At 45.5% G+C, this 72,089-nt stretch overlaps 4 protein-coding genes across 4 annotated transcripts in view; 2 read left to right on the forward strand and 2 right to left on the reverse strand.

Moving 5' to 3' along the window:
• The first annotated feature begins 25,239 nt into the window (after positions 1–25,239).
• LOC115642796 (olfactory receptor 10A4-like) lies at positions 25,240–26,184 on the forward strand. Its single transcript, XM_030546498.1, has one exon. The coding sequence runs from the start codon at positions 25,240–25,242 to the stop codon at positions 26,182–26,184; it is 945 nt and encodes a 314-aa protein (XP_030402358.1).
• A 12,539-nt stretch (positions 26,185–38,723) lies between these two features.
• Positions 38,724–39,668, forward strand: LOC115642785 (olfactory receptor 10A4-like). The gene has a single exon (XM_030546491.1). The coding sequence runs from the start codon at positions 38,724–38,726 to the stop codon at positions 39,666–39,668; it is 945 nt and encodes a 314-aa protein (XP_030402351.1).
• Positions 39,669–43,807: 4,139 nt separating this feature from the next.
• Positions 43,808–44,677, reverse strand: LOC115642723 (olfactory receptor 10A7-like). Its single transcript, XM_030546443.1, has one exon. It carries the CDS (start codon positions 44,675–44,677, stop codon positions 43,808–43,810), a length of 870 nt encoding a protein of 289 aa, XP_030402303.1.
• A 26,528-nt stretch (positions 44,678–71,205) lies between these two features.
• Positions 71,206–72,089, reverse strand: part of LOC115642724 (olfactory receptor 1-like) — a 1,500-nt gene continuing 616 nt past the window's right edge. Inside the window, exons 2-3 of the mRNA XM_030546444.1 lie at positions 71,600–72,062; positions 71,206–71,407 (exon numbers count right to left, since the gene is read on the reverse strand). Coding sequence (XP_030402304.1) covers positions 71,206–71,407; positions 71,600–72,062 — 665 coding nt within the window. The remainder of the gene's footprint in view (positions 71,408–71,599; positions 72,063–72,089) is intronic.

Genomic DNA, 72,089 nt, shown 5'->3' on the forward strand with positions numbered 1-72,089 from the left:
CATCGAGACCAGTCCCCTGCCCTCATGGCAGGACCAAATACTGTCTAGACCATCCCTAATAGACATTTATCTAACCTACTCTTAAATACCTCCAGAGATGGAGATTCCACAACTTCCCTAGACAATCTATTCCAGTGTTTAACTACCCTGACAGTTAGGAACTTTTTCCTAATGTCCAACCTAAATCTCCCTTGCTGCAGTTTAAGCCCATTGCTTCTTGTTCTATCATTGGAGGCTAAGGTGAACAAGTTTTCTCCCTCCTCCTGATGACACCTGAAAACTGCTATCATGTCCCCTCTCAGTCTTCTCTTTTCCAAATTAAACAAACCCAATTCCTTCAGCCTTCCTTCATAGGTCATGTTCTCAAGATCTTTAATCATTCTTGTTGCTCTTCTCTGGACCCTCTCCAATTTCTCCACATCTTTCTTGAAATGCAGTGCCCAGAACTGGACACAATACTCCAGTTGAGGCCTAACCAGTGCAGAGTAAAGCGGAAGAATGACTTCTCGTGTCTTGTTTACAACACACCTGTTAATGCATCCCAGAATCATGTTTGCTTTTTTTGCAACAGTGTCACACTGTTGACTCATATTAAGTTTGTGGTCTACTATGACCCCTAGATCTCTTTCTGACATACTCCTTCCTAGACAGTCTCTTCCCATTCTGTATGTGTGAAACTGATTGTTCCTTCGTAAGTGGAGCACTTTGCATTTATCTTTATTGAACTTCATCCTGTTTACCTCAGACCATTTCTCCAATTTGTCCAGATCATTTTGAATTTTGACCCTGTCCTCTAAAGCAGTTGCAATCCCTCCCAGTTTGGTCCGCAAACTTAATAAGCGTACTTTCTATGCCAACATCTAAATCGTTAATGAAGATATTGAACAGAGCCGGTCCCAAAACAGACCCCTGCGGAACCCCACTTGTTATACCTTTCCAGCAGGATTGGGAGCAATTAACAACTACTCTCTGAGTATGGTTATCCAGCCAGTTATACACCCACCTTATAGCAGCCCCATCTAAATTGTACTTTCCTAGTTTATCTATAAGAATATCATGCGAGACCGTATCAAATGCCTTACTAAAATCTAGGTATATCACATCCACTGCTTCTCCCTTATCCACAAGGCTCGTTATCCTATCAAAGAGTGCTATCAGATTAGTTTGACACGATTTGTTCTTTACAAATCCATGCTGGATATTCCCTATCACCGTACCACCATCTTAATGCATGTCAGTCTGTTAGCAAGAGTCAGGCTAGCATAGGCCAGCTGTAACCCTAATGACGCGAGACTGGTAGAAGTGAAGATAGTGTGAGGTGAGTAGGAAAGAACTGTGTGAGAAGTTATCACAACCTTGCACTGATAATTAAATACGTAGACTGGCGCCCAGAAGTGAGAAAAATAAGATAGCAGGATGGCCTATGTATAAACAAAATGCAGCTGTTGCTTATTATTGTCTGTATTATTGCTTGTTATTGTATGTAACAAAGGTATAAATGCTTGCTGTAATTGTTTACCTGTTGAGAGACCTGTCCTGGATTGTGTCCCAGGGCACTCCCTCCCTCTATTGCAATTGCTGGAGAAATAATAAAGGATTTGATTTTGCTGCACCCAAACAAAAAAGCGAGAACTGAGTTTTTCTCTGACAAAAGGCATACATTTCTGTTGCATTCCTGGCTGTGCTACTGATGCCTTGGCTGAGGAATGCCATGCATGAAGCAGAATGGGCACACAAGATACAGCAATACAACTCCCATGAAGCACCATGGTGGCACTTCCAAATCAGATTTTTTCAGTTTTGGACCACAAATGGCTGAAAAATCAAAAGCTTTTCCACTTTCACAGGTTTGTTTTCTGGACAAAGAAGTTGAAATTGGTCATTTATTGTGGGAGAGAAAAAGTTAAATTGAAAATCCAACTTTACATCAAAAACCAGTTTTGGTGGAAAATTTTTAGCCTGCCCTCCTCTTAACCTCAAAGACATTAGTGCCTGTTCCTTATCTAACTTGTACCATTGTAAAGCATGATTAACTATTAAATGCAATTGGGCCTGACTATCAACTCACCCAGGTGTAAATTAAAGTCAATGAGGTTGATTATTGCACTGGTATAAATCAGAAGTCAACATTAATGAAAGTAGGATCTTTTAACTCAAGTCAAGCGATCACCAATCAGGTTAGCTACCCCCACAAATGTTTGTTACAAGGCACCAGTGTTGTCCTAGCCCAAACGTTTGTGAGTGTCTAGACATTTACAACTGTCCATGTTTATCTAGGTTAATTGTTGTTAAAAGGAACACAACTCTTGTCTTGACAAATCACCTTTGTGTGATGGTGAACCAAGTGTCACTGAATCATTGTCATTGGATATACAATAAATCCATTCCTAATTTTCTCTTGCTTGTCTTCTTGAGTGCAGATTGAAAACAGGTGAAAAACAATCAATTTACACTAACAAAAAGAATGAAAATGTTACCTGATGTAGAAGTTTGTATGATATTCCTTCTGACATGAAACCTTCTGTTAGCATCTATCTATCTATCTATCTATCTATCTATCTATCTATCTATCTATCTAACAAGATACGTATCTTTTGAGTGGCTGCGCACTCTCATGTCCTTTGGGTCTTTCAGGACATTATCCCATCAGTAACGAGATAAACTCATTAATACCATTTATTTTTCTTTGGGAAACACTGAGAAATAGCCTATGCCTTTCTCAAACCAATCTCCTCTCACTTCCCAGTCATCCACTGTATAATGCCTTTTATAGTTTTGTGGATTAAAATTTCAAAGGGATTTATTAACATGTTTGCCTTGTTGATCTCAAACTCAGTTGGACTATTTTAATTCTGCTCTCTGATAGGATTTTTACTAACTTCCTACCATGACAAATGAAATAGAAATAATAGGAAATCGACCTTTCCCTGTCCTAAATAGCTTTGAAAATCCCACACTCTGTCTTTCCACATAGTTGAACAGATAGGCAGTCAGGGACAGATTTTTAGAGGATTTTAAGAGCCTATTGTGATTTCCAAAAGCACACAGGAGCCAATGCCCATTTAAATCAATGGGAGTTAGGAGCCTAGATACTTCTGAAATTTCCACAAGGTCCCTAAGTACCTTTAACATCTATCCTCAGGTGACTAACTCCCATTGATTTCAAAATCTGGCCTATAGTTGTTATGCAATATAGCTACCCCTTCTCGACACCTCATCATCTTCTACCCCTACTACCCATTAGCTGATCCTTTCCTAACCTTTTCTCTGGGTGGCTATCTTATCTCATTATACCACACCTTTCACATGAGTTATAGTACTCTTTTCATAGGACTAATCCACTGCTGTAATTTAAACAAACACTTTAGGCTACAGGTGAGTCTCATTTTACGCAAGGGTTCCGTTCCGCAGTTAGTGCTGTGACAAAGTTCCTTCTCTACCTTGGTGGGTCCTGCTCTTATTGGAGGATTTGCTCATCTCAGTGATCTTCCCCACAATCTGGGTCAACTTCTCCTGTGTCTGATCAGGAGTTGGGAGGTTTGGGGGGAACCCGGGCCCGCCCTCTACTCCGGGTTCCAGCCCAGGGCCCTGTGGATTGCAGCTGTCTATAGTGCCTCCTGTAACAGCTGCATGACAGCTACAACTCCCTGGTCTACTTCCCCATGGCCTCCTCCAAACACCTTCTTTATCCTCACCACAGGACCTTCCTCCTGGTGTCTGATAACGCTTGTACTCCTTAGTGCTCCAGCAGCACACCCTCTCACTCTCAGCTCCTTGTGCCTCTTGCTCCCAGCTCCTCAGACGCACTTCCTCTCCTCTGGCTCCCCCCTCCTTCACTGGAGTGAGCTCCTTTTTAAACCCAGGTGCCCTGATTAACCTGCCTTGATTGGCTGCAGGTGTTCTAATCAGCCTGTCTGCCTTAATTGGTTCTAGCAGGTTCCTGATTACTCTAGTGCAGCCCCTGCTCTGGTCCCTCAGAGAACAGAAGCCTGCTTCTCCTGGGGCCAGTAACGACTCTTTCTTCCACCGTTCTGCTGTAGAGGAAGGAGGGAGAGGGCTGCTGCTACTGCTGCTGTTTCCTGCTGGGCACTGGGCCCTCGCTGCTGCTGCTGTTGTTCCTGCTCCTGCTGCTCCCCTGGCTGGGCTAGACACCACCACCCACCCCTCTCTCTGCTGTCTGTTTGCTGGCTGGCTGGTGGTTCCCCCCCACCTGTTATTGCTGTTATTCCACCTACAGCCCCTTGTGGGGGGGCTGCTGGTCTGCTTCCCAGAGAGGGGAGGAATGAGGGACCCCGGCTCTTGTTGCTGAGGATGCCACCCTCTGAGCGGGGTCCCTCATGCCTGGACGCCAGACCACCACCACCTGGAGCTGCTGGGGCTGCTGTGGCTGTTGCTGGGGAGCTGTTGGTGCCCGGAGGAGGAGAGGAAGGAGGAGAGGACTGCCTGCTGCTGGAGACTGTGTGAAGACCACTGTGGAGGGGGCTTTTCTGGACTGAGTCTTTTTCGAACTGTGCTCTTGTGGTGGGGGTTTGGACTGTGTCTGCTGGGGCACCAAGAGTGTGGCATGGAGCCTGCCCCCGATCCATCCGTGTCCCCCTTTGCCCCCATCACCATCGTTGCCCCCTCCACCATCCCGCTGGCTGTTTTCCTTCTGCTTTGGACTCCTGCCTCTGGGTCTGAGCTGCTCGCCTAGCTCACCACGCCCACTTCCACCATTTGGGCCTGCAGCAGCAGCAGCCAACCATTGACTTTTTGGCACAAGTGCCTGTGGGTGCACCACCTCCCCCCTCCTCCTGGACTGATCCCCTGCCCTTTGCCACATTTGTCCACCCCATCTATTTCCCTCAGCCACCTGATAGTTCTACCCCAGCCCTGCAGCTGTCCCTGTGGTCCCTCTACCCCAATCCCAGCTCACCCTTTCCCCCCACCCAGTGCTCACCCAGCCCTGATTGGTCCCCCCCCATGTGCCCACGCCCCCTCCCAGGCGCTTGTGCCCTTCCCCATTTGGTTTCCCCTTGTTCACTGCACTCCCCCCTCTGCCATTGTCCCCCCTGATCTCCTAGCGCAACTGGAGGAGCTGGAACCCCCCCCCCTGCGTTGGTGCCCTGAAACACTCCCTCCCTTAGGTCCTTGGTGCTCCCCACGCCCCTTTAGACTTCCCCTTCTGGCGCCCTCCTCCCCTGCCTACAGCCTAGCGGGGAGGGGTGGCCGCCTCCTCTCCTTCCCCTCCCCTAGCTGTTTGTCCCCCTCCCCGCTCTCGTTATGGTGGGGGGATGCGGCGGGGGAGACCCCTCGCGGTGCTCCCACTGTTCTTACTCCACCTGCCCCCGTGTCCACTGCCCAAGCCTCTCCCTCGACCGCCGCTGCCGATCCACCTACCACCGCCCCTGCTGGGGCACCGGCGGCAGCGAGTACTGGGGAGACCTCCGTTGCTGCCACGTCTCTCGCCCCTTCTGATTCGGGGGGGCCCCCCCAGCCGGTGGGAAGGCTCGGGGTGGGAAGAAGGGTAAGGGCCCCACTAAAAAGACCAGACCCCCCATGGCGGAGAGTGCCCCCGCTGCCGCAGCCCCGCTACCGGCTGCGGCATCCCTCCCCGCTGTTCCCTCCACCAGCGCTGCAGGTGTCCCTCCCCTGGCCCCCAGGGCGTACTCCCAGGTGGCGGCGGCCCACCCGCCTGCTGCTGCTCCTCCGACCGCTGCTTCCGCCAACATCTACAGAGGCCGGGGCCCCTTTCCCACTTTGACCAGGAAGCAAGGCGTCCGTTGCCTCCTGGTGCCCGCCTCGCCCCACGTGGAGACCTACGTGCGGGCGTTGGCGAGGGTGGTGGGGCCCACGGCCATCGTGGCGGCCTCCAAAATGTACGGAAAGGTGGTCTTCTTCCTGGCATCGGAGGCCGCTGCCCAGGAGGCGGTAGAGATGGGCCTGGCAGTGGGGGGCGCGTTCGTCCCCCTGGAGCCGTTGGAAGACCTGGGGGTCTGCTTAATCTTGACCTCCGTCCCTCCCTTCCTGCCCAATGCCGCCCTGCTGCCCGCCCTTTCTGCCCTGGGACGTCCTATCTCCGTCTTCAGCCCTCTCCCTTTGGGCTGCAAGGACCCCGCCCTCCGTCATGTTCTCTCGTTCCGCCGGCAAGTGTAGCTTCAACTGCAGCCGGCGGCGCGTGGCGGAGAGGCGCTCGAGAGGTCCTTTCTGGTCCCTTACCAGGGAGCCCACTACCGGGTGCATTACTCAACGGGGGAGGCCCAGTGCTACCTCTGCCGGGCGATGGGGCACGTCCGGAGGGACTGTCCCTTGGCCCAGCACGGAGGAGCGTCCGGGACCGCCGAGCCCCGGCAAGGGGCCGGCCCTGTCATCGCCGGTCCCCCTGGCTGCCCGGCCCCCGAAGCTGCCCCTCCTCCTTCTTCTCGGTCCACCTCTGTGGAGGAGGGTGTGGCGGGGCTACCGCCGGACGTGGGAGAGTGCTCGTCCCAGGGGGAGTCCTCCCCGGTTTCTGCTATCCCACCACTGCCTCCCCGAGTCCCTGAGCCATTGCCCTTGCCCCCCGAGCCGACCCCTGTTAGCCAGCCCCCCGATGATGCCATGGAGGGCTGGTCCTTAGTGCAGGGGAAGCGGGGCAAGTGGAAGGCTCGAGTCTCCTTACACCCTTCAGATTCAGAGGCCCCCCGGAAGAGCAGGAAGGGGGGCACCAATGACGAGTCTTCCGCCTTGCCCCCTGATGACTCCCAGTTTGTGGTGCCGGCTGGGGATGCCATGGCAGCACCGGAAGGTGACACCGCCCCTCCTCCAGGGTCCCTTCCCGTGGAAGCCCCCGAGGGAGCTTCTCTCGCCCCCTTCCCACTCGACGCCTCTGCGAGCGCCGCAGTAGGTATCACCTCTGGTGCTGGCGGGGAGGGCCCTGGGGTGGTGGACGGTGATCTCCCTCCCATCTACGCGGAGATCGAGGCCCTGGGTTTGACCCCGGTCACGCAGGGGGAGGACGACCCTCTGCCGGCGGGCCTCGATCTGGGCGACCTCGCTACATCCCCCCTGTCCCTGGGTTCCCTTCCCCTACCCGCTGTTTCTGCTCCCACCTCTGAGGGTCCCCTGGAATCTTCTATCGACTCGGCTGTGGGTGGCACTCTGTTGACGGCCACCGAGCCCCTTGGGGCGACGGCCAGTGCCCCGCTGCCGAGCCCCGCTTCCCAGGGGGTGTCCCTCTTGAGTGTGGAGGACCCGCCCTGCTTCCTCAGCGGGGACCCCATTGACCACCATCTCTCTCTGGATGCCGAGGCTGCTGCACGTGCCACAGAGGCTGAGCCCGGCATCGTTAGGGGTCCCCTGCCCACTTCCCAGATCCTTGAGCCTGGCCAGGAGGAGCCACTGTCCGGCGTCTCAACTATGGAGGCTCCGGATCCTGCCTCTACCTCCTTCCCAGATTCTCTCCCTGATCCCCGCCCTACTCATGTTGGCTCTGTCCTTGTCCCCCTCACTTCCTGTGATGCCAGTGCTGCTCCTGGGAATACCTCCCAGTGAGCAGATTCACTAGTTCTTTCCTGTCCCGACCCCCCAGGGGCTGCTGTTCTCCTTCCACCGCCCCTTCTTGAATCTGGGAGCGGGGTGGGTCGTGTGGTGTCGGTCCATCTGCTGCTACTTTGGGGATCTGCCCCCTGCCTACCCGCCTCTGTGGGCCACGGGGCTGTGACGGGGGCCCCACTGGGGGCCAGTCATCGATCAGTGACCCCATCCCCCCATGCGCTGAGGGAGGAGCTGCGGGAGTTCCTCGAGGACGTCCGTGGCTCCCGGAACAAAGTCCGTCTTGCGCTCCAGCGGTGGGGGGATTACCATCAGGTCCTCCAGGCCGCGAGGGCCCTCATGGGGGAGGGTAAGAGGACCAGGAAGCAGGCCGCCGCGGCCTACCAGCGGGTCCGTGTCTTCCGTGACTCTTTACTCACCTTCGGGGTTGGTCACGGATTGCTGCGAGGCCTGCCGGAGGCCGTGGGCGTGTCTGCCGGCGAGGATCCCCCCCAGCCCTCCTCATGGCGCCGATCATCCTTGCCACCTTAAACACCCGGGGCTGTAGGATGGGTCTCCGCAGGAGCCAGGTGCTCTCCTTCCTCCTGGAGGGGGGTACTCTGTGGTTTTCCTGCAGGAGACCCATACGGATCCGGCTGCTGAAGCTAGCTGGCGGCTGGAGTGGGGGGACGGGGCCTACTTTAGCCACTTTTCGGTCTGCGCGGCTGGAGTGGCGACCCTGTTCTCCCCCGACCTACGGCCCGAGGTGCTGGGGATCGCCGAGGCTGTGCCGGGTCGCCTGCTGCACCTCCGGCTCCGCATGGAGGGGCTTGTGGTTAATCTCGTCAATGTTTACGCCCCGACATCGGGCCCGGAGAGGCTACGTTTTTATCAGCAGGCGTCCGCCTTCCTCGGCTCCCTGGATCCTCGTGAGTGCCTGGTCCTGGGAGGGGATTTTAACACCACCCTCGAGGAACGGGACCGCTCGGGGACCGAGCAGTGCCCGGCAGCTGCGGACGTCCTCCGGGAGATCGTCGACCGCCACTCCCTGGTGGACGTCTGGCGCGACCACCACCCGGACGACGTCTCGACGTTCACCTTCGTCCGGGTGGAGGCCCGTCGGTCGCGCCACTCCCGGCTGGACCGTATTTACCTGTCACGTTTCCACCTTTCACGGGCCCACTCCTCCAGCGTTCGGCCGGCCCCCTTTTCGGATCACCACCTTGCCACCGTGACGGCCTCTCTCTGCGCGGAGAGGCCGGGGCCGGCCTATTGGCACTTTAATAATAGTTTGCTGGAGGATGCGGGCTTTGTGGCATCCTTCCGGGAGTTCTGGCTGGCCTGGCGGGGGCAGAGGCACGCCTTTTCCTCGGCGCGGCGGTGGTGGGATCTGGGGAAGGTGCGCGCCCGGCTCTTCTGCCGTGACTACACTCGGGGTGCCAGCCGACGGAGGGATGCGGCGATAGGGCAGTTGGAGCGGGAGATCTTGGAGCTGGAGAGGCGTCTGGCGGCCAGCCCCGAGGATCCATCCCTCTGTGGAGCGTGCCGGGAGAAGCGGGAGGAGCTCCGGGCCCTCGAAGACCATCGGGCCTGGGGTGCTTTTGTTCGATCCCGCATCCACCTCCTTCAGGAGATGGATCGCGGCTCCCGCTTCTTCTACGCCCTGGAGAAAAGGAGGGGGGCCAAGAAGCACGTCACCTGCCTCCTGGCGGAGGACGGCACCCCCCTCACGGATCCGGCGGAGATGTGCCAGAGGGCCAGGGCCTTCTACGCTACTCTTTTCTCCCCGGATCCGACCGATCCTAACGCTTGCAGAGTGCTCTGGGATGGGCTCCCGACGGTCAGCACGGGCGACCGGGACCGGCTAGAGCTGCCTCTCACTGTGGCTGAGTTCTCGGAGGCCCTCCGTCGCATGCCCACCAATAAATCTCCGGGCTTGGACGGGCTGACCGTGGAGTTCTACCACGTGTTCTGGGACATCCTCGGCCCAGACCTGGTCACCGTCTGGGCCGAGGCTTTGCAGAGCGGGGTCCTCCCTCTCTCGTGCAGGCGAGCCATGCTGGCCTTATTGCCGAAAAGGGGGGACCTCCGCGACTTACGGAATTGGCGTCCCGTCTCGCTCCTCAGCACGGACTACAAAATTGTTGCAAAGGCCATCTCGATGCGGCTAGGGTCCATGCTGGCGGACGTGGTCCATCCAGACCAGACCTACACCGTCCCGGGCCGCACCATCTTTGATAACTTGTATCTGGTCCAGGACCTTCTGGAATTGGGGTGTAGGGATGGTCTGTCGTTCGCCCTCTTGTCCCTGGATCAGGAGAAGGCGTTCGACCGGATGGATCACGGGTATCTCCTGGGCACTCTGCGAGCATTCGGCTTCGGACCCCTGTTTGTGGGTTTTCTCCAGGTGCTGTACGCTTCTGCGGAGTGTCTGGTCAGGCTTAACTGGACCCTGACCGAGCCGGTCAGCTTCGGGCAGGGAATGTGGCAGGGGTGCCCCCTCTCGGGCCAGCTGTACGCTCTGGCAATCGAGCCCTTCCTCTGTCTCCTTCGCAAGAGGTTGACGGGGTTGGTGCTTCGGGAGCTGGGGCTACGGTTGGTCCTGTCGGTGTACGCTGACGATGTGCTCCTCGTGGTCCAGGACCCGGGTGACTTGGCACGGGTGGAGGCTTGCCAGGCTTTGTACTCGGAGGCCTCCTCCGCCCGGGTCAACTGGGTCAAGAGCTCTGGCCTGGTGGTCGGGGACGGATGGCAGGCGAGCTCCCTCCCACCCACACTTCAGGCCATCCGGTGGAGTGCGGGTCCGCTGCTCTATCTCGGCGTTTACCTTTCTGCCACGCATCCCTCTCCACCGGAGAACTGGCAGGATTTGCAGGGCAGGGTGACGGAGCGGCTCCGGAAATGGACAGAACTACTCCGGTGCCTCTCCCTTCGGGGGAGGGCACTGGTGCTTAATCAACTGGTCCTGTCCATGCTCTGGTACCGGCTCAACACCCTGGTCCCAGCCCCGGGTTTCCTGGCCAACCTCCAGACGGCGATTCTGGAGTTCTTTTGGCCAGGGACGCACTGGGTCTCTGCAGGGGTCCTCCACCTGCCCCTGGAGGAGGGGGGGCAGGGCCTGAAGTGCTTACGCGCTCAGGTCCATGTCTTCCGCCTCCAGGCCCTGCAGAGGCTCCTGTTTGGTGCGGGTAGTCCGGCGTGGACCGTATTGGCGCACGCCTTCCTCCGCCTCTTCCGAGGGCTCCGATACGACCGGCAGCTCTTTTACCTCCATCCGAGAGGTCTTCCACGAGACCTCTCTGGGCTGCCGGTCTTCTACCAAGACCTCCTCCGGACCTGGAAGCTCTTTTCAACAACCAGGTCCATGGCGGCCACCGTGGGGGTTGACCTCCTCGTGGAGCCCCTGCTACACAATCCCCAGCTTCGTGTGCAGGTGGCAGAGTCCCCAACGGTGTGGCAGAGGCTGGTCTCAGCGGGAGTCACCAGGGTCGGAGACCTCCTGGACTACGACCGGGGAGACTGGCTGGATCCCCTGACGCTCGCTCAGCGCATGGGGCTCTCCAGACCTCGTACTCCCCAGCGCGTACTTCAGGAGGTGAAGGCTGCTTTACTGCCTGTGGCTCGGGCTTACCTCGACCGGGTCCTGCGAGAGGGCACGCCCCGCCCACCCTCCACCCCAGGCCCCATGGACATTTTTATCGGGCCCCTGCCCCGTGTACCCAATCGGCCCCTTCACCCTTTCACTGCCAGCCAGCTGCATGATCTGCAGCCGGTTTTGTTCCAGACCGCGCCACGGAAACATCTGTACTCACTCGTGCTCCATACCCTTCACTACCTCACCCTCGCGTCCCGCCCCGATACCAAATGGCAGGACCTCCTGCCGCCTCTCGAGGGTGAGGAGCCCCGGTGGGCCAGCTTGTACTCTGCCCTGGTCCCGAGGCCCGCCGAGGATATCGGTTGGCAGCTCCTTCACGGAGCCGTGAGCACGGGCGTGTACTTGGCGCGGTTCACGTCTGTCCCTAGCACCTGCCCTTTCTGTAGTGAGAAGGAGACCTTGGCGCACGTTTATTTGGAGTGCGCCAGGTTGCAGCCCCTGTTCCGGCTCCTCCTGAATATTTTCCTGCAGTTTTGGTTGCACTTTTCCCCTCACCTTTTTATCTACACGCTCCCCATCCGTGGCCCCACGAAGTCGCGGGATCTCCTTCTCAACCTCCTCTTGGCTCTGGCCAAACTGGCCATCTACAACACCAGTGAGAGGAGGTTGGCCGACGGGGTTTCCTGCGACTGTAGGGCCTATTTCCATTCCTCCGTCTGCTCACGCATCCGGGCAGAGTTCCTTTGGGCGGCGTCCACTGGCTCCCTTGACGCCTTCGAGGAGCAGTGGGCGTTGTCCGGGGTTCTCTGCTCGGTGTCCCCATCAGGTTCCCTTCATTTAGCCCTATGACCTCACTCCTGATCCTGTTTTTTTCATTAGTTGTCCCCCGTAATTACTTGGTGTCCCAGACCTGTGGGTCCTCCCCTGCTGGATGCCAATAGGACCACCACCCACCCCTCTCTCTGCTGTCTGTTTGCTGGCTGGCTAGTGGTTCCCCCCACCTCAGTTACTGCTGTTACTCCACCTACAGCCCCCTGGGGGGGGGCTGTTGGCCTGCTTCCCAGAGAGGAGGGGAATGGGGGACCCCAGCTCTTGTTGCTAAGGACACCACCCTCTGAGCAGGGTCCCTCCTGCCTGGACACCAGACCACCACCACCTGGAGCTGCTGGGGCTGCTGAGGCTGTTGCTGGGGAGCTGTTGGTGCCCGGAGGAGGAGAGGAAGGAGGAGAGGACTGCCTGCTGCTGGAGACTGTGTGAAGACCACTGTGGAGGGGGCTTTTCTGGACTGAGTCTTTTTCGAACTGTGCTCTTGTGGTGGGGGTTTGGACTGTGTCTGCTGGGGCACCGGGGATGTGGCGTGGAGCCTGCCCCCGGTCCATCCGTGTCCCCCTTCGCCCCCGCCACCATCGTTGCCCCCTCCACCACCCCCGCTGGCTGTTTTCCTTCTGCTTTGGACTCCTGCCTCTGGGTCTGAGCTGCTCGCCTGGCTCACCACGCCCACTTCCACCATTTGGGCCTGCAGCAGCAGCAGCCAACCATTGACTTTTTGGCACAAGTGCTTGTGGGCGCCCCCCCCCGGACTGCCCCCCTCCCCTTTGCCACATTTGTCCACACCACCCATTTCCCTCTGCCGCCTGATAGTTCTGCCCCAGCCCTGCAGCTGTCCCTGTGGTCCCTCTACCGCATTCCCAGCTCGCCCTTTCCCCCCACCCTGTGCTCCCCCAGCCCTGATCGGTCCCCCCCATGCGCCCATGCCCCCTCCCAGGCGCTTGTGCCCTTCCCCATTTGGTTTCCCCTTGTTCACTGCACTTCCCCTTTCTGCCGTTGCCCCCCCGCTCCCCTAGTGCAACTGGAGGAGCCGGAACCCCCCTCTGCATTGGTGCCCTGAAACAATCCCACCCTTAGGTCCTTGGTTGCTCCCTACGCCCCTTTAGCCTTCCCCTTCTGGCGCCCTCCTCCCCTGCCTACAGCCTAGCGGGGAAGGGTGGCCGCCTCCTCTCCTTCCCCTCCCCTCGCTGTTTGTCCCCCTCCCTGCTCTCGTTATGGCGGGGGACGCGGCAGGGGAGACCCCTCGTGATGCTCCCACTGCCCCTCCTCCACCTGCCCCCGTGTCTACTGCCCAAGCCTCTACCTCGACCGCCGCTGCCGATCCACCTACCACCGCCCCTGCTGGGGCACCAGCGGCGGCGAGTACTGGGGAGACCTCCGTTGCTGCCACGTCTCTCGCCCCTTCTGATTCGGGGGGAGCCCCCCCAGCCGGTGGGAAGGGTCAGGGTGGGAAGAAGAGTAAGGGCCCCTCTAAAAAGACCAGACCCTCCTTGGTGGAGACTGCCCCCGCTGCCACAGCCCCACTACCGGCTGCGGCATCCCTCCCCGCTGTTCCCTCCACCAGCGCTGTAGGTGTCCCTCCCCCGGCCCCCAGGGCGTACGCCTAGGTGGCGACGGCCCCCCCGCCTGCTGCTGCTCCTCCGACCGCTGCTTCCGCCAACATCTACAGCGGCCGGGGCCCCTTTCCCACTTTGACCAGGAAGTCCGTTGCCTCCTGGTGCCCGCCTCGCCCCACGTGGAGACCTACGTGTGGGCGTTGGCGAGGGTGGTGGGGCCCATAGCCATCGGGGCGGCCTCCAAAATGTACGGGAAGGTGGTCTTCTTCCTGGCATTGGAGGCCGCCGCCCAGGAGGCAGTAGAGACGGGCCTGGCGGTGGGGGGCGTGTTCGTCCCCCTGGAGCCGTTGGAAGACCTGGGGATCCGCTTAATCTTGACCTCCGTCCCTCCCTTCCTGCCCAATGCCGCCCTGCTGCCCGCCCTTTCTGCCCTGAGACGCCCCATCTCCATCATCAGCCCTCTCCCCTTGGGCTGCAAGGACCCCGCCCTCCGTCATGTTCTCTCGTTCCGCCGGCAAGTGCAGCTTCAACTGCCGCCAGCGGCGCGTGGCGGAGAGGTGGTCGAGGGGTCCTTTCTGGTCCCTTACCGGGAGTTCTGGCTGGCCTGGCGAGGGCAGAGGCGCTCCTTTTCCTCGGTGCAGCAGTGGTGGGATCTCCTTCTCAACCTCCTCTTGGCCCTGGCCAAACTGGCCGTCTACAACACCAGGGAGAGGAGGTTGGCAGACGGGATTTTCTGCGACTGTAGGGCCTATTTCCGTTCCTCCGTCTGTTCACGCATCCGGGCAGAGTTCCTCTGGGCGGCGTCCACTGGCTCCCTTGACACCTTCGAGGAGCAGTGGGTGTTGTCTGGGGTTCTCTGCTCGGTGTCCCCATCAGGTTCCCTTCGTTTACCCCTATGACCTCACTCCCGATCCTGTTTTTTCATTAGTTGTCCCCCGTAATTACTTGGTGTCCCAGACCTGTGGTCCTCCGCTTAGGCTGGGGGGAGGCCCTTTAGAAGTGGGCGGGCTTTTCCCGCCCCCCTGGATACCAATAGGACCAGACTCCTGTATCCCACTGGTTTAAGTCTGTCACAACACGTAAAGTGAAAACCGCATATAGTCAAAATTACATTGAGTTGAACGGCAGGCAGAATCGCCTGCACTACAGAAACAGTATTTAAATTGTTATTTTTCTCTTGTTTTTTTGTTTTTTGCCTACTGTGTAAAGCTGAAATCACGTATGTTAAATGTGCGTAAGATGCGACAGAGCTGTATTTTCCCCATAGTTCCCAGTTCTTTTTTCTTTCCAGTCTTATTAGATAGTTCAGTGGTTTGAGCATTGGCCTACTAAACCCACGGTTGTGAATTCAAGCCTTAAGAGTGTCATTTAGGGACCTGGGGCAAAAATCTGTCAGAGATGGTACTTAATTCTGCTGTGAAGGCAGGGGACTGGACTTGATGACCTTTCAAGGTCTCTTCCAGCTCTATGAGATAGATTCCTTATAATATGGAGATATACCCATCTATCTAATAGAACGTGGCCATAAATGTCTCATCAGTTGCCCAGGCGATGTAATGGAGGCCAGACAGCAGATCTTCAACTGGTGTAAACTGGCACAGCCATTGAATTTATTTAATCTAAACTGATTACCATAAGCTGAGGCTCTGGCCCCAGGTTTCTAATGCATCTTGCAGGAATGGTAGCTGCTATGGAGGACAGAGTGAGTCTCTATGGGATGAGAGCAATTTGGTATCTTTCCTTGCCCCTAACTCATCCTGCTTCTCCTTTCAAAGACAATACAAAGCCATTAAGTGGCAGCAGAATATATGAGATTAATGGAAAGTAGGAGGGATGGGCGTGAGATCTCTCATGTCTTTGGCAGAGTTTCTGTAACTGCAATACTTTTGCTTTTGTGTTCTATGTTATTAGACCTAGAAGTACTTTGCTTTCTCCAGAGATACAAGGAGCCATTGATCAATATATATTCAGTCTTTGCTCAGCCAAAATACAGGACCCAGCCCAACCCAGCTGTCCTTCCTCTGCCTAAACAACAAATATGACAAGGCGGCATTGGTAAACCCTGATCCCCCAAACTGGATCTCTTCCCAACATACTGACTCCAACCACACGAGCCAAGGTTCAGGTTCTCTGTGTTTACCTAGGTGTTTTCAAAAGACACCATTCACCACAAGACCTAGGTTTAAATCTAAAGAACATCCAAAGGAGGGGTATGTTTGTTCTTGGTCCAGAAGATGCTATCCCTGGTGAAGTGCAGGTATTGTACCAGCATTCACTCATTTTTCATGCAATCTGGATCCCCTAGTGTAATCCATGCCTGCTGGATGTGGTGCTCTGTCACTGTCTAGTGGCACCTGGACCACCTAGAGATTGCTAAGTCTGCTCTTATACCTTAGACACTTAGGGCCTGATACTAATTTACACTGAGCCACCTTTTCCAATATTCTGGCAGCTTTAAGGAACCTTAAAGTGCTTGTAAATGTAACTGTAGGCTCCTTTGCAGTTTCACATCAGTCTTAAAGTAGCAGTAAAGCTTATTGAGATCTACTGATGAAAAATGTTATGTAAGAACTAAGTGTTAGCATTAAGGGACCTTAGTGCAAATGAGAATCATGCTCTAAAACTTAATTTCATAGTGTGGAAAAAATATTAGGGATTAATGTTCCTGCACATTCAACTAAGGTAGATGAGGAAGAATAGATTAGAAGATTCCCAGGCCAAAAGGGACTGTTGTGATCATCTAATCTAACCTTCTTGTACAACACAGGCCAGAGAACTTCCCAGGAGATGAGCAAAAGTTTATTAAGGGCCCAATTCAGCAATGTACTTAAGCATGTGTCTGACTTTAACCATAGGATTTGTTCAGTAATCTTCAAGTATGGACGCACTTAAAATTAAGCACGTGTTTAATAGCCTCACTGAAATCAAGGATTAAATCTCTGTGTGGTTTTATGTTCCTAAAATAACAGTGCATTAATTATTTGTTCCAGTAGTCTCAGTATTAAGATGTTCCAGGGACCAAGTCCAGGAAGATTCCACAAAACATTCCAATTCTCTTACTAAGTCAAAAGACAGTTCCTCTGAAGATAGTAAGAACATACTATTCATTGAAGAGATAAGAGAAAATGGGTTGAGTTAAAGAAACAAGAAGTCTTATCAAATGCACTAGCTCTCACTCTTCAGTGATTTGAGATTTACCCTTTAAAGCCCTTATTTGGTGATCTTGAAGTCAATGGGACATTTGCCTTTGGATCAAGTCCTCCAGGAAGTGAGGAACTCAAATTTTCTGCCATTTTAATTAACAGAACACAGCAATCCAATTTATTCCATATGGTGTACGAGCAAATTACAAGTGGTTGCAATCTGGGGGTGGGGAATGTTAAAAAATCATAGCTGGTTCTTTTAGTGATTTTTTTTAAATCCAGATTGGGAAGAATTTAACTAGCAAAATATATCATGAAACCCAGATTTTTACCTAGATGATAGATAGATAGATAGATAGATAGATAGATAGATAGATAGATAGATAGATAGATAGATAGATAGATAGATAGATAGATAGATAGATAGATAGATAGGGATCGATTGATTCCTGTCACCAGTAGGTCTAAAAAAAACACTACAGATTTTCAAATCTATCTATCTATCTATCTGACAGGGGTGCTCCACTCATATTGAATTTCGATAAGATTGGGTACATATCTCTCTCATCTTCCTCTGAGAATCTGATGCTAAATATTTATCAATAGCATGGTTTACTTTCTGACATTATTATGTAATATTGAGTTAAATGTGCCACTAGAACTCTGCTAGAACATGTGTTGAACAATTTATTTAGTAACTCAAGGGCCTGATCCAAAGCCTGTTGTCATCTATGAGAGTCTTTCTACTAACGTCAGCAGGGACTCTGGATGAGTCCCAAAGACATAACAACAAGAGAGCATCCAACCAATGATATAAGTTTGCAGTAACAACATTGAAATCAATGGGTCCAAGATAAGGCAAATAAGAGGAGAATCAGAACAAATAATTTTTATTAAATTGTTTTGCCTCTCTCTATCTATGAACTTCAGTGGGTTAAATTCTCCTCTCCATTATGCAGCTATTAATCCAGAGTAATTTCACTGTATTCAACTATTTTCCAGATGACAACAGCGAAACTAAGAACAGAATCTTGCCACATACATGCAGTGGAGACATATTAATAATGACTTTGCTCATAGTTACTCAGATATATGAAGATGACCCATTTTCAAAGAAGCCTAAAAGGTTTAAGCACCCAACTGCTATACATGAAGAGTTATGTGCCTTAATTCCATAGGCTTCTTTCCCAGTCTATTCCCAATCACTTTATTCATTCATTAAAAGTTGGTTGGAGAAAATATAACAGAGAACATAGAATGTAGGACACCTTCATGTCCAATCTCTGCATCCTCGCCCTCATAGTCCAGATGATATCAGCAGAGGGCAGGAGGAAAGCCATCTCCACCTGCTCCTCCCACCTTGTCATGGTGGCATTGTTTTACAGCACAGCTGGCCTGACCTACTTCTGGTCCAAGTCCAACAACTTACCAGAAAACAAGAAGCTGTTATCTTTTTCTTACACAGTCATCACGCCCATGTTAAACCCCATCGTCTACAGCCTGAGGAACAGTAAGGTCAACAGGGCCCTGAGGAGAACATTTTGCAGAGCAAGGTTACCACAAAAGGGAAAAAGTCTCAGTCTTTACTGTCTCCTTACACTGGTGTAACTTCATTCTGTTTGGAAACTGCTCCTTTTTCATACTGGGAAGAGTGAGAGGAGGATTGGGCTGATTGGGTTCCATGGAGTAAATCCTGGTTTACACCAGGTTGCATACAAGGATTAACATAGCTTCCCAGACAGACAACTAAAGAGTGTTGTAGTAGCTGTGTTTGTCCCAGGACAGGGGAGAGACAAAGTGGGTGAGGTGATATCTTTTACCAAACCAACTTCTGTAAAGTTTAGAGCTCCACAGAGCTGAAGAACACCTGCCACCAAAAGAAGTTGGTCCAATAAAATATATTACCTTACCCGCCTTTGTGTCTCTCAGTTGGGTAGATAGACAAATAAGGACAATCAGACCCACAGGCCTTAGAAGAATATAAGAATCTATTGTCAGGAATTCTGAATAATGTAAAAGACTGAACCTGTTGCATGTTGGAGGGCCCACAACTTCATAGGACATCCATTAATGTCTGCCTTGGAGTGGACTGAGCAAATATCTGAGAGGCACCAATGTCTGAAACCCAAGCCCGGATAAGAAGCTGATTGGAAAGTCAATTAGGGCTGGATCTTCACTGGGTGTGAATTAGCATTTCATTTGTTTGAGACGCTGAACCCATTGGGTTGCACGGGAACAACATCAATTTACACTGGCTGGGGTTCTGGCCAATGGACCTATGGTAGATTTCCGCCATCTGGGGATCTGGCCCGTGGACAGCAATGGATCAATGGAGCTGTGGCTGATTTACACAAGCTGGTGGTCTTAGCCTTGGATATCAATGGAGCTTAGACACACACACATCCCTAGAATCCCCTTTAGTTGGTAGTGTCAACCTGGCAGGACAACATACAGCTTTAGTGTAGACCAGTCCATAGTTTTATATTGCTAAATTTTGCTTCTTTAGTTGACATAACGTAGATTATCTTACAGCAGTATCTACTTTGAGCTGTGTCAACAGGAGACACTCTCCCACCACCTTGCCTTCCAGCTCTCAGGGAGGTGGAGAGCAAACATCTGTGGGACAGTGATATGCCATTTACTCAGTTTGTCTTCACCAGACTTGCTAATTCAACACTGCTGCATCAATCACAGCAGTGACAATTTAGCCAGAAGTATACACAAGCCCTATGTGGAATGAATGGCTTGTATATTGTCTTAATATGGGACAAGGAATCTTAGGCCATGAGGAGGACATGGACTGAACACCCACCCACAATCCAACAGAATGTAGAACTGTTTCTTTGTTCACCATCTCATCAAAGAGTCTGTGCCTGAAAGGCAGAGGGAACCCCACTGATTCCCTTCCATGGTAGGGGCCTTTGGGAACATGTGAACTTTGACCCCTCCTATTTTCTGCTTGTGGCACATCATAGTCTGTGGTTTGGTCTAATCTGAGTGGTTGGGTTTACTGTGCAGATGCTGGGTGGTTTTGGTGGCCTGTGATATGCAGGAAAAGAGACTAAGTGATCAGTGGCTCCTTCTGGCCCTAAACTCTGTGACTGTAACATTATATAATTGAAGTGGTCCTCTCTCTTTAAGACTGAAACATATTCAACATGATAGTATGACTGAAGCTTGTACATATTAAAAAAAATAAGAAAAAACAAATTCTCATTTTTTTTTAGTACCTGAGGAGAAGAAAGAAAGAAAGAAACTCCAGACAAATATTGGGTTAGATAGCTTGGAGTTTCTACAGGACCTGAGCTAAAGGCAGCAGGTAATCACATTGTCCCAGGACTACATTGTGACCCATATGGCCCTGGTTTCTCACTTGCAGCAGCAGAAATGGTTCTCTGTACCTACACATGGAAAAGGTGGCTTTCTCCATGTGGGATCAGCTTCAACAGCCAGCATTTTGATGGAAGAGAGGGTCAAAGACAAGGCACTTTTCCCTCCATCTGTATATGTGAATTTTAGTTGGAGCTGGATGCCCCTCTCTCTCTCTCTGTAGAGATATATCTATCTTATAGAGCTAGAAGGGACCCTGAAAAGTCATCAGGTCCAGCCCCTTGCCTTTGCTAGCAGGACCCAGACCCTTAGGCAGTCCCCTCAAGGATTGAACTCACAACGCTTGGTTTAACAAGCCAATGCTCAAACCACTGAGCTATCCCTCCCCCCTATAGCCATTAGGTTCCTTTGAAATCCCCAGCCTTAAGTCAAATGTTCAAACTTGTCCTCTTGTTTGTAGGCTGAGAAACCCCTGAGTATGGATTACTGAGGCTCTGGGCACCAAGAATTCCCTTTGCCATCAGGTGCATATATAGATGCTTCGCACCTCTGAAATTTAGGGACACTAAATTAGAAGCCACAATCGAAAACTGGAACCTAAGGATCACATTTTTTAAAGGCATTTTTAAAGTGGGAACCTGTAAAGCACCTAGGCACCTAAGCACCTATTTCAATAGCAACCAGATGCTTATGAAAATCCTAATAGGTGCTTAAATCTCTTTAACAATCTACCCAAGTGACTTGCTCAAGCTCAAAGAAGAAGTGTGCAGTAGAACCAAAATGTGTTCTCAGTTTCCGGAGCTAAATTTGCAAAAGCAAAGACAATTTTTTTGTTGCATCAAATTTTGGGTATCCAAATGCTTCCTCTTTAAAGAGGCTTGATTTTCAATGGTGAGTGTTCAGCAGTTACTGAAAATGAGGGCCCTTCTATGTCACTTCAAGTGAGACATTCAACATTTGGGGCCTCCAAAAAACCTAGTTATTTTTGGAAACGTAGGCCTTTTTTCCCAAATCCACTTCTTTTATCACAAACCATTTTCTTCCTCATTGCTCCAATAGGATCCTTACAATATTGTGAAAAAATTAGAGGTGGATTAAAAATAAAAATTAAAATACTTTTAACAATCCAAATTATTTTCATTTTGAATGATTCCTAATGGAATTAAAAAAAAAAACAGAACATTAACTGTTTATTCAAAACATTTTTTCACAAACATTAATTTACAGCTAATGTTGTTTTGTAAATGTAAATGTGGCAAGATTTTGGTAAGGTTTACACTATTTTAATTAAAATTTGATATAAAATAACATGGTACATTTCATGACAAAGAAAAAGAAACACATCAGTAAAGTTCATAAATATTTTGTTAAAAATATTCCAACTAGTTCTAGAAATAACATCAGCTTTCTACTCAACAGTCATGAGGCATCAGTAGAGTATTGTGTTCAGTTTTGGGTGCCACATTTTAAGAAAGATGTAGACAAATTGGAGAGAGTTCAGAGGAAAGCAACAAAAATGATCAAAAGATTAGAAAAACTGACACAAGAGGAAAGGGTAAAAAAACTGAGCATATGTAGTCGTGAGAAGAGAATATGGTAACAGTCTTCAAATATGTTAAGGGTTGTAATAAAGAAAATGATCAACTGTTCTCCAAGTTCAGTAAAGTTAGGAGAAGACTAAATGGGTTTAACATTTAGCAAAGGAGATTGAGATTAGATAGTAGGAAAAAATGATGAAAACTGGTGATCTAGCCCCAGAATCCATAGGGTCGTGATTTACTGCACTGACTGTCAGGATCCTAAAATGTAAACATCATTGAAATGAGTTTTAGTGTCATTTCCATTCATAAATTCCAGAAGTGGCTAAGGGACCAAATCCCAGTGGTCATTAAAGGATGTTCATATAGTTATGTAGAACCCAACCATGAACCCTTTGGAGTCTGCTTCTTTCCAAGGTAGGTGAAGAATTTTTTTCACTCAGAGAACCAACATGAACATTATTATTTCTTTTATACCTTTTATTCTCTTATGCTTCTTGGTCACAACTTTTCTTTGGCCTATATTAGCTCCTTGGGCTTCAGTGGAGTAAATCAGATGTATCTTGGCACGTCTGCAAATTTCTCTTCTTTCCACTGAAAATCACTCAGACATATGACATATTGCATAGAAACCCACAGACAGTCTCATTTAGACAGTCTTACTCAAATACAGTAGAAATTGCAAGTAGTCCCCAAGATTTCAAGTAGAATACTTATGGAGTGAGTTTCTATTCAATGTGAGGAATGGGAGGAATAAGAGACAGAATTCAGTATATAGTTACATTCTGTTCAGACAAGAAATAAAGGCTAATGAATCAGATTTTTGAAGGTATTTAGGCACTTGTAAAGGTACTTAGTAGAATTTTCAAAAGCATCTGGGTACCAAAAATCGTTAATTTCAGCACTGAGACAGTTTTGAAAATTCCGCTAGGCACCTAAATATATTTAAGAACCTCATCCAAAGTAACTCCCTAAGGCTAGATTCTGGTATCAGTTACTGTGTGGTATCAATGTGGAGTAGCTCAGTAGAAGTCAATGGAGTTTTGAGGATTGACCTGAGCACAACTAAGGGCAGACACTAATTCTAAATTGCCAGAATTTAGATTAAGCCATTCTCTGAAATGGGAACAGCAGATAGAGAGTCTTGGGGAATCTGGTCTTCAGGTCCCAAGATGGATTTGCAAGACTCACAATGAGGGGGCAAAAACAACTACAACCCCACCCCACTTTACCTGTAAACTGATCAAATGTTATCTGAAGTCATTAGGTTGGATTCAGATTTCAGTGAGAATGAGAAAAATCAAGAGTGTGGACTCAGATGGTCAGTCTTTCTGGTATTATCTCTATAAATATTGGATCATTTGAAAAGATTTTCCATATAGTCCAGGCTGGCAAATAAGTGATAGAGATGTAATTCTCCTCTCACTCATCCTGGTGTAAATTAGGAGGAACACCACTTCAGGTAATGGGGCTCGTTCTCCACTCTTTCAAACTGGTGGAAATCAGGGATAACTCCATGGGTGTGACTGAAGTCACAACAGTTTAAAACTGTTATAAATGAGGGGATAGTAAGGTTGACTATTTTCAATTAAATAAGTAGTTATTTTGGCACAAAAGAAAATAATTATTAATTTCCCATTAGATTACTTTTTCTTTTTAGCTATATTTTTATTTAATTTTAATTATTTTTATTATTACTCTTATATGGTTACCATGAGAAACAATGCTACTTGGGCGTAAATATAGCGACAACCAATTCTTCAGGCAATAATATTTATTATACTGAAAAATACGTTGTGAACAAAATGGCATATGTGAAATTGGCAATTAGTTTTAAGTTAGACTGAAGATAGCATATGAACAAACAGAGTTTGATCCAAAGCTTAATAACAGCAAAGGACTTTGTACTAGGCAACAGAGGCAAAAGAAGAATTCCACACAGGGGATGATCTTTTAATAGCTATTTCCATAATAGCTATAAATACTGGATCATTTGAAAACCTTTTTCATATCTATCTATCCATCCATCCAACCATCCATTCTAGGAAGAACAGCTTACTACATATTCAGTTGGTAGAGCCATCTGTGTATTAGGTATTCAATTAATCTATCTTTCAATATAAAAGAATCTACAATATCTCTCTGGGCAGATAGATAGACAGATAGATAGATAAGGAATACAGAAAGAGACACGGAGAGGACATGATAACTGGCATAATATTTTGTTAAGCTCATGATTTTTTTTTATTATTTTTGTTATTTATTACTGTTACTGATTCATTTCATTCTTCCTTATTTTATAGCTGGATGGGATGGCTTAGAACTTTTAGCTCCAAGTCCTAAACACCTGGAACTACTTGCTCAAATGGCAGTAGGGTGGATGAAGATAGATAACGTTCTGAGGTAACATAAATCTATGTCCATGACGTTTACTCTCTCTCTCTCTCTCTCTCTCTCTCTCTCTCTCTCTCTCTCTCTCTCTCTCTCTCTCTGGTGCAAGGTCTTCAGTCTAACATGTAAGAGAATCAAGTTACAATACTTCTTCATGAGCATTAAACAATGCAGGGCAATATTTTCAAATGGACTAGTAGGCATTTTTCCCAATATCTCTCACAAAAAGTTCCCAGTCACTGCACAGATGTGCACTGTACTGAAAGTTTCTGAAAGATGTCACTTATTATCCCAAATGTCCTTTGTACAGTCCTGTTTTCTGTCTGACCCCATTCCATTGGAACTCAATGGGAGTTCAGTCATTCACTTCCATTTTATCAAGATCGTAGTTTGTGAAACCCAGCTGATCATGGCGCAATATCACCATGGAGGAGCCTGCCAAGCCCAGCTGCCCCCGTTACTGCCTGGTCAATAGCTCTGAGCCCTGGGTTAGAGCAATTTGGGTGTAGATGTAAGGGGAGAGGGGCTTGAACCTGATCTTGAAACCTGGGGTTACACTGCAGTGTATACGTACCCTATGACAAACATCATTAAATGATTGGTAAAATGTCCTCAAAATGTTCTTATGCAGAAGAGAGGTTTCTGATTTCACTCCACACCACTCTTCTCCAAATTGTATTATTTCGTTGAACATTCCCATCACATTCCATCTGTCACTGAAGAGTCAATGACTATTCTTCCCTATACTTCATCCCCAACATATCAATAAAAGGAATTTTGTACAGCAATGTGAAAGAGGATATGCTATGAAGAGATAAAGAAAATTATGGATTCTCCCAGACCGCCAACCCCTATAGATTAGATCTTGTGAAATAGCATAAAATATGATTCATGAAATTATTAATCTTTACTTAATAGAATAAAAATGTGAATAATATTAGTGGCCATCTACAGAGTTTCAGACCTTATGTGTGGGAAGCTGGGACAGCGAGAGAGAGAGATGAATATAGATTACTATTTAACTGCTGAGCAATGGAGAAACAAATATATATATATATATATATATATATATATATATATATATATATATATATGATGCTGAATAGATAGATCTATTCAGATACATGTCTCTCTGACTTTGTTCTAGATAGAGAAATAAGATTATCTGAGAGAGAAAGAGTCAAACATTGATATATAGATTTTGATATATTACTATCAATATCTATCTATCTATCTATCTATCTATCATCAATTAACAATATATATCCCCACATAATTAGGTAGATGATGGACAAACATGATCACACAAACTCTTCACCAAGACAGTTTTATAAAACTTTCTTCCAGGTGAAACACATTGAAGAAACATCATGAGAATAATGAATCACACTACTGTCACAGAATTCATCCTTGTGGGGTTTTTCAATCATCCGAACCTGCAGGTTCCACTGTTTCTGATCTTCCTTGGTATTTATACCATAACCCTTACAGGAAACGTGCTCATTATTCTAGTAACATCATTTGACTCAGCTCTGAATAGCCCCATGTACTTCTCCCTCCGGAACTTGGCCTCATTAGAGATCTGCTTCAATTTGGTCATTGTCCCAAAGATGCTGGTCAATCATCTGATGGAAAATAAACCCATCTCCTTTGTTGGATGTGCAGCTCAAATGTATTTCTTCTTCTTCTTTGGGGCAAGTGAGTGCTGCCTTTTGGCCACCATGGCCTATGACCGCTATGTGGCCATATGCAACCCGCTGCATTACCCAGACATTATGACTCGAAGGGCTTGTTTCCAGTTGGCTGGTGCCTCATGGTTCTCTGGATTTCCAGTGGCCACTGTGCAGGTGATGTGGATATTCAGTCTGCCATTCTGCAGGCCAAATCAAGTCAACCATTTCTTCTGTGACAGCCCCGCTGTGCTGGAATTGTCCTGTGCTGACACTTCCCTCTTCGAAATCGAGTCCCTCACAGCAACTGTGCTTTTCATCATGTTCCCATTCCTGCTGATCCTGGTTTCCTATGTGCGGATCATCATCACCATCCTGAGGATGTCCTCAGAAGAGGGCAGACACAAAGCCTTCTCCACCTGCTCCTCTCACCTGGTGCTGGTGACTCTCTTCTATGGCACAGTTAGCTCGACCTACTTCCGACCCAAATCCAGCAACTCCCCAAACACCAAGAAGCTCATTTCTGTCTCCTACACAGTGATCACCCCCATGTTAACCCCCATCATTTACAGCCTGAGGAACAAAGAGGGGAAAAGCACCTTGGGGATAACATTGGGCAGGAAATTATTTTCAGAGAAAATGTAATTTCTTTAGGCCTAGAACTCCATTCAGTTCATGGGGCTGGTTCTCTTCTTACTTACCCAAGTAAAAATCAGCAGTAACTGCCATTGAGTCAACACGCCAAATCCCTTCTCTATCATACTGGTAAAAATCAGAACTGGACCTCCCGAAATAAATTCATCTTTTCTGAAACTAGTGTAGGGCAGAAGAGAATCAGCTTTTGATTCAGGAGGGGTGACTGTTACCTGAAATTCTGATGGACTTGAATGAATCCTGCAAACTGTACGTGGTTTAAGTTCAGTAAAATGCAAAGATTATTGTTTTGTTCTACTTCTTTTGATGTGTGTTTATTTTGCTTGCTTAGCCTCTTGCCTTTAAGAGCTTCTCTTCACCAGCAAATTTTACCAAAGTGGAGTATAAGGTCTGCTGTAATTAAGTCTGAGAAGACTTATCTGTTTAATTGTTATTCTAAGTACTATAAATCTGTGTGTTTCCTTGCATTGATTTTGAGTTGGGTTTGTCTCATGATGATTAAGGTTATTTTTACCTGTAACGCTGATGTATTTTAATGAATCCTGCAGACTGGTTTATGTTCAGTAAAATACTGAGAGTATATTTTGTTTTGTTCATTTTTGTTTTGACTCTCTTCTTCTAATCTCTTCACTAGAATATTCTTTTTTTGAATTAAAAAAACTGAAGATATAAAATTTCAGATAATAATCAACAAATTAAAGTATTTGGAAATGCTGCCAAGGCGCCTCGTGGGAATATTTAACAGAAATAAATATATGATAGAATGGACAGCTGCTTCTATGGACAGTTATTCCAGTTGTAGAAGGGGTCTTACCCAAAGCTTAAGGGGGTCATTTAATTGACTTATTTGGGCTTTGGAATAAGCCAAGGAAGAACAATCCCTATTAGTGACACCAAATCAATGTAGTGCTTGTTTCTTCTGAGGTTTTGACCATTCAGAACTGCCATAGAATTCAAGGGACATGATGTGATTTGGGACTGTCACTCTTGGATCCCGAACAATTAGTGATGATTAAAGTTAACATAAAGATTCTAGTCCTGATACTACTTTATACCACTGTCACTCCATTAACTTTAGTAAAACAATGCTTCGTTCACATGGGTATGACTGAGAAAAAAGTCACACCTCATATGGGGAGTAATTAAAAGGAAGGACATTTATCCTAAATTGCCTTAATTTTTCCAGTATTACAAAGGGAAATTCACTACCACATAGAAACACAGATTTTAAACTCAGATAAGCTGATTCTCATTTCTTCTTCTTCTTCTTCTTCTTCTTCTTCTTCTTCCTCCTCCTCCTCCTGCCTGGACCTTATGACATCTTTATCTCAGCCTTAAATTAGCATTTCCAACCCTTTGTCTTTAAGAGCTTTTCTTCACCAGCAAATTTTACCAAAGTGGAGTATAAGGAATGCCTATATGCAACCCCCATAGCAAATGACTACTCCAACTCCTCACTCCCCAGCATTTAAAATATAACTAGAAATACGCAGCATTTAAGGGCATTTGAGCAAGGACCTTTCTCAAGATATAGCTTTTCTGCTGTGCCAATGGAAACCCAGGTAATTCAGGATAGCCAGCTTGAGAGGCTGTTAGGACTTTATTTCAGAATAAATGCCAAGGTACTTATATTTCATAACTCAGGATTTCAACTGGTATCATCATGACAACTGCACCATCAGACATAGGAAAGTAATTCCCACTTCCCTTGGACATCAGTGTATATCACCCAACTCTTCTTTTTCTGACTGGATGAAGAGAATCTGAGTGACTGGAACTCTTCCAATAGAGATTAAATATGTAAATGTGATTTTAATCAGTACAACTCACCTTACATTAAAATGAGAATGATATATATTTATCTAGTATTTATTTGTAAATATATTACATATCTAGTTGTACTGGTGCAATTACTTATAGGGGATGATGGATGGAGATGATAGATAGATTAGATAGATTAGATAGATAGATAGATAAACTTTAAGGTCAGAAGGGTCATCTAATCTGACCTCCTGCACAATGCAGGGCACAGAATCGCACCCATCCACTTTAATAACAAACCCCTAACCTATGTCTGAGTTACTGACGTCCTCAAATTGTGGTTTGAAGACCTCTAGCTGCAGAGAATCTTCCCGCAAGTAGATAGATAGATAGATAGATAGATTTGTTGCCTGTCCAGAAAGTGTCCAGGAGACTTTCTTCAATAAATTCCATCAATTTTAAATAATGCAGAGAGTCTTGCTTGCTAAAGACCCTTATTCTCTTATGACATAGTTCAGTAAAAGTGAGTAGCCACATAATTTCTTCTTGCATCACATATTGAACTTCACCAAGCTCTGTGAAACTAGAGAGCATGTCCCTTTGACCAAGAGAAGCTGGTCCAATAAAAGATATTACCTCACCCACCTTGGTCTCTCTCAATTGGACAGACAGACAGACAGAAAAGGAAAATCAGGCACATAGTCCTTTAGAAAAATATGAGAATCTATTCTCAGGAATTCTGAATAATGTAAAAGGCTAAACCTGCTGCATGATGGAGTGCTCACAACCCCATGCAGTAACATCTGAAACCAAACCCAAGGTAAGGTGCTGATTCACTATATTGTCTTGGAAAGTCAATGAGGGCTGGAACTTCAGTTAGTGAAAAAATAGCATTTTATGTCTTTGGATCTCAGAACTCGTTGGCAACCAGATGAGGCCCTAGAGACAATGGCTTCCATTGAGACACCATCTAGGGGTCTGCCCTATAGATATCAATGGATCTATGAATGATTTACACAAACTCGGGTCTGGGCCATGCGTATCAATGGAGCTATTGCTGATTTATATCATCTGGGGGTCTGCCCTATGCATCTCAATGGACCTTAGACCTACTTGAGCAAATTTAGATTCTAACTTCCACCCAACAATGATAGAAAAAAACATGGGAAAATTGCTCTTACATTAATTTGGTGTAGTACAAGGAATATTAGGCAATAATGGGGAACTGGGCTTCCAAGCTCATAGAGTAGCTTTGTAAACTGGAGCTTCCATTGGTAAGAAAGCTCAATACTTTACTGAACCCCATCAACAATCCAACAGAAAGTAGAACAATTTCTTTGTTCACTGACTCATTTAAAGAGTTTGTGCCTGAAAGGCAGAGTGAATACATTAATTGTCAGCCATTGACAGGGTCTCAGGCACTGGTAAATCACAGGCCTCCTATTCTTTGTCTGTGGCACATAATAGTCTAATCTCCTGGTGGCTGTAATACTTTGGTCTAATTTGAGTTGTTGGGTTTAGAGTGCAGTTTCTGAGTAGTGTTGGAGGACTAGAACCACTACCACCACTAGCACCTGAGACTAGATGATCCGGTTGTCCCTTCTAGCCTTATGCACTATGACTCTGACATTATGTATCTGAAGTAGTCCTTTTCCTTCAGGGCAGAAAACCATTCAAAATGGGAGTAGCACTGAAGCTAGCACGTATTCAAACAAATCAGAATGAACAAGAAAAAAAAAAGAGATTTTGTTTCTTTATTTAACATGTGAGAGAGAAAGTAAGTAAGAAAGATAAAGAACACTGCAAAAATATTGGGTTAGATATCTTGGAGGTTATTTCATGAGCAATAAGTAATTTAATGAGCAATGAGCAATTTTTGCTGCATCAAGTTTTGGGTGCCCATATTCTAGCATTTTAAAGAGGCTGTTTTTTCAAAGGCTATGCGGGGCTGGGGACGGAGGGTGGCTTACTGAAAATCAGGGATTTTCAATAGCACCTCAAGTGGGACATTCAACCTTTGGGGCCTCCAAAAAATAGTTATTTTTTTAAACATAGGCCTGTTTTCCAAAATCCACTTATTTCATCACCAAACCATTCTTCTTCCCTCTCACTCCAATAGCATCTTTATGATACAGCGAAATAAAGAGAGGTGGATGAAAAATGAAAAATGAAAAATAAAGTACTTTTTGCAATCCAAGTTATTTTCATTTTGAATTATTTAAAACTGAATTAAAAATAAAAGAAAACACAGAAAAATTTTGTTCATTAACTTTTTTTTCAAAACATTGTTTTTAATTAATTTACAAGGTAATGCTCTTATTGTAAAAGTAATAAGGTAAAGTTTTGGTAAGATATAGAACTTTTTTGGGGGGTGCGGCACTTTAAGAAATATGTGGACAAATTGGAGATACTCCAGAGGAAAGCAGCAAAAATGGACAAAGGTTTAGAAAACCTGACCTCTTTGCCAGAGGATGCTGTGAAGGCCAAGATTATAACAGGTTTGAAAAAAAGAACTAGATAATTTCATGGGCAGGGATGGGTCCCTTGGCTCTTTTTGCCAGAAGCTAGGAATGGGCAACAGGGGATGGATCACTTGAGGATTACCTATTCTCCTCATTCCCTCTGGTATTGACCACTTTTGGAAGACAGGAGACTGGGCTACATGGACCTTTGATCGAGCCCAGTATGGTCGTTCTTATGTTTCATGACCTCGGAGGAGAGGTGAAAAAAATTGGTCATGTTTAGTCATGAGTAATGAAGACTGATGGAATCCTGTAACAGTCATCAAATATATTAAGGGTTGTAATAATAAAAAAAAAATCAACAATTGTTATCCATGTCCATTGAAGATCGGATAAGTAAGGGGCTTAATCTACAGCAAAGGAGATGTAGATTAGCTATTAGGAAAAACGGATAAAAACTGATGATCTAGCCCCAGAATCTTTATGAACATGATTCACTGCACTGACTCTTGGGATCCCAAAAGGTAAACATTGTTTCAGTGAGTTTGTGTGTCATTTCCACTAATTAACCCCAAAGGGGGCTAGGATCCAAGTCCCACTGGTGATTAAAAGAAGTTTATATACTCATGTGGAATCCATCCATGAATCCTTTGGAGTCAGCTTCTTTCGGAGGTAAGTGAAGAAATTACTGAGCTCAGATGAGCAATATGAGGATTGACATTTCTCTTTCACTTGTTCTCTTATGTTTCAACTCTCCTCTGACTTCTACTAGTAACTCCTTGGGTTTCCATGGATTTATTCCTCATTAACATCACTGTACATGAGACGTGTCTTGGGCCTTTCTTCTGTATGTTTCTCTTAATGATACTGAAAACCACTTAGACATATAAGACATATTGCACAGAAACCCACGGAGGGCATGATTCAGACAGTCTCATTCAAGTACATTAGAAATTGCAAGTAGTCCCCCATGATTTCAAGAAGAGTAATAATGGAGTAGGTTTTAATTCAGTGTGAGTAATGATGAGGAACCAGAGGCAGAATTCAGAATACAGCTACATGCTGTCCAGTTAGTAGAAAAAGGCTATAGAATTGGATGTTTAAAGCATTTAGGCACCTGTAAAGTCATTAATTGGAACTTTCACAAGGACCTCAGTGCCTAAAACCATTAATTTCAACATATATTAGGCACCTAAATGGTTTTGAAAATCCCACTAGGCACCTAAATGTATTTAAGAACCTGGTCCAAATAACTCCCTAAGGCCAGATTCTGATATCTGAAACCAGTTATTGTGTGGTGCCAATATGAAGTAGAAGTAAATGGAGTTTTGAGGATGGATGTGAGCACAACAAAGGGCAGACACTTATTCTAAATTGCTGGAGATTTAGGTGAAGTCATTCTCTGAAGTGGGAACAGCAGATAGAGTGTCCTGGGCTATTTGGTCTTCAGGTGCCAGGATGAATTTGAAAAGCTCACACTGAGGGGGCAAAAACAACTACCAAAAAACCCCATACATTATCTGTAAACTGATCAAATGTTATCTGAAGTCACTAGGTTGGATTCAGATTTCAGTGACAATGAGAAAAATCAGGAGTCTGGAGTCACATGGTCAGTCTTTTTGGTATTGTCTCTATAAATACTGGATCATTTGAAAATCTTTTTCATATACTCCAGGCTGGCAAAGAAGTGCTAGAGAGGTAATTCTCCTCTCGCTCACCCTGGTGTAAATCATGAGGAACTCCACTTCAGGTAATGGGGCTCCTTCTTTCCTTCACACTAGTACAAATCAGGGATAATTCCAGTGGAGTGAGTGAAATCACAACAGTCTAAACTTGGCATAAATAAGAGAGAAGGGTAAAGTTGACTATTTTCAAAGAAAATTAAAGTTTATTTAAGTGACTTTGACAAAAAGAAAATAATTATTAATTTGCCAATAATTAATAATTTTATTTATAATTTTATTTACCACATTTTTCTTTTTATTAGTATTTTTCCATTGTAACGATGACAAACATTATTACTTAGTGATAAATATCCTGATAACGGACTCTCCAGGTAATAGTGTCAATTTGATTGTAATATGCATTGTGAATGAAGTGCCATATGTGCCACTGGAAATTAATTTTTAATAAGAATGAAGAAAGTGTATGAACAAATAGGATTTGATTCAAAGCCTACTGACATCATAGGACTTTCTATTTGGCCAAGAGATCAAAATAATAATTCTACACAGGGATTACCTTTTAATAGCTATTTCAATTCCAAATTCCTGAGGTTGGATCAAAATCAGGGCCCATCTTTTCAACCTTTTGACACATAAACCTAGGACTTCATTTTGCTTTTCCAAGTACGTTACTCAAAGCATAAGAACTTCTACTAATGTAACACAGTGTCATGTCCTCTCTCTCTTCCTATCTCTATTTATCTAGCTATGTTAGGTAGAATATTGTTCTGTGTATGCCTGTAGATTCACCCACTTATTAATTTATCACTAATCTATCTTTCAATTAGGACTGTCAAGTGATTTAAAAAATTAATCACGAACAATCGTGCACTTTAAAAAATATATCATGATTAATTGCACTGTGTATTTTGCAATAATAGAATACTATTTACTTAAATATTTTTGGATGTGATCTACATTTTCTAATATATTGATTTCAAGTACAATACAGAATACAAAATGTACAGTGATCACTTTATATTTATTTTTATTATAAATATTTGTGCTGTAAAAAAATAAAAGAAATAATACTTTTCAATTCACCTGATTCAAATATTGTAGTGCAATCTCTTTATCATGGAAAATGAACTTTCAAATGTAGAATTATGTCCAAAAAGTAACTGCATTCAGAAATAAAACAATGTAAAACTTCAGAGCCTACAAGTCCACTCAGTCCTAATTCTTGTTCAGGCAATTGTTCTGACGAACAAGTCCGTTTACATTTGCAGGAGTTAATGCCACCAGCTTCTTATTTACTGTGTCACCTAAAAGTGAGAACAGGCATTCTCAAGGCACAGTTGTAGCTGCCATGGCAAGATATTTATATGACAGATGCTCTAAAGATTAGATGTCATAGAATTGAAAGGGACCTCAGGAGGTCATCTAGCCCAACCTCCTGCTCAAAGCAGGACCAACCCCCACATTTTTTCCTCAGTTCCCTAAATGGCCTTCTAAAGGATTGACCTCACAACCCTGGGTTGAGCAGGCCAATGCTCAAACCACTGAGCTATCCCTCCTCCAGTTGCTTCATGCTTCAACCACCGTTTCAGAGGACATGCATCCAGGCTGATGACAGGTTCTGCTCAATAACAATCCAAAGCAGTGTGGACCAACATTATTCATTTTCATCATCTGAGTCAGATGCCACCAGCAGAAGGTTGATTTTCTTTTTTGGTGGTTCAGGTCCTGTAATTTATGCATCAGTGTTGCTTTTTTAAGACTTCTGAAAGCATGCTCCACACCTCGTCCTTCTCACATTTTGGAAGGTCCTTCAGACTCTTAAACCTTGGGTCAAGTGCTGTAACTATCTTTAGAAATCTAACATTTGTACCTTTTTTGTGTTTTGTCAAATCTAAAATGTAAATGTTCTTCAAACAAACAACATCTGCTGGGTCATCATCTGAGACTGCTGTAACATGAAACATATGGCAGAATGCGGGTAAAACAGAGAAGGAGACATACAATTCTCCCCCAAGGAGTTCAGTCACAAATTTAATTCATGCATTATTTTTTAGTGAGCATCATCAGCATCTACTCTGGAACAATGATCAAAGCATGAAGGGAGATACAAATATGTCGCATATCAGGCACGTAAATACCTTGCAATGGCAGCTACAAAAATGCCATATGAACACCTGTTCTCACTTTTGGGTGACATTGTACATAAGAAGCAAGCAGCATTATCTCCTGTAAATGTAAAGAAGCTTCTTTGTCTCAGCAATTGACTGAACAAGAAATAGGACTGGGTGGACTTGTAGGCTGTAATGTTTTATATTGGTTTGTTTTTCAGTGCAATTATTTTACAAAGAAATCACCATTTATAAGTTTCACTTTCACAATAGAGATTCTATTACAGTACTTGTATGAGGTGAATTACAAAATACTATTTCTTTTTTCATTTTTACAGTGCAAATATTTGTAATCAAAATAAAATATAAAGTGAGCAGTGTAAACTTTGTACTCTGTGTTGCAACTGAAATCAATTCATTGAAAATGTACAAAGCATCCAAAAATATTTAATAAATTTCAATTGGCATTCTATTATTGAATAGTGTGATTAAATTGGTGATTAATCACAATTAATTTTTATAAATGTGATTACTTTTTTTGAGTTAATATTTCTCTGAGCAGATAGATGGATAGATAAACTACTATGATGGTATAATATTTTGTTAAACTTGAGAGAAACATTATCTTTTTATGTATTATTACTGTTACTGATTCGTTTCCTTCTTCCTTATTGCATAGCTGGATTGGGAAGATTTAGAACTATCAGATCCAGATGCAAAACACTAGGAAATACTGGATTAAAAGACATCTTGATCTGCAGAAAGAATAGCAAATATGGCAGGTGACCAGCTTGGCTTAACAGTGAAATATTCAGTGACCTTAAACGCATAAAGGAAGCTTACAAGAAGTGGAAATTTGGACAGATGACTAGGGAAGAGTATAAAAATATTGCTAGAGCATGCAGGGGTGTAATCAGGAAGGCTAAGGCACAATTGGAGTTGCATCTAGTAAGGGATATGAAGGGTAACAAGAAGGGTTTCTACAGGTATGTTAGCAACAAGAAGGCAGCCAGGGAAAGTGTGGGACCCTTACTGAATGGGGGAGGCAACATAGTGACAGATGATGTGGAAAAAGCTGAAGTACTCAATCTTTTTTTGCCTCATTCTTCACAGACAAGGTCAGCTCCCAGACTGCTGCACTCGGTAACACAGTATGGAGGGAGGAGGTGAGCAATCCTCAGTGGTGAAAGAACAGGTTAAGGACTATTTAGAAAAGCTGGACATGCACAAGTCCATGGGTCCAAATCTAATGCATCCAAGTGTGCTGAAGGAGTTGTCTGATGTGATTGCAGAGCCAATGGCCATTATCTTAGAAAATTTGCGGCAATCAGGGGAGGTCCCGGATGATTGGAAAAAGGCAAATATAGTGCCCATCTTTTTTAAAAAAATGGAAGAAAGACAACCCAGGGAACTAGAGAAGGGCTAGCCTCACTTTAGTCCCCAGCAAAATCATGGAGCAGGTCCTCAAGGAATCCATTTTGAAACACTTGGAGGAGAGGAAGGTGATCAGGAACAGTCAATAATGGATTCGTCAAGGGCAAGTCATGCCTGACCAACCGGATTGCCTTCTATGATACGATAACTGTCTCTGTGGACATGGGGAAAGTGGTGGATGTGATATATCATGACTCTAGCAAAGTTTTTGATATGTTCTCCCACAGTATTCTTGCCTGCAAGTTAAAGAAGTATGGATTGGATGAATGGACTATAAGGTGGATAGACAGCTGTCTAGAATGTGGACTCAACAGGTAGTGTTCAATGTCTCGATATCTAGCTGTCTGACAGTATCAAATGGAGCACCTCAGGGGTTGGTCCTGGGGCTGGTTTGGTTCAATACCTTTATTAATTATCTGGATGATGAGATTAATTGCACCCTCAGCAAATTCGCAGATGACACTAAGCTGAGGGGAGAGGTAGATACGCTGGAGGGTAGATAGGGCCCAGAGTTAGCTAGACAAATTGGACAATTGGGCCAAAAGAAATCTTATTAGATTCAACAAAGACAAGCGCAGAGTCCTGCACTTAGGAAGAAAGAATCCCATGTACTGCTACAGACTAGGGACCGAATGACCAGATAGAAGTTTTGCAGAAAAGGACCTGGGGATTACAGTGGATGAGAAGCTGGATATGAGTCAGCAGTGTGACCTTGTTACCAAGAAGTCCAATGGCATATTGGGATGTATTGGTAGGAGCATTGCCAGCAGATTGAGGGAAGTGATTATTCCCCTCTATTTGGCACTGGTGAGACCACGCCTGAAGTATTGTTTCCAGTTTGGGTCCCCTCCACTACAGAAGTGAAGTGGACAAATTGGAGAGAGTTCAGTGGAGGGCAACTAAAATGATTAGGAAGCTGGGGCATATGACTTACAAAGAGAGACTGAGGAAGCTGGGATTGTTCAGTCTGCATAAGAGGAGAGTGAGATAGCGGCCTTCAACTACCTGAAGGGGGGTTCCAAAGAGCATGGAGCTCAGCTGTTTTCAGTGGTGGCAGATGACAGCAGAAGGAGCAATGGTCTCATTTTACAGTGGGGGAGGTCTAGCTTGGCTATTAGGAAACACTATTTCACTAGGAGGGTGGTGAAGCACTGGAATGGATTACCTCAGGATGTGATGAAAGCTCCATCCTTAGAGTTTTTTAAGGCCTGGCTTGACAAAGCTCTGGCTGGGATGATTTAGTTGGTGTTTGTCCTGCTTTGAGCAGGTGGTTGGACTAGATGATCTCCTGGGATCTCTTCCAACCTTAATATTCTATGATTCTATGAAAAGCTAGTAGGGTGGATAGAGAAAAATAGATTCCTGAGGTAACATAAATCCACATCCATGCAATTTACTTTCTTTGTCAGGTGCATAGTCTTAATCTGTCACATAAGAGAATGGTGCTGCAGTATTTCTTCATAAGCATTAAAGAATGCAGAGCAATATTTGTAAATGGACTAGTAAGTGTTTACCATGATACCTCTCACAAAAATTCCCAATCACTGCACAGTTGTGCACTGTTCTGTGTGAGTTTCTGACAGATGTCACGTTATATCCCAAATGTCCTCTTCTGGCTGATCATGTGTACAGTACATTTTGTATCTGACCCTGTTCCTGTGGAAGTCAATGGGAGTTTAGACACTGATTTCAATTTGTGGTAGTTTGTAAAGCCCACCTGACCATGGCACAATAGCACCATGGAGGAGCCTTCCAAACCCAGCTGCCCCTGTCACTGCCTGGTCAATAACAATTACATCCAGAGGCTGGAGACTGGCTATACTGTGCTTGGGAGATGATGTGCATGGGCCAGAGCTCTATCCTGTTGATCAGAATTTTCTCTGGCTCCAGTATGAGCTCTTTTCCTCCTTTTCACAGCCACACAAAACAAGCCAGAATTCAGTTTTGTCTCACCCAAAGGGGACAGCTCAGAGCCTCAGCTGACATAATGACATCAACAGAGAGATACTCATTTTCACAAGCTGAGGACCTGGCCCATGGCTCCCATATTTACACTGGCATGACAGTGTCGTAACATCAGCAGGGCTATTTACATGAGTAAGGACTACAAAGCCGAAGAGAGGATTGCACAATAAGGAACCTAGAGAGTTTTTAAAGAATTAGATGCCCAGTTCTCTTTGTGATATGTACGTCACGCTCTTGGGCTCTTTTGAAAAGCCCAATCTCAGGGCTAGTCTACACTAGGAACGCTGCAGCGACACAGCTCCACCAATGCAGCTGCACTGCTGTAGCTCATCTGGTGAAGATGCTAAACACCAAAGTAAGCGATTTTTTCCATTGGCATAATAACTACACCTCTGCAAGAGGTGGTAGCTAAGTTGGCTGGAGAAGCTGTTCCACCAACATAGCTCTGTGCACACCTCCACTTATGTCAGTGTAATTATGTCACTCAGGAATGGTGGCGTATCTGCACTCGCAAGCAATGTAAGATGTACCAATATAAGTGGTAGAGCGTACAAGCCCCCAGTCTGTAACAGCCGTGGTCGTATTAGGTGTACTTTGGCCTTCAACATCTAACCAATATCAATAGGAACTTAGGGTTCCAAGTAGCTAAAGGATTAAGCCCTAAATAAGAGTGCAGGTCTATCTGTGTTTGTTCTAGATACAGAAATAAGATTATTAGAGAGAGAGCATCAAATAGTAATATAAAGATATAAATATATAATTATATCTATCTATCTATCTATCTATCTATGATCAATTAGAAATATATACTCGTAAATAAATGTGCAGTTGATGGATAAAAATGATCACACACACACTTTGACAAAAACAATGAGTCTGGTGGCACCTTAAAGACTAACAGATTTATTTGGGCATAAGTTTTCATGGGTAAAAAACCTCACTTCAAAAATCAACAAAAGCTTATGCCCAAATAAATCTGTTAGTCTTCAAGGTGCTACCAGACTCCTTCTTCTTTTTGTGCATACAGACTAACATGGCTACCCCCTGATACTTGACTCTTTGACAAGACTGCTTTATAAAACTCTCTTCCAGAGGAAACACACTGAAGAAATATAATGAGCATGTGGAATCACACGACTGTGACAGAATTCATCCTTGTGGGGTTTTCCAATTACCCCAACTTGCAGGTTCCATTGTTTCTGATCTTCCTTGGTGTTTATACCATAACCCTGACAGGAAACATGCTCATTATCCTGGTGACATCAATTGACCCCTCTCTCCATAGCCCCATGTACTTCTTCCTCCGGAACTTGGCCACCTTAGAGATCGGCTTCACTTTGGTCATCGTCCCGAAGATGCTGATCAATCTTTTGGTGGAAAATAAAATCATTTCCTTTGCCGGCTGTGCATCTCAGCTATATTTATTGTCCTACTTTGGGACAACTGAGTGCTGCCTTTTGACCGCTATGGCCTATGACCGCTATGTGGCCATATGCAACCCGCTTCGCTACCCAGACATCATGACTAGAAGGGCTTGTTTTCAGTTGGCTGGTGCCTCATGGTTCTCTGGATTTCCAGTGGCCACTGTGCAAATGATGTGGATATTCAGTTTGCCATTCTGCGGGCCAAATCAAGTCAACCACTTCTTCTGCGATATCCCTCCCGTGATGGAATTGGCCTGTGCTGACACCTCTCTCCTCGAAATTGAGGCCCTCATAGCGACTGTGCTTTTCATCATGTTCCCATTCCTGCTGATCCTGGTCTCCTACATGTGGATCATTACCACCATCCTGAGAATGCCCTTAGAAGAGGGCAGACACAAAGCCTTCTCCACCTGCTCCTCTCACCTGGTGGTGGTGACTCTCTTCTATGGCACAGCCATCTCAACCTACTTCCAACCTAAATCCAGCAACTCCCCAGAGACCAAGAAGCTCATCTCTCTCACCTACACGATGGTCACCCCCATGTTAAACCCCATCATTTATAGCCTGAGAAACAAAGAGGTGAAGGGTGCCTTGAGGAGAACACTGGGCAGGAAATTATTTTCAGAGAAAATGTAATTTCTTCAAGCCTAGAACTCCATTCAGTTCATGGGGCTGGTTCTCCTCTTTCTTACCCAAGTGTAAATCAGCAGTAACTGCCATGGAGTCAACGGGTCGAATCCCTTCTCTATCATACTGGTATAAATCAGAACTGGCATCTCCCGAAATAAATTCATCTTTTCTGAAACTAGTGTAGGGCAGAAGAGAATCAGCTTTTGATTCAGGAGGGGTGATTGTTATCTGAAATTCTGGTGGACTTGAATGTCCGTGGTTAAACTGTACGTGGTTTAAGTTCAGTAAAATGCCAAGATTATTATTTTGTTCTACTTCTTTTGATATGTGTTTATTTTGTTTGCTTTGCTTCTTGCCTTTAAGAGCTTCTCTTCACCAGCAAATTTTACCAAAGTGGAGTATAAGGTCTGCTGTAATTAAGTCTGAGAAGACTAATCTGTTTAATCTTTATTCTAAGTACTATAAATCTGTGTGTTCCCTTGCATTGACTTCGCATTGTGTTTGTCTCACAAAGATTAAGGTTATTTTTACCTGAAATTCAACCCATGTATGTTAATGAGTCCTGAAAACTGTACCAGATTTATGTTCAGTAAAATACTGAGAGTATAATTTTGCTCTGTTCATTTTTTGTTTTGACTCTCTTCTTCCCGTCTCCTCCCTAGAATTTTTTTTATTTTTTGAGAAAAAATTGAAGATATGAAATGTTATCTAATAATTAATAAATTAAAATATTTGGAAATGCTGCCAAGGCGCCTCATGGGAATATTTAACAGAAACAAACATCTGACAGAATGGACAGCTGCTTCTATAGACGGTTATTCCAATCGTAGAAGGGGCCAGATCCAAAGCTCAAGAGGGTCATTTAATTGACTTATTTGGACTTTGGAAAAAGCCAACGAAGAACAATCCCTATTAGTGACACCAAATCAATGTAGTGCTTGTTTCTTCTGAGGTTTTGACCATTCAGAACTGCCACAGAATTCAAGGGGCATGAGATGATTTGGGGTTGTCATTCTTGATCCCAAACAATTAATGATGATTAAAGTCAACATAAAGATTCTAGTCCTGATACTACTTTATACCATCGTCACTCCATTAACTTTAGTAAAACGATGCTTCGTTCACACATTTATGACTGAGAAAAAAGTCACACCTCATATGGAGAGTAATTAAAAGGAAGGAAATTTATCTTAAATTACCTTAATTTTTCCATTAAAACTGTAACAAAGGGACATTCACTTCCACATAGAAACACAGATTTTAAACTCAGATAAGCTGATTCTCACTTCTTCTTCTTTCCCCCTGGACCTTATTATACCTTTACGTTAACCTTAAAACATCATTTCCAACCCTTTGTATCCCTATATGCAACCCCCACAGCAAATGACTACTCCAGCTCCTCACTCCACAGCATTTAAAATACAACTGGAAAATATGTAGCATTTAAGGGCATTTGAACAAGGACCTTTCTCAAGACATAGCTTTTCTGCTGTGGAAGAAGGGAAAGAATTGACAAGGATTTGTAGGGGATCTTAATGCATGTCAGTTTGTTAACAAGAGTAAGGCCAGCTGTAACCCTAATGACGTGAGACTTGTAGAAGCGAGGATTGTGTGAGGCGAGCAGAAAAGAACTGTGTGAGAAGTTATTACGACCTTGCACTGATAATTAAATACGTAGGCTGGCGCCCAGAAGCTGAGAAAAATAAGATAGCAGGATAGCCTATGCATAAACAAAATGCATCTGTTGCTCATCATTATCTGTTATATTGCTTGCTATTGTCTGTAACAAAGGTATAAATGCTTGCTGTAATTGTTTACCTGTGGAGAGACCTGTCCGAAACTGGGGCAACCCAGTGTCCTAGGGCACTCCCTCCCTCAATTAATATTGCTTGAGAAATAATAAAGTATTTGATTTTGCTGCACCCAAACTAAAAGCGAGAACTGAGTTTTTCTCCGACAGTGCTGTGCCGATGGAAACCCAGGTAATTCATGATAGCCAGTTTGAGAGGTTTTTAGGACTTTATTTCAGAAAATTTTTAATTGCAAATATACAGGGTTATATAAAAGTTCTATAAATAGGATTGCATCCCTCTCCTTGTACTTATTGTATGTCACTTATCTTCTGAGATTATAATCTGTGTGGGGAATGGTTTGTACACATGTAGCACAAAGAACCTGGTCTCTGGGCACCATAGTAGTATAAACATGATATAGTATTCATGAATTAATATTAAACGTCAGATCATTTCTCCTTCCTATTATTTTACTGCTGTTTAGATTTTCTTTCTTTCTTTCACAAAAATATGTGAAGTGATTTAAGTAAACTGAATGTCATGCAGTTGGCATGAAGTGTCAAACAGTGTAGTGTACTTAGACCTAACCCTGCAGTTGTATCATTATGAAAAGCAGAATAAATGCCAATGTCCTTATATTTCTAACTCAGGATTTCAGCTGGTATCATCATGACAAACATGGGAAAGTAATTCCCACTTCCTTTGGACAACAATGTGCATCACCCAAACTTTCTTTTTCTGTCTGGACTGAAGAGAATATGAGTGAGTGAAACTCTTCCAAAGGAGATTAAAGATAGAAATGTAATTTTAATCAATACCAATCACCTTACACCTTTCACTTATAAACTTACTCCAGAGACTCTCAGGTTTTTCTGCAGTTTCATACCAGAGCTCTGAGCACTCACTCCTCTCTTACATATAATGCAACTCCCCCACCTTTTCTGCCCTGCCTGTGCTTTCTGAACAGTTTATATCCATCCATGACAGTACTCCAGTCATGTGAGTTATCCCACCAAGTCTCTGTTATTCCAATTAATTGGCTCCAGGTGTCTTAATTAGCTTGCCTGTCTTAATTGGTTCCTGATTGCTCTAGGGCAGCACCCTGTTCTGGTCACTCAGGGAACAGAAAACTATTCATCCAGTGGCCAATATATTTGCCTTCTACCAGACTCCTGTACCCCAGTGATCAGGGTGTGTCACAAGTGTAACTGGGAAATCCTATTAGGTGCCTTTAACAGTCTGCCCAAATGACTTGCTTGAGCTCAAACAGGAAGTCAGTGGTAGAACTAAAGTCGTCTTCAGTTTTCCTGAGCTAAATTTTCAAAAGCTATATGCAATTTTTGCTGTATTAAGTTTTGGGTGCCAAACTCTGGCACTTGAAAAAGGATTATGGGTGTTCAGCACTCTCTGAAAATCAGGGACTTTCTCTGGCACCTCAAGTGGGACATTCAACCATTGGGCCTCCACTTCTTCGATCATCAAACTGTTCTTCTTCCCTTTCATTCCATAGGATCCTTGCAATATTGTGAAAATAATTAGAGGTGGATGAAGAATGAAAAATAAAATACTTTTAACAATTCATGTTAATTTCATTTTGTATGATTGAAAATGGAATTAAAAGCAAACCAAAACCAAAACAAGTTTTTTCTATTAACTTTTTATTCAAAAAAAATTTCAAAATTTTAATTTACTAGCAATGTTATTATTAAGAATGCAAATATAGATAAGGTAAGGTTTTGGTAAGGTCGACAATATTATTATTAAAGTTTGATATAAAACAACATGGTATGTTTCATAACAAACCAAGAGAAACAAATAAGTAAGATCAATAACTATTTTGTTGAAAAATATTCCAAATTCTTCTAGAGATAACATCAGAGCTCTGCTTGGCACTCATGAGGCTTGGTGGAGTATTGTGTTCAGTTGTGGATGTCACATTTTAAGAAAGATGTAACCAAATTGGAAGGAATCTAGAGGAGAACAACAAAAAATATCAAAGGTTTAGAAAACCTGACCTAGGAGGAAAGGTTAAAAAAAACTAGGCATGTTTCATCATGAGAAAAGAAGACTGAGGGGAAACCTGATAAAAGTTTTCAAATATGTTAGTGACTGATATAAGGAAGACAGGGATCAATTGTTCACCATATCCACAGAAGATAGAGGAAGTGATGGGATTAATCTGCAGCAAAGGAAATTCAGATTTGATATTAGGAAAAAATTCCTAACTCTCAGGATAGTTAAACTCTGGAATAGGCTTGCTAAGGTGATTATAGAATGCCCATCAGTGGAGGTTTCTGAGAACAGGTTGGACAAACACCTGTCAAGGATGGTCAAGGTTTACTTGGTCCTGCCTCAGTGCAGAGGAGCTGGATCTGATGACTTTCTGAGGTGCCTTCGAGCCCAGAAGTAGATTTTTCTGCATGATTTCCTTAGGGCTCCTTTCAGCTTCTCATTCCTCAAGCCATGGACAATGGGGTTCAACGTTGGTGTCACAACAGTGTAGAGCAGGGAGAGCAGCTTGTTGCTTTCCACATAAGAGCTGGACTTGGGCTGCAAGTAAACAACACCCCCTGTGCCCAGGAAGAGGGTCACCACAATAAGGTGAGAGGAGCAGGTGGAGAAGGCTTTGTGCTTCCCTTCAGTCGAGGGCATCTTCAGGATGGTGGAGATGATCTGACTGTAGAATACCAGGATCAGGATTGAGGGGACTATGGCCAGTAGAATAATGAGGATGAACAATTCAGTCTCACTCCTGTAGGTATCTGCACAGGCCAGCTTCAGCACAGGAGGAATATCACAGAAGAAATGGTCAATTTCATTTGGCCCACAGTAGGGTAAAGTAAACACTAAAGAGATATGTCCTGAGGACACCAGGGAGCCTGCAGCCCAGGACACAGCTACCATCTGCAGGCAAAGGCTTCTGCTCATAATAAGCGTGTAGCGCAGGGGGCAGCAAATGGCAATGCATCGGTCGTACGCCATGGCTAGAAGGAGGAAACACTCCGAAATGGAATGGAAGAAATACACCTGTGCGGCACAGCCCAGAATGGAAATGGCTTTGCTTCCCACCAGTAGGTTGACCAGCATCCTCGGAGTGGTGACCGAAGCATAGCAGATCTCCAAGAAGGAGAGGTTTCTCAGGAAGAAATACATGGGGGTATGGAGAGCAGCATCCATGAGCGTGATGAAAATAATTAAGCTGTTGCCCAGTAGGATCACCATGTAAGCAGCACCCACCCCTACAAAGAGCCAGTCCTGCAGCACGTCAGGAACATGAGAAAACCCGAGCAGACTGAACTCCCTTACAGAGGTTTGATTTTTGACTGACATGGAATTTCTTGTGCCTGGCTTTCCTCTCACATGCATGAAGGCCTAGAAGGATTCAGATTCATTGGTAAATGTTAATTTTACCAGACACACATAAACCGACAAAAAACATATTTCCATTGATAATAACTGAAATTTACAGATAGTCAGACAAAGAAAACTTTTGCTTGAGAACTTATTAGAGTTTGACTGAAGGATATTTACCGTATATATTTTGGCATGTGATGTTGACAATTTGTGTTTTAACAGTTATAAATGCTTTAAATTTTTAGAACCTCAACATCAACTGTAATTAAATAATGATTGTCTGACCCTATCTCCCTAATTTCCCACAACTGTGAAAATTTCAATTGAAAAAAAAAAACAATTACAAATAAACCTTGATATTATCTGTTGAAATTATAAAAAAATAAAAATCATATTCTGCCACTATGTTGGGATCAGCCGCAGAGTTGAATCTGCTGAAGTGAAAGCAGAGTCTGGCTCATTATTTATCAGTTGTATTCCATCAGTGCCCGCAATTTGCTAGATACCTTCCACAAAACAATTTATGAGTTTCAAGATAAGTTCATATTCTGGGTCTGAATGATTCTTAGGGGTCTATGGTTCAAAAACCCACATCTAAAAGGGAAATGAGAAGAGAAAAGAAAAGTGACGGGGACAAAGCACGACACAGAGTAACATGCAGGAAAATATTCACCACTGCTGCAAAAGGGCACATCTCCTGGATTCTGCCTTCTTCTGCTGTGTTCATAGATACTGGATCCAATTTCTTTCTCATTACCCAGGTGTAAATGCAGAATAGTGCCTTTAAAGTAAACCATCTTGATCCACTTCTCAGGATTCACAGTAGCATAACTTCCTGGACTTCACGGAATTCAGAAGGGAAATAAGGTTCAAATAATTAACAGTGAGGGTAATTAAGCACTGGAACAAATTACTGAGGAATGTGGTGGATTCACCACACAAAATCTTTAAATCAAGATTGGACGCCTTTCTAAAATATATGCTCTAGCTAGGATGGAACTTGTGGACTCAATATAGGGTGAAATGTAGGGCTTGTTGAAACATTTGGAATGACACTATGGAGAATGCAGGAATTTTTGTAATGCTTGTAATGAACAATATGTGTGACTGAATTTGCCCACCCATGTATTGCTATCCACTGTGCATGAAATGAAGGGGTCAATTTCCCCTAGGAGAGAAGGGAATAAGACATGGCTGAGTGTTAGGAATGACATCTGGATTGGGGCCATTTACATTATCAAGGACTGAATGGAATGTATACCTGTGCCTGGAGTCTCCTGGAGAGACAATAGAAGACCCAATGGCCAGACATTATGCTTAAGCCAAGGTGAGGTTGAACTTGTGAACACAACAGAAGCAGCAACTGGCAACAAAAACACTGCAGGTGTCACGTGGCTGTATTAAGAACTCTCGCAGCCAGAGAAAGACAAGGAGACAGAGACTAAACATGGACTCGAGAAATGTCTGGAAAGCCAGGCAAATGATTCCGCTGCTCTGGACTTTGATTTAAACTTTCCTTTACCAGAGTAAACCAGTTTTTCAAGTGCAGTATTCCATTTGACTAATCGATACTACCAAGTCTTGAAAAGTCTGTCTGGTGTCACTGCAGATACTCCCTAGGTGCACTGTCCCCCAAAAGTCTCAAACCAGGAGTCTGAACTAAATTGGACTTGCTATTGAGAGCACACAGGGAGAAATGGGAGCGGTAAAGCTAGCTAACTCAGTCTCAGAGTCATGAGAGCTCACTATAGTAGAAAGAACAGGGGTATTCTCTAAGGTGCCACAAGTACTCCTGTTCTTTTTGCAGATACAGACTAACACGGCTGCTACTCTAGTAAAAAGTAAACCCTTGGGACTGGTAAAAAATAGAGGAATTCCAAGAGAGACTATTTAAAAGCTGAGGCATAACACACAACCTGTAAATCATTGACAGAAATATTTTCCCTTTTGAAAATAAGATTTCATCAAAATCTAAAATCACAGGGGAAAAAACAATTTCTGCAGAATTTTCCAAGAAAGCAAGCATTTTATTTTGGTTCACAATGTCAAAATGTTTCATTTCAGAATCTTGTCATTCTGCAAACACTATTTGGCATATCAATTTTTTGTCTTGAATCAGGATGAAAACAGAGGCTGAACTATTGGAATTTCCTATATGATGGAAATTCCATTTTTCATCAGCTTTATTGAAATTCACTGGCCTGTGCTATACAGGAGGTCAGAGTAGATGATCACAATAGTCCCTTTTGACCTGAAACTCTATGAATCCATGAATTTACTCTGAATTTATTCCTGAGTAACCAAGTGCAGACTTTGGCTCCATTCGTCAACTATTTTATGGCTCTAGATTTTTCAATTTTGATAAAAAAAAAAGCTCAGATTTTCCTCTCTGCTATATTAGAGTGAAATCAATCTGACTTAAGGAGTATGATACTACTCAGCCCTAGACCTTGTCTATGTTAGAAAAATTATGTCAGCATGACTGGGTTGCCCAGGTGTTTGAAAAATTCATATCTCTGAATGGGGCAGTTAAGCTGACCTAAATCCCTTTGTACACAGTGCTGTGTTGATGGAAGAATTCTTCTGTTAACCTAGCTACCACTTCTCGAGGAAGTGGATTACTTCCTCTGACAAGAGAACCATCCTGTCAGAGTATGTAATGTCTACACTGACACACTACAGTGGCACAGATGAGGTGCTGCAGCTCTATCGCAGTAGCATTTCAAATGTAGACAAGCTCTTAGCAAGAGTAGCAGAAACTGGCCCAGAGTAATTCCACTGTAGTCAGTGAAATGACTCTAGGTTTACACCAGAGTAAACAGAGATTTGTTCTGGGTGACATTTTCCAACCAAAGTGAATTAGAAACACAAATACCATTGGGAGTCAATAGGACTCATGCTTATAATTGCTTAGGTACATTTGATCACCCACCATCAACGTGTGAAACAAATGCATTGTTTTATTTCTGTAAGTACACCCATCTTTTAACCCTAGTCCCTGTAGAAACAACCAGTATAGCTAAATTCTTCTCTCAGACATATTGGTGTGAACCAGAAGTAACTCCACAGAAGTCAGTGAGGGTGATTCTCTATCATTTTTTATATTCTGCTTTAAATCAGGGATAACTCAACTGGAGTTAATGGGGTTTGATTCTCCTCTCACTCACTCAAGAGTAAATCAGGAGTAACTCCTTTGAAGTCACTAGACCTCATAGACTCATAGACTCATAGACTTTAAGGTCAAAAGGGACCAATGTGATCATCTAGTCTGACCTCCTGCACAAAGCAGGCCACAGAACCCTACCCATCCACTTCTATAACAAACCCCTAACCTATGTCCAAGTTACTGAAGTCCTCAAATTGCGGTTTGAAGACCTCAAGCTGCAGAGAATCCACCAGCAAGTGACCCATGCCTCACGCTGCAGGGGAAGGCGAAAAACCTCCGGGGCCTCTGCCAATCTGCCCTGGAGGAAAATTCCTTCCCGACCCCAAATATGGCAATCAGCTAAACCCTGAGCGTGTGGGCAAGACTCACCAGCCAGCACCCAGGAAAGAATTCTCTGCAGTAACTCAGATCCCATCCATCCAACATCCCATCACCACCCACATGGCATACTTATCTACTGATAATCAAAGATCAATTGCCAAAATTAAGCTATACCATCATACCATCCCTTCCATAAACTTATCAAGCTTAGTCTTAAAGCCAGATATGTCTTTTGCCCCCATTACTCCTCTCAGAAGGCTGTTCCAGAACTTCACTCCTCTAATGGTTAGAAACCTTCATCTAATTTCAAGTCTAAACTTCCTAGTGTCCAGTTTATACCCATTTGTTCTTGTGTCTACACTGGTACTAAGCTTAAATAATTCCTTTCCCTCCCTAATATTAATCCCTCTGATATATTTATAAAGAGCAAGCATATCCTCCCTCAGCCTTCTTCTGGCTAGACTAAACAAGCCAAGCTCTTTGAGTCTCATTTCATATGACAGGTTTTCCATTCCTCAGCTCATCCTAGTAGCCCATCTCTGAACCTGTTCCAGTTTGAATTCATCCTTCTTAAACATGGGAGACCAGAACTGCACACAGTATTCCAGGTGAGGTCTCACCAGTGCCTTATATAACGGTACTAACACCTCCTTATCTTTGATGGAAATACCTCGCCTGATGCATCCTAAAACTGCATTATCTTTTTTAACGGCCATATCACATTGGCGGCTCATAGTCATCCTGCGATCAACCAATACTCCAAGGTCCTTCTCCTCCTCTGTTGCTTCCAACTGATGCATCCCCAATGTATATCTAAAATTCTTATTATTAATCCCTAAGTGCATGACCTTGCACTTTTCACTATTAAATTTCATCCTATTATTATTACTCCAGTTTACAAGATCATCCAGATCTTCCTGTATGATATCCCGGTCCTTCTCCATGTTAGCAATACCCCCCAGCTTTGTGTCATCTGCAAACTTTATTAGCACATTCCCGCTTTTTGTGCCAAGGTCAGTAATAAAAAGGTTAAATAAGATTGGTCCCAAAACCGATCCTTGAGGTACTCCACTAGTAACCTCCTTCCAGCCTGACTGTTCAGCCTTCAGCACTACCCGTTGTATTCTCCCCTTTAACCAGTTCCTTATCCACCTTTCAATTTTCATATTGATCCCCATCTTTTCCAATTTAACTAATAATTCCCCATGTGGAACCGTGTCAAATGCCTTACTAAAATCGAGGTAAATTAGGTCTACCGCATTTCCTTTGTCTAAATAATCTGTCACCTTCTCAAAGAAGGAGATCAGGTTGGTTTGGCACGATCTACCTTTAGTAAAACCATGTTGTAATTTGTCCCAATTACCATTTACCTCAATGTCCTTAACTACTTTCTCCTTCAAAATTTTTTCCAAGACCTTACATACTAAAGATGTCAAACTAACAGGCTTATAGTTACTCGGATCACTTTTTTCCGTCTTTTTTAAAGATAGGAACTACGTTAGCAATTCTCAAGTCGTACGGTACAACCCCTGAGTTTACCGATTCATTAAAAATTCTCTCTAACGGGCTTGCAATTTCATACGCCAGTTCCTTTAATATTCTCGGATGAAGATTGTCTGGGCCCTCCGATTTTGTCCCATTAAGCTGTTCAAGTTTGGCTTCTGCCTCAGATGTGGTAATATCCACCTCCATATCCTCATTCCCGTTTGTCATTCTTCCATTATCCCTAAGCTCCTCATTAGTCTTATTAAAGACTGAGGCAAAGTACTTATTTAGATATTGGGCCATGCCTAGGCTTTCCTTAACCTCCTTTCCATCCTCAGTGTTTAGTGGTCCCACTTCTTCTTTCTTTGTTTTCTTCTTATTTATATGGCTATAGAACCTTTTACTATTGGTTTTGATTCCCTTTGCAAGGTCCAACTCTACTTGGCTTTTAGCCTTTCTCACTTTATCCCTACATGTTCTGACCTCACTAAGGTAGCTTTCCTTGCTAATCCCACCCTTCTTCCACTCCTTGTAGGCTTTCTGCTTTTTCTTAATCACCTCTCTGAGATGCTTGCTCATCCAGCTTGGTCTACAACTCCTGCCTATGGTTTTTTTCATCTTTCTTGGGATGCAGGCTTCCGATAGTTTCTGCAGCTTTGACTTAAAGTAATTCAAGGCCTTCTCCGCGTTTAGATCCACAAGTTCTTCAGTCCAATCCACTTCCTAAATAATTTCCTTAATTCTTTAAAGTTAGCCCTCGAGAAGTCAAAAACCCTAGTCCCAGATCTATTTTTGTTTATCCTTCCATCTAGTTTGAACTGAATTAGCTCATGATCACTCGAACCAGGGTTGTCCTCTACAACCATTTCTTCTATGAGGTCCTCACTACTCACCAAAACCAAATCTAAAATGGCATCCCCTCTTCTTGATTCTTCAACTACTTGGTGAAGAAATCCATCTTCTATCACATCCAGAAAAATCTGAACCCTATTATTCTTGCTAGCATTGAGCCTGATTCCACTGTAGAGATACTCCTGATTTATGCTTTGGTAAGTGAGAGGAGATTAGTTAGTATCCACTGAATTCAATGGAGCAACTCCTGATTTAAATTGCAGTGAGCGACAGTAAAATAGGACTCATGATTTACACTGCAATGCATGAGAATAGAATGAGATCAATTGATTTCTGATTGAACTCAGGACAATGAGACCAGAATCAGACAGCTGCAGCGGCACAGGAGCCAGCAAACAGAGCTGTAAACAGGGGAGTTTCAGAGGGAGTTCTGTTGGAGGTTGCAGGAGAGACTAGGACAGAGGAACTGACAGGCTAGTTAAGGGATTAGGGGGTGATCTGGTGCCTGCTGGGGGGTTGTGTTGCATTGTGTTCCGTGGACTACCAGGCTTTAGGTGGGAAGGCTATGACTGATACAGAGGTAGCAGTGAAAGACACAATGAGGATGACTGGATGTGGAAGCTGTGGCACGTACATGATCCTGGAGGGGGTACCTGAGAAGAGTTTTGTCTGCATGAAGTGCCGCCTGATAGAACTGATGGAAGAAAAGATCCAAAGCCTGGAGATGCAGGTGGAAACTCTGGTTGAGTTTAGAAGGGGGGTTGAGCAGATGATGGAGCACAGACACGAGGGGGCTGAAGGGATAAGCTCAGACGTGCAGATGGAAGCAGGACCAAAGAATTCAGAGGAGAGACTGCTGGGTGAGGAAAGTGGACGGTGGAAGCACATGACTAAGAGAAACAGGCAGAGGAAAAGACGGGCCAGTGAAGGAGAAATAGAACTCAGGAACAGGTTTGCAGAGTTGGAAAATGAAGAAGGGGTGTCATAACTCTAGTCCCAGATTTGGACCTTAGTGTCCAAAATATGGGGGTTAGCATGAAAAACCTCCAAGCTTAGTTACCAGCTTGGACCTGGTACTGCTGCCACCACCCAAAAAATTAGAGTGTTTTGGGGCACTCTGGTCCCCCTGAAACCTTTCCCTGGGGACCCCAACACCCAAACCCTTGAGTCTTACAACAAAGGGAAATAAATCTTTTCCCTTCCCCCCTCCAGGTGCTCCTGGAGAGATACACAGAAGCAACCTCCGTGAATCTTGTCCCTGCCTGCAGGTATATGGGATCTTGGGGAGCAATTACCACACAGGTGGGGTGCAAAATAAACTTTATTAAGAAAATGCAAAGACAGGGAAAGTTTAATAGTGAGGGGTATGGGGTTTGTTAAGGTAGGCAATTGGGGAGGGAGTTCTTTTAGTATAGTATAGGGGGTTTCAATAGTGGGGTACAATACAGTGGGGTACAATACAGTTGGGTACAATACAGTTGGTAACCAACTAACACTGAAGTATAAATGTAACAGGTAGCTAACAATTTCTAGGTAAAGGGTGTGTCACAGCAGCACATAACCAACTAACAGTTATGGGTAAAATGTGTTAAATAACCAACAACTTTAGGTAAAAATGTGTCACAGTGGTGTAAATATAAATGTGAGGTGTGTGAGAGAGAAAAAGGGTAACCAATGGGGTTTTATGCTAGACTTCAGTAATACAATTGAGGTTTGGCAGCAGTAGGAGCGGGGTGAACACGTGGGGGAAGGGAATAAAAGAGAGAGAAAGAGAGAGAGGCAGTGGTAGAGGAATGAGGTTAGGGGATGGGGGAAGAGGAGCACGTGGTGGAGCAGAAACCAAAGATAGAGGCGCTACAGAGGGAGATTTAAACTCAGGGAGACACAGAGAGCAGACAGGCTGCAAGTTTAAACAGCAGAGAGACTGCAATAAGTGACTGGGGAGCTCGGGGGGGGGGGGGGGAATTGGGGCAGTGGGAAGACAAATTTAAATAGTAAAAACCTTATCTATCCCCTAACTTAATCAAACTTATATAAAATGACAAGCAGCTACAGAATACAACCAGGCAATGATTTTCTAAACTTATCTTAACCAACAATTAGGCAACACAACAAATATCACAGAAACTTACAAGCTCTACAATCTTAACAAACTATGACTTATTAAAAAAAACAAGACCTATGGTGCACCTTATGCTATGGGGAGGTTACAGAGGGCAGAGTGGTATGTATCCAGGACCCAGCTCCAAAGGAAGCCAAGGGATGGTAGCTACAGCGGTGGATACAGCTGAAAGCAGAGAGCCCCAAGGCAAAGCCCACAGGAGCAGAGCTTAGCAGTGGCAAAGAGCTCTGTAGTTTAAGAGAGGTTTTAAGACACAGACCAAGGTTTAGCTTGAGTCTGTGTGCTGGAGAAACAGAGCCAGCAGCTAAAATAATAAAATAAAAGTATAGAAAGTTTTACAGAGGGATTCTTACCAGTCCCCAAGGCAGCAGCAAAGGCAGAAGCAGCAGCAACATCAGAAGAGGCAAGGAGGGTTCGGTACAGTCTCAATAATCAGGAGATCTCTCAGGTAGCAATTCGTTTTTCGTGGGGGGGGGTTTTCAAAAACGGGGGTACGCTCAAAAATAAAACGAGAGCGGAGAAAGGACCCCCCAGAACCCCTGGCTGATCAGACCAGGCAGCAATGCAGGAACCTTTCTGAGGTGTGTTTCAAAAATGTCTGGTTTTAAAGGCAAACTTGGGCAGTTTCCCACCAGTGATCCTGATAGGCTCCCTCTGTCACAGGGGAGGGGGCACAGGGGAAAAACTGAAGGTAAGCCCAGAGACATGCCTGGACATAGTCCTGTGCAATAGGTGACTCAAGAGCACATGAGACTATGACTCATGCCCAGGATCTTAAAACCACAATAGGCCTTGCAGCTCTGGACATTGCCTACCCTACACCAAGCCCAGGTTCAACGAGGTGATAACAGGACTAACCCTTTGAAAAGGGCAGTGGTCCCACTTAGCATGCAGCACAAGTGGCCATCCCTTTGAGAAGGGCAATGGCTCTTGTTAAACAACTTAAGGGGCCCTCCCTTTGAGAAGGGCAGTGGCCCTGGTAAACAACTTAACAGCCAGGGAAGGGCGGCCACAGGAGAACAGAAAACAAAATGGAGTCTGGGGAAACAAAATGGAATAGGGGAATAGCTGTAACTGACATGCCCCCCTGGCCGACCTGAACAGGCTGTGAGGGGGATGTCCCATGCAAAGACCAAAAAAAGGAAAAAAAAAAAAAAGAGGAAAAAAAAAGGTTTTACAAGTCATCGTCTTCGTAGTATGGAGGTGGTGGTTTGCTGCTGTCCAAGGGGATGGAGGAATACCTCACCTGCAAAGGCAGGGCTGACACAACCTTATGAATTAGCTGCTTGACCACTGCTATCCCCAACAGAAAGGCCACAAGAACAATAGCCACAGTGATAAGCCACTGCTTGATGGACTGAGCCCAGGTCCCCAACCCCCAGCTGGACCACTGAGCTTGCCACCAATCCCACTGCTTACGCTCTTTACGAATCTGGACGGCGAGGGAGGATAGTTGGTCAGCCACGGCTGAGACATTGTTCCACCCAGGCTGAAGGCGCAGGCAACATTGTCCTTTAAAGCGAGGATCGAGGTCCTCCAAGGCGACACAAAAGTCCTTCTGTAGGATGGTCTGGATCAGAAGACGGTTCTGCTCGGCGTAGTTGGCTAGGATAGTGAGGGCGTCGCTGGTTCGACGAAGTCCTTCTGCTGTGATGTTGGTGAGGGCTTCCAGACCAAGCGACAGTCCACGGATTTGCTGTAAAGTTAAACTGTATGAGAGGGGGTTAAACTGTATGTACCCTCCTATGACCATCTCGGTGGCTGACTTGAGTCGCTCCCATGCGGTGGCTGTTCGTCGTTTGCGTGGTGAGGAGAAGAAGGGGCGACGGTGGTGAAAGAGCCCTCCTCCCTTTATGACGAGTTGCCCGATGGCACATACCCCCTTTGGGAATGCGGGTAGAGCAGTCCGGGCAATGTTGTTCCCACAGAGCCACACTTGTCCTGGGGAAGAGGGTAAAAACTGGTCATGGATGGAGCTTCGCTGGGGGGATTTCTGGCCAGGTGGTATATCGACCTCCATCCATAGTAGGTGGGCGGCTCTGACCTGTCTCAGTTCTACATGGGTCTGAGCTGTGGATAAGTATTGGGTGGGGTTAAACACTGTACTTGTTGAAAGATGATTAATAAACCTGGTGAACTCAGTGCGGTATCTTGAGCTTCCTTTCTTGGGGTTTGAGTTAGGCCGAGGTCCTATGAACCATTGGGTGCAATTGGGATACTGCCCCAACGGAGTGGGATTGGAGAAGCCAAAGAACACGATGCAGGGGGCTGCTGGGAGTGGTCCTGTCACCGCAACAGGGGCGAATGAGTTGGGTCTTCGGTCGTCGCTGGTGGTGTTGCACGTGAACAGAGGCCGATGAACCCAGTTTGTGTTGTTGCAGGCTGAAGCTGGATGCTGTGGAGTCAGGTTCATGAGGGGGAGGAACTCCCAGAGGAAGGGGGACCCTCCCTCTGAGGCCTTTGGTCTTGTACAGGCAACGCAATCGTGTGATGGGGGGACATCTGACAGGTTCCCGATGAGGACCTCCTGTAGGGCGTAGGCTCTCAACCAGGCAACCAGGGGGTTTTCTCGAGGCGGGGCGGCAATCATGGCGACTGATTCCTATGGAGACATAAAAGAAAAGTGGCCCATCTAGGGCCTGTTATGACTGAACACTAAGCCAGTTGTGGTGGACCAGGTCAGGCTTGCCCCGTCCATCTATTTGAATATGATAGGTGTTAGGGAACCGGCCAGGTGTGATGATGGTGGCTGCTAGTGGAGTGCAGGTTCCCTGGGCATTGGGAATAGAGACCCACACTGGCTGAGAAATACTATAGGCAGGTTTCCAAGGTTCCCGTGGTTTAGGAGCAATTTCTGGCCATCGGCTGTATGCTGTATTAAGGGAAATGAGGGCTTGAGGCAGGACCCGGTCCCACCCCTTGTAATCAGGGGTGCCAAGTATGGCCCGAATCTGGGTCTTCAGCATTCCGATCCGTCTCTCCACGACTCCGTTGCTTTGGGGGTGATATGGCAGGTGGGTGTGAAGACGCACCCTCCACTGGGACACCGTCTGGTCTATAGCTTTACTGGTGAATGGTGGCCCTCCATCGGTCTGGATCTCTTCGGGTGCCCCCCAGGCAGCAATTACCTGGAGAAGGGCTACAGAAACAGCTGGTGCAGTAGATCGCCTGAGGGGAGAACACATTAACTGACGAGACCCTAGGTCAACTATTACAAGCCCCTTTGGATACTGTTTGGCCCCCGGGAGGGGGCCAATGAGGTCCATCTGCCAGGTTTTACCTGGGCTAAAGTGCTCAGGGCTATAAGCACCATGAGCATAGACAGGCTTGTTAGTGACTCGTGCCTGTTGGCAGCTCAGACACCCTTGAACAGCTTGGGTGCACTGCTGCCTAGACACGCTCGATGTTCGTCTCCCTCGGTCAGTCAACAGCTGATGTAGGGCACGGGCAGGCAGGTGCCCCCACTCTTTATGAAGCCAGGTGATGAAGGGATCACTGCAAGAGATAATGTTAACCTGGGATATGTTACACTTATATTCTCGGAGTTGTAGATCCAGGCTGGAATGAAGAGGGTTACTGTCAGACCTGTGTGAAGGACAATGAGTAACAAACCATGGCAGCTTGGACTGTGCTGCCAGTTGAGTAATCTGTGCCCATATTTCTTCATGAGCGGTGGGCCGTCCTTCTCCCATCAGGATGGACACGCAGTAGCTTGAGTCCACTCCCAGGACCACGCGTGTTTTCGGGTGGGCCGCCACAATGTGAGAGGCTGCCAGTAGGACGCCTTCTGCTTCGGCCTTCTGAGCTGAGCTGGAAAAATCTAAGGGTTTAACTTTGAGGGTGTTACAGGTAGCACACAGCATTCCTGCTCGGGGAGAAGGCGATGTGCCCCCATCAGATACAATCCAAGGGGCATAGGCACTCAGTTGGGCAATAGCCCCTGGCTCAGTGGGAGCTGCAGTGGAGGAGGACTTGAGGGCCCAATGTCCAAATACCTCCTGGGCCTGGTAAACGAGTCGCTCCCAGGTAGCAGGGGCTCCCTGGAACTGGGGGGCCGGGGTGAAGGTGAGGTATGGGAGAAGCTCCACATGAGGCCCCTTTAGGGTGCCTGTGGCAGATTTACCCCATGGGAGAGCACACTGGACAGCAAGCATGGCAATGCCCACAGGCCCATAACGATATTCGGGTCCTGACAACTTCCAGGCCTGATTGTGGACAGGGAGGTCCTCTTGGGACACAGTTACGCCCACATGGTCTGAGGACACAGTGAGGGTAATCTCAATAGGGTTGGTGGGATTCCATCGAGCCAAGGTGGGCCCAGATCCCAACCAGGCAGCCAGGGAAGACACCGCCTGCTCGGCCTCTGGTGTCCAAGGGGTTTTAATGTTCCTGGCATATTCATATTGCTGCAAAACAGATAGTTGTGGCAACAAAGCAGCAGGGAGAAACTGTCTGTGATAGTTAATTACACCTAACACATGCTGCACTTCACGTCTGGGGGGAGCTACCCCCAAGGGGAAAGAATTCGTGAGTGGGTGGTAAGTTAAGTGGCGTAGCTGTCCCTTTTCTACAGTAAAACCTAAAAACTGAAAGGTGGAAGTAGCAGTGAGGACACTTTTAGGCAAACTGAGGTTCCACCCATCGGTGGATAAAGCGGCCTGAACCTGTTCAGTGACCTTTTGTACTTCAGTTGGTATGGTGCCAGTTATAAGAATGTCGTCCACGTAATAGACAACATGAATGTTGGGGAGGGATGGTACCTTCTCTAATGTGCGGGTTAGGGCCTCACTGGCACAGGCAGGTGAGTTTTTGTACCCTTGGGGACACGCTTGCCATTGGTACTGGGCTCCCTGGTAAGCGAAGTTTAACAATCCCTTGGGGTCATAGAGGGGGATCTGATAAAACATATCTTTTAGGTCTATTGTACAGGCCCATTGGTTAGTGTCGTCCAGTAGGATGCGTTCTATAGTGGAGATATCCCATTTGGCGGCGAATGCTACTGATTGTATGTGTTTGTTAGCGGCGCGATAATCTATAACCATCCTGTACTCATTGGTTTTGTGTGGTTTTGGGATTCCCCATGCACTGGACAAGTATTTGCTCGCTGACACACGCCGAATCTTGTTATCATTAAGCAATGTTTCAATGAGCTGGGCAATGTGTGGTTGACCTTCTGGGGCTGTGGGTATGGGTCTGTATTTCCAGGGTGTGGGGTTGAGAAGTTCAGGTTCATGGGGGGCACTGGCACCCGATAGGGTGACTGGTAGTGCATCAAGCACAGCTTCGGCCAGTTTAAAACGCCGTAGCTCCCGAACCCCAAGGAGTGGCATGGGTCCCACTAGGGCCCGAAATGTTACTGGTGTGTGGCCTATGGATGCGTGTACCTTTACTTCTGCACGGGGTTCTGTGCTGTTGAGGCCTTGCACATAAATGGTGTGTCCTGTGGGGGTGTGAGGGACGTGAGGAGGAACAATGGACACCTGTGCCCCCGTGTCCAGCAAAAAGGGGATGACGAGACCCTTGTCAAAAACTAGCGGATAATGGGGGCGGGGGTCCCCTTGCCGGGTGCTGGCCGCCGCCAAGCACCCGGCCATTACCCGTTTTTTGGCTGGGAAGGTTCTGAGCGCTCTTCCCATCCCAGAGCTATGGCCAAGGCTCTTTGCTGCTCACTATTGAGCTTACGTACAACCTCCTTAGTGAGGCCCTTGTACAATAAGAACCCAAAAATTTTGCGTTCTGTAAATGAATGTTGTGAGTACTGAGGCCTGGGTTGTGAACTGGCATGTGGGGGGTGTGGACTGGCGTGTGGTGGGGGTGGACTGATGTGTGGTGGGGGTGGACTGATGGGTAGAGCTTGGGCTGAGGGCCATCTTATTTTCTCGAGGGCTTCATAGAGTCGCCCAATGGGGCGCCTAGCATACCCCCTTAGCCACAGAACTGCCCCAGTGTCAGGGGTGGTACTGCTATCCATGGCTAAGTCAATGGCAGCTTCGTCTATGGGTATCTCGGTGGGGTCAATAACGTGTCTGAAGGCATTGACCTGGTTAATCTGAGCCTGAGTAAGACCCAGAGGGTGTTGGGTAGGGGACCACAGCATGATGGACCCCCCTGCGATGGCACATCTGAGGGAAGAGATGTCCTTGACGCTTCCTCTGGGGACTTGGATCCCTTGAAGGGAGTGCTGTAAATGGAGGAAGGCCAGTGCTGGGGCGGTCAGGGGCCATGCAGTGTTAGATATTACCAGGCTCCCTGAGAGACCCCTGGACCAGCTACTGGTCCTGGCTAATACTATGCCCTCTTCTCTATCCACTAACTCTTGTCCGTTTTCCAGAGCCAGGCGGCCTAGCCACAGTAGTGGTGGCTCATTGGCCCCCCTAGCGGTGTCCGAGATGAACTCCTTCATCTCTGCTTTGGAGCGAGGTCGGAGTTCTGTCACCTGTGTGGTATTGCCCTGGTTATCAATCTTTATACGACTGATGGATACCGGCAGGGCTTCACCAGAGGTGACAGTGGGTGCAGGTTCATGGGCTTGGGCCTCTAGAGGGGCTGAAGGTAAGGCTGGGTATAGTGGGGTTTTCTTGAGGGGAGATGAGGTCTCTGGGTGGGTATATGGGGGTGGTTTTTCAGGGGATTTATTGGGACTGGGCAGGCTAGAGGTCAGCAGTGGTCCCTCCTGGCTAGCCTGGCTAGTGGCCTCCTTGGCTGAGGTCATTAGGGCCCCATGGAAAACAGTTAGTTTATCAAGGGCCTGAGCCAGGATCTCATAGGTAACTGTGGCTACCTTTTGGGGCTTATATATGTCATGCCACAGTTTCTTGGGCTTTCGAATTTCATCCAGCTTCTGCACCAGTTCTGTTAATATCTGGTGGGTGGGGGACCCCTGCAAAATTCGAGGTTCAGGGGCAAGCTTAGATGGAGCCCCCCCGCAGGCTTTCACAACCCTTCCCACCTCTCTCCAGAGGCGGGTGGGATCTGAATCTGCGGCTGGCTCTCCTGCCTTAGTGCAGACTGGTCGGAGGCTGGAATCAGCAGGGCTGGCCCTGAATGTGGGGTGGCAGGTTAAGAGGCACCTCACATCAGTGAGCCCCAGGTGGGTGGCATACACCCTGGAGCTCTGGCCTTTGCCAATAGTACAGACCCATTCTAGGGCCTTAGGCTGCTGTTTACTTTGCAGCAAGTGGTATTGTAGGTGGTTGGTCTGATCTTCCTCTGTCCCAGAGGTCTTGGCCTCTTTCCAGGGACAGGGAGGGCAGTAATTGTTACCCCAAGATCCTGTTCGTGACGCCATGTCCCTGCCTGCAGGTATATGGGATCTTGGGGAGCAATTACCACACAGGTGGGGTGCAAAATAAACTTTATTAAGAAAATGCAAAGACAGGGAAAGTTTAATAGTGAGGGGTATGGGGTTTGTTAAGGTAGGCAATTGGGGAGGGAGTTCTTTTAGTATAGTATAGGGGGTTTCAATAGTGGGGTACAATACAGTGGGGTACAATACAGTTGGGTACAATACAGTTGGTAACCAACTAACACTGAAGTATAAATGTAACAGGTAGCTAACAATTTCTAGGTAAAGGGTGTGTCACAGCAGCACATAACCAACTAACAGTTATGGGTAAAATGTGTTAAATAACCAACAACTTTAGGTAAAAATGTGTCACAGTGGTGTAAATATAAATGTGAGGTGTGTGAGAGAGAAAAAGGGTAACCAATGGGGTTTTATGCTAGACTTCAGTAATACAATTGAGGTTTGGCAGCAGTAGGAGCGGGGTGAACACGTGGGGGAAGGGAATAAAAGAGAGAGAAAGAGAGAGAGGCAGTGGTAGAGGAATGAGGTTAGGGGATGGGGGAAGAGGAGCACGTGGTGGAGCAGAAACCAAAGATAGAGGCGCTACAGAGGGAGATTTAAACTCAGGGAGACACAGAGAGCAGACAGGCTGCAAGTTTAAACAGCAGAGAGACTGCAATAAGTGACTGGGGAGCTCGGGGGGGGGGATTGGGGCAGTGGGAAGACAAATTTAAATAGTAAAAACCTTATCTATCCCCTAACTTAATCAAACTTATATAAAATGACAAGCAGCTACAGAATACAACCAGGCAATGATTTTCTAAACTTATCTTAACCAACAATTAGGCAACACAACAAATATCACAGAAACTTACAAGCTCTACAATCTTAACAAACTATGACTTATTAAAAAAAACAAGACCTATGGTGCACCTTATGCTATGGGGAGGTTACAGAGGGCAGAGTGGTATGTATCCAGGACCCAGCTCCAAAGGAAGCCAAGGGATGGTAGCTACAGCGGTGGATACAGCTGAAAGCAGAGAGCCCCAAGGCAAAGCCCACAGGAGCAGAGCTTAGCAGTGGCAAAGAGCTCTGTAGTTTAAGAGAGGTTTTAAGACACAGACCAAGGTTTAGCTTGAGTCTGTGTGCTGGAGAAACAGAGCCAGCAGCTAAAATAATAAAATAAAAGTATAGAAAGTTTTACAGAGGGATTCTTACCAGTCCCCAAGGCAGCAGCAAAGGCAGAAGCAGCAGCAACATCAGAAGAGGCAAGGAGGGTTCGGTACAGTCTCAATAATCAGGAGATCTCTCAGGTAGCAATTCGTTTTTCGTGGGGGGGGGTTTTCAAAAACGGGGGTACGCTCAAAAATAAAACGAGAGCGGAGAAAGGACCCCCCAGAACCCCTGGCTGATCAGACCAGGCAGCAATGCAGGAACCTTTCTGAGGTGTGTTTCAAAAATGTCTGGTTTTAAAGGCAAACTTGGGCAGTTTCCCACCAGTGATCCTGATAGGCTCCCTCTGTCACAGGGGAGGGGGCACAGGGGAAAAACTGAAGGTAAGCCCAGAGACATGCCTGGACATAGTCCTGTGCAATAGGTGACTCAAGAGCACATGAGACTATGACTCATGCCCAGGATCTTAAAACCACAATAGGCCTTGCAGCTCTGGACATTGCCTACCCTACACCAAGCCCAGGTTCAACGAGGTGATAACAGGACTAACCCTTTGAAAAGGGCAGTGGTCCCACTTAGCATGCAGCACAAGTGGCCATCCCTTTGAGAAGGGCAATGGCTCTTGTTAAACAACTTAAGGGGCCCTCCCTTTGAGAAGGGCAGTGGCCCTGGTAAACAACTTAACAGCCAGGGAAGGGCGGCCACAGGAGAACAGAAAACAAAATGGAGTCTGGGGAAACAAAATGGAATAGGGGAATAGCTGTAACTGACAAATCTAAGCAGAGGGAGTCCACCCTCTGTAATTTCAGTCCTGAAAACAAAAGCACTTTCCTCTTCACCCAGAGGGAATGCAAAGTTAGACTAGTAAATCTAACACACACAGACCTCCCCCTGACTTCTTCCTCCCACCAATTCCCTGGTGAGCTGCAGACCCAATTCCCTGAAGGTCCCCACTAAAGAAAAACTCCAACAGGTCTTAAAAGAAAGCTTTATATAAAAAGAAAGAAAATACATACAAATGGTCTCTCTGTATTAAGGTGACAAATACAGGGTCAACTGCTTAAAATAAATATGAATAAACAGCCTTATTCAAAAAGAATACAATTCAAAGCACTCCAGCAACTATAGACATGTAAATACATGATCTCTGTACTCACAACTTGGAAACAGAAGATTAGAGAGCAGGAAATAGAAATCCCCTCATAGCTGAGAGAGAGCATACAGGCCGAAGACAAAGAACACAGACACAAACCTCCCTCCACCCAGAGTTGAAAAAATCCTGTTTCCTGATTGGTCCTCTGGTCAGGTGATTCAGGTGAAAGAGACATTAACCCTTAGTTATCTGTTTATGACAGGGGCACAGCAGGTGGTCGCTGAAGGAGAGAGGGCAAGGAAAAAGAGAAGAGCTGCTAGTCCTAAAAGAGGAGGGGAGGAGTCAATGGAGGCAACACCAAATATAAACCCCAGGAGGATTGCAAGGATGAATAGGAATCGAGAGGACTTGCAGCCAGTGGGTGCACGGGATAGACCGGAGAATCACACTGTCACCAGGAAAAGGCAGGTCTACATGATTGGAAACTCCTTACTGAGAAGAATAGACAGGCCTGTAACTAGAGCTGATCGGGAGAACAGAAGGGTGTGCTGTCTGCCGGGTGCTAAGATACAGGATGTGGACCTGAGGCTGAAAAGGATCCTAGCGGGAGCGGGAAAGAATCCATTGATTGTCCTTCATGTGGGAACGAATGATATGGCTAGATACTCTCTGGAATGTATCAAGGGAGACTATGCCAGACTGGGGAAGACGCTTAAGGAAATGGAGGCTCAGGTGATCTTCAGTGGGATTCTGCCAGTTCCTAGAGAAGGGCAACAAAGGTGTAACAAGATTATAGCTATCAACAGATGGCTCAGGCAGTGGTGCTATAAGGAGGGCTTTGGGATGTAAGGCCATTGGGAAGCATTTATGGACAGAAGACTGTTCTCTCTGGATGGACTTCACCTGAGTGAGGAGGGAAATAGACTTCTAGGATGGAGGCTCGCAGAACTGATTAAGAGAGCTTTAAACTAGGAATTTGGGCGAGATGGTTGGGAGATGTCCAGGAGATCTCCACGCAGGAATGTAACCTTGAGAGAGAAGTAAACAAAGTAAGAGGGGATACAGCCGTGGACAGAAGAATTGGCATAAGGAGGTGGGGTAGTGTAGATAGCAGACTAACAGGTGATGCTGGTGGTAGAATGTCTGTGCCTAACAGGGTAAAGAATGTCAGTGAAGCCAAACGGCAAAAATTAAGATGTCTGTATACTAATGCGAGGAGCCTAGGGAACAAAATGGAGGAACTAGAGCTACTGGTGCAGGAAGTGAAACCGGATATTATAGGGATAACAGAAGCATGGTGGAATAGTAATCCTGACTGGAGTACAGGTATCGAAGGCTATGTGCTGTTTAGGAAAGACAGAAATAAAGGCAAAGGTGGTGGAGTAGAATTGTACATCAATGAGGAGGTTAACTGTAAAGAAATAAGAAGTGATGGAATGGACAAGACAGAGTCTATCTGGGCAAAATTCACACTGGGAAAGAAAGCTACTAGAGCCTCCCCTGAGATAGTTCTTGGGGTGTGCTACAGACCACCGGGATCTGATTTGGATATGGATAGAGACCTCTTTAATGTTTTTAATGAAGTAAACACTAATGGGAAATGTGTGATCATAGGAGACTTTAACTTCCCAGATATAGACTGGAGGACAAGTGCTAGCAAGAATAATAGGGCTCAGATTTTTCTGGATGTGATAGCAGATGGGTTTCTTCACCAAGTAGTTGAAGAACCAACAAGAGGGGATGCCATTTTAGATTTGGTTTTGGTGAGTAGTGAGGATCTCATAGAAGAAATGGTTGTAGGGGACAACCCTGGTTCGAGTGATCATGAGCTAATTCAAACTAGTTCAAACTAGATGGAAGGATAAACAAAAATATTACTTTCATTTTTTCCCACTGAAATAGTTTTGAACCTTCTCATATCATTTATATTTCTGGCTAATGTATCAGAAAAATAACATCAAATACAAAAGTCTCACCTCCATCTGGAATGTGCTTTGTTCGTTTTGGTGGTTGCTAAATAATATCTGAAAGTGGTGAAGCAGCAAGAGCGTTTATGTTTTGTTGACCCACTTGAGATCTCTCCTTTTATAATCCCCTTAATCCAAGTGCTGATCTGCCATAAAATTTAACAGGTGTTTTTGTCTTTTTCTCACACAACAACAGAAAACTTTACCTATAGTTCATGTGTAACCCACGTCTCCTGGGTGTGGTGCTCTGCCCCAGCTAGTGGCACTGAAACTACTTAGAGAAATTAATGAGTCTGCTACAACCTTAGCTAAGGTTCTTGTAGCTTTTAGCTCCTGCACTAAGCTCCAGAGGGCCCAGGTTCGATCCCGCCAGTTGACCATCAGGGTCTGCTGGTGTTACACATGGGCTCTGGGTAAAGATGGTGAAGTTTTGTCATCTAAACTTTTTGGGTTCTGTTTTGTTTACAGAAAATAGGTTTTCTTCCAAAATAATACATTTCAATAAAAGCTTCCATTAAAAAATCAGGTTTGGATAAATATGTTTTGTTTTTTTAATTTAAAACCAAAACTTTTAACGGCTTGTCTGAACAGTGTAAATGTTTGACCCTTTATGACTTGTTTTTTTATTGCAAGCTGAATAATCTTTCATGAGACATTTTTTTTAAAAGACATAACATGAGCTGTTTACAGTATTGTTGTAGCTGCCATTTTTGAGCCATTCTAACTCTCTTGTTTTGCTATCAGTCAGGATGTAATTTTGTATAGTATCTCTTAGAAGCAGAAAATAAACTTTACAGTCCAAAGGAAGGATTTTAAGTACCTCTGCTTTTGAATTTTTTGTAGGAAGGAGCAGAAAATGCAGTTTCTGCAAAACAGAATTCTAGGGGGGAAATCAAAATGAATAGTTAATGTGGGGTGAGTTTGACCCAAATCAGAATATTTTGGTTTTTAACTGATGCAAAATGTTAAGTTTTGAATCAATTCAATAAATCATTAAACTGCATGTCCCTGTCACTGCGTTGCATTGTGAGAGTTAGCGTTCCGGCTCGGGTGACCAGACAGCAAGGGTGAAAAATCAGGATGGGATGGGGATATTAGGCTCCTTTATAAGGCAAAGCCCTGAATATCGGGACTGTCCTTATAAAATCGGGACATCTGGTCACCCTAGTTCCAGCCTCCCTTCTCTCATATGGACCAGGATCCCTGGAGGATTACATCACCCATCGTGTTATGCAGATTTCCTTCTGCCCAAGCTGCATGGTGCATCATGGGGGGGAGGTCACATGTGTGTGGGTGCATTATGGGAGATGTAGTCTATTCAATGAGCCTGGGTCATAGAGGAGAATGGGCTATTCAGTTCAATAAATCAAAATGAAGAAAGGACACTCATGGACACTCATTTCCCATTAAAACCTCTTAGGGAGTTTTGAAAATCTCAGCCTTTGCTTTACTCATTTGCTGTGAGTACAGGAAACAATCCCCAAACTCTTATTGTATGTGAGGCTTCCAATTTGGATATATGAAACTCAGCTGAGGTCATCAGTTCTAAATAGCGGATTACAACCTGGAAAATTATCTATGTTAGTAACAAACTAGCCAGTCACTGACTGACTCACTGACACAATTGGGCTTGGATGCAGTAGTAAGTGCACATAGGCCCTTGCACTCACATACTAACCTATTGATTTCTCATTGACTTGTGGGATTTAATTTAATTGTTCTCATTGATCCAGTGTCATGAAATTATGGGTGACCTAATGCAGGAAAAATCCATTTAACTAAATTCTGTCTTTTGTTGGGGGCCATCAAATAGTGAGTCATTTGAATAAGACCCATTCAAATTCATTCCCCAACATATGAGGGACATCTGTATCCAAGCAACGTGAGCAGGGCATGTTGAGTTTGAGGACATCAGTTTTGATACACTACATAGCATTCATTTCTGTACATGTTTACTTACAGGCAGGGTGCTTCTAAAGGGATCATATCATCTATTCTCATAACTCCATTGAAGTCAGAGAAATTGGTCAATAATCCTTAACAATTCTAGCTGAGCTGCAGTTGTATCATTTAAGCTACACATAGGGTATATATGAATGTATTTCCAGTATCCTTTGTGTATGTGAGCTGATATTAAGTGTTCTTTTGCTCTGTCTCTATTTACCATGACACAGGTCTTCCACAGACAAGAACACAGATATCAGGTAGACATAAATCTGAGCTTCATAATTTACATACAGATTTTTAAAATTGCACATGGGATGGAGGGTGTGAGGGGAGGGAGAAAGCTTCATTCAACCCATTGTAGATCTCAGATATAGATATTGGATACATGATTATGTACCATAGGCTCAGGGATGGTCAGATCTGGGGTTTGGATGGGGGGACCTGTCACAGATCCTAGCCCATGCTCCCTGCCAGCCACCTACGAGGACTCAGCAATCTGCAGCACTGGTTCCTCTCTGGAATAGTTCCTGGGTACCAACTCTCCGTGGGGTCCTCAGACTACCTGACATGGGCCTCCAGGACCAGCGCTGACCCCCGAGATACCCCAGTAACTTAAACATAACCCCTTTCCCATAATTCATTCCCAGAGTCATGAAGCTTCTAGGTTAGGCTTTCGGTCTCTCAGGGACATGCAACAGCTGTGAAGTGGACACTTGGTACAGAGTCTGATACCTTTATGCTCTTTTATACTTAATCCTGTAATGCACAAGGAAGTACAGATCATAGAAAACAATGAACACTAAATACATGTCACTGCCTCAGTTACCTCACCATTCCAGGACATTCTTGGGCTGGAGTCTTTGAATCCTTTAGGCTGTCCTACTGCTTAGGTCCATCTGGGTTTAGGAAAGTGGAAAGAACCAACCCCCTTTCCCCATGAGGCAGCTACATGCTGAGTTTCTCTCCCTCCTGGGGCCCATCACTCAGCCTCTGTGATCTTGTTCTCCCCTGCCCCATGCTTCCTCTTTCATCCTGTATGTTTTTATTTAAAGAACTCTTGGTCACCTGCCCTATTTTGTTTTACTCCTGCTAAGCTTCCATTGCTCCTCCCTCTCTCCCTTCCCCTACTCCCTCAAGAGGAATCAGCTAAACTGGTTTTCTAAGGATACAGCTGCTTTTGTGAATAGTCTTTGGGAGGTATAATTGCCATCTGAAATGGGATGTACCCCAGGGATGAAGTCTGGAAGCCTGTGGAGCTGCTGTGCTCCCAAATCATTCATCTGGGTTGACCTCTCACACGGCTCTGTTGATAACGCACAGCCATCCCCTCCAGGTGGGCCCTGCTATCACCCAACATGACATCAAGTGAAGCCACACACCCAACTGAGTCATCTGAGTGCTTTACCTAAGCCACTCATGGACCAAGAATGGAGGCATGAGGCAATTTCCCAGCTCCCGAGCCTTACCCTATTGGAGTATAAACCCCAAATTATTCCATTTTGCACTGGTCAGGGGTCTGTATGGTGCAAGCTTATTAATTAATCCCAAAATGTGGGGAAGATATGCACCAGCCTCTGTTAACAGAGCTAATATTCCCTGACACTTCACTCAAAACCACACTGGTTAAGATAAAACATAAAACAGATTTATTAAATACCAGAAAGATAGATTTTAAGTGATTATAAGTGATATCAAACAGATCAAACCAGATTACCTAGAAATAAATAAAACTGCAATCTGAGTATTATACAAACTGGATCAGATTTTAGGCAAGCTGTGCCTTACCCATTTATATCGTACAAGCAGGTTTTAGCTTCCTTACTCAGGCACAGCTTTCTTCTCTCCTGCCTGGGACCCCCTTCCACAGTTCAATTCTTGTTCCTCCAGTGTTTCCAGGTGTTTTTTGTAGGAGAGTGAGGCCTCTCTTTTATAGCTTCTTCCAAGTGGAGGAAACTCCTTTGTTTCATGCCAAGTCCCCCCCAGCACAGTCTGTGGAAAACCACAGATACCGAGATGGAGTTCAGAATCATGTGGTCTAGTTACATGCCCTTGCATGCTTCACTGAGTCATAGCAGGGGCCTTTACCCACTGCTTACCTGCTCCCTCTGGGAGGCTTTGTATACAAGTCCTGACATAGTCCTTGTGAGTGTGTATTCCCCTCGATGGGGCCTCTAGTACTGTTTAGCTTTCCCACTGTTGCAACTGAAAGGCTGGTTGTGGGTGTACCCAACTTCACAACATATTTCAGTAACACACAAATAGTAAAACTTCATAACTTCACATACAATGATAGCACATACAATCCAACAAGATATTAATGTTCAACAGATCAAGACTTTTAGAATGATACCTCACAAGGAAGACTTTGTACAAAACATAATAATTACATCACCGTGGTGAATATAGGATGCTTTGGAATGCAGAGTGTCATACCATCATTAACCCAAAGTATTTACCTTTGCATCTGTGTGGGGTGTATGTGATACAGGCCCTGTCAGTAATGGTTGATCCACATACATATAGGCTAGGCACTCATTGTATAGCATTAGGGTTGCCAGCTTTGTAATATTTAAAAACCAGATGCTCCAGCAGAAGCCCTTGAACCTCCTCCATCCCCCAAAGCCTTGCCACTTCCCCGCAGGCACTGCCCCTGCTCCACACTGCCCCAAGGCCCCTTCCCCCATTTGCTTCTCTTCCCCCCTTTCCTGATTGCTCACTGCTCCTGCCTTCTCTCCCACCACCGCGCTCCACAGGTGAATCCCTCCCAACCTGGGGTCTGGGAGCTTCAGCCACCCAGTGCAGGTAGGAGGTGGCTCAGGCTGAGTAAGGGTTGGCCTGGGTGATGACCAGGCACCTCCCTGTGTCCCATGCCTGCAGTAACCAGACTTTGGGTGTCTGGTCAGTAGATCTGACCGGACACTGTCAGGTGCCATTAAAGTCCAATTGAAAACCATGTACCTGGCCACCCCAAGAAGTTTTCATACTGTAACTTCACACTTTCAACCAGAATTCATAAGTTACATAGACATACTGCCATTTCATCACAGGGCTATCTTTAATTAGTTTTGGCTTGGGCAAGCTGATGTGTGATGGTTGGGTAACAAAACAACAGGAGTAGAAATCCATCTCTGAATTAAATTCTCAGAAGTCAGTGCTTGTACACTGAAACAGCACTAGTTACATGTCATGAAGGGGATTTTCAAAGGAAGCTAAAAGTGGCAAATCTTAGATATTAGAAATTAATTCTGCATTACAGGAGAAATATCTTCTTGAATAACATTATCAATATTTATTAATGAAATTTTGTATGGTTCCCATCACTCAGCATTTCATATGTATGAATCAGTTTATCTTCAAAGAAACAGGTGAGATTGGGAATTGTTTTTATCTCCATTTTACAGGTTGGGAAATGAGGCACACCGACATTTGAGGCCAGATTTAGAATGGTATATAGCTGCCCTATGGGATTTTCAAAAGAATCTAGGAGCCTAAAACTCATCAATTTCAATGGACGTTAGGTACGTCTGAAAGTTGCACCAGGTACTTAAATACCTTTAAAAATATGGTTCTAAGTGACTTTCCTAAGATCATAAGAAGTCTGTGGTAGAGACAGGAACAAAATCTAGATCTACGGTGTCCCAGTTCACTGACTGAACCACAAATTTATTCTTTTCTCTCTAGATTACAGCTGGCTGAAAGGTGGAATTTCTGGTTCTCAAGAAATTTAGTTATTTCAAAATTTGGGTTTGCTTGGAATTGGGAGGTGGGAAAAAAGGGTTCCTGGCTCATGAGCAGATCACATGGCAAGGATGCCTTGTAGCTGCAGACTTTAGAACCTAGGAGGACCCCTGGCCTGGAGCAGACCACATTGCAGATCTGCCCTGGAGCCACTCACCCTACAATACTAGGTTCCCTGGCCCTGAGGCACAGCACTGTGTTTCATCAGACAATTTCTGACTAGCTTAGGCTTCATTTCTAAGCCACCTGGATGTATCCCACAGATCACTAATGCATGGATGCAGATTGAGACTCATCGGTTGATGGTAAAATTGTCCTTGTGCATGTAACCCACTCCCACTCAGTGTGCTGCTCTGTCCCCCTTAAGTTGCGTCTGGGACACATACAGAATTGAAGGTCTGTTCTAGCTTTGCTTAATAAAGCTGGCTATTTTAGCTTCTGTAGAAGATGTTCATGCTTTAAGACCGGAAGGTCCTAGGATCATTCTCAACCAGGGATGGTGCAATCATTTAGGTGACCAAGGCGGTTGCCTAGGACTCTAGGATTTGGGGGGTGGCATTTTCTTCAGCAGAAACCACGACAGCCAGCTCTTCGGCCACCCCAGTCACCGCCTGCATTTAGGCTGAGGGAGCTGGTGCAGGGAAGCACGGGGAGGGCCACCTGCAGCAATTTAAGGGAGGGAGTGCACACAAGGGAACTCCCTACCCCAGTTCACCCCCGCCCCACCTCCTCCCTGAGCACCCCATGGCTGCTTCACTTCTCCTGTCTCCCAGGCTTGTGGCGCCAATCAACTTAGGCACCGCAATCCTAGGAGGCAGGAGAAGTGAAGCAGCGACAGTGTGCTCGGGGTGGAGGCAGAGCAGGGATGAGCTGGGGTGGGAGGGTACCTCAGGGCGGAGGGCGGGAGCTGATGCAGAGGGGGCACCTCAGGGCAGAGAGGGGGAGGTGCTGCGGGGTGGGGGCTCCTAAGGGCAGGGGCGGGCACAAGGTGAAAGTTTTGCCTCGGGCATGAAACATCCTTGCACCGGCCCTGTTCTCAACTCATGGGGTCTGTGTTACATATTTCTGTAATGTGGGCTGACATTCTTTTTGAGGAGTTGTCTGTCTCCCTGCAGAACCACTGTTCCAAAACATTGTCCTATCTAGTTTTAATTCATTGCAGCATCACTCTTCCTTTCCCTGGGGAAATTGCCCTTCACCTCTACCTAACAGACTTAGTTGGGCTACTTGAATTCTTTCCTGTGAGCTCATCTTTTGAAGAATATTTTCCTCAATATTTTCATGTCCTGATTCCTTAGACTATAGATCATTTGGTTCAATATGGGATTGATTACACTATACACAACAGCTACAATTTTGTTCATGTTAAAGGAGGATTGGGCCGTTGGGCTCATATACATGAAAATCACAGTCCCGTAGTACAGAGAGACTACAGTCAGGTGGGAGGTGCAGATATAGAAAGTTTTATGCTGGACTTCAGCAGAAGGGATCCTCAATATGGTGATGACAATGTACATATATGAGATCAGAGTGGACAGGAATGTGCTGAGAATCACTAAGGCAGAAAGCATGAATATGGCCTTCTGTGTTCTGTATGTGTCCACGCAGGCCAATTTGAGCAGCGGTGAGATGTCACAAAAGAAATGGTTGACCACTTTGGCGCCGCAAAATGGTAAACTGATCACCAAAAAGGCAGCCACCAATGGTGTCAGACACCCAACGATCCAGGAACCAATAATCAGCAACATGCACACTCTTTTGCTCATGATGGTTGAGTACCTGAGAGGGTAACATATGGCTACGTATCTGTCATAGGCCATCGCTGCAAAGAGGAAGCATTCAGCCGTGCCAAGGAAGAAGAAGACGTAAGATTGCAGCAAGCAGCCAGCCAAGGGAATAGTTTTCATCTCTGTGAGCAGGATGGACAGTAGCATGAGGACTGTGGTTGAGGTATATCCCATGTCCAGGAAAGACAGATTCCCCAGGAAGAGGTACATGGGAGTGTGGAGGCGGCTGTCCATCCTGAGGGTGATGATTATAGTGATGTTGCCAGTGAAGGAGAGGAGGTACATGGCTAGGAAGAGGATGAAGAGTGAGACTTGTACTTTTCGGGTGCCAGGGAAACCCAGGA

The sequence above is a fragment of the Gopherus evgoodei genome, unplaced genomic scaffold, assembly GCF_007399415.2.
Source record: "Gopherus evgoodei ecotype Sinaloan lineage unplaced genomic scaffold, rGopEvg1_v1.p scaffold_45_arrow_ctg1, whole genome shotgun sequence".
In the NCBI taxonomy this organism is placed as follows: Eukaryota; Metazoa; Chordata; order Testudines; family Testudinidae; genus Gopherus; species Gopherus evgoodei.

What these genes read in the sequence shown, in the direction of transcription:
- LOC115642785 (XM_030546491.1), top strand. Translation starts at nt 38,724, where the DNA reads ATGAGCATGTGGAATCACACGACTGTGACAGAATTCATCCTTGTGGGG.
- LOC115642723 (XM_030546443.1), bottom strand. Translation starts at nt 44,677, where the DNA reads ATGGTGATCCTACTGGGCAACAGCTTAATTATTTTCATCACGCTCATG.
- LOC115642796 (XM_030546498.1), top strand. Translation starts at nt 25,240, where the DNA reads ATGAGAATAATGAATCACACTACTGTCACAGAATTCATCCTTGTGGGG.